Raw genomic sequence first — 72,089 nt, 5'->3', positions numbered from 1 at the left:
TCAAAATTTCAATTGTTTTTAACATCATATTTTAGCGCACGCTTCAATGTTGCCGATCAGCGGAATTGATTTGTACACTTCGGAGTAAAACAGAGTTCAGTGGCTTTTCAAAAAGAAACACGGATTTGACCAAGGCACGATCATGTCTTGACTAACAAACAACTTAATTTTTTCATCAATTGTATCAGATTCAATCAGTTTTAACTATGCATATAAAAAACGATATATTATTGTATTGTTGATATACTATAATGCCATATGGACACGTATCTGTTGAAATTGTGGAAGTGATTATAAGGGAAGAGCATCAGCAAAATGCAATTTATGGATCAATAATAAATTTGTAAATGAGTCAGCGACAAATCAAATTTTATTTTTTTGACAGTAGGTACCGTCAGATTATAATTATATTATATTATTATATCTATATTTAAATACATACTTGGAAACAACGAAAAATATGTAGTAGATAAGTCGTGAAGGGGCGAGATTTTTCATATTGGAATATAAAATTCTTGATAACATTTTATTGAAAATCGTGAAAATGCATATACATAGATTTCAAATAATCCCAGATTTTGGTTTAGGGAGCCGATGAAATATCCTGATGCACCATGGGTGCCGTGAACCGAAAAAGTTTGATAATGATCTATATTATGTACCATTATATCAATCCCTTGGTTTCCATAACTTTGAATATTATAATATTGATGCTCATCAGCAAACTTAAGTGTGAATTCTGTGGAAAATTCATATGTTGTATTTTTGACATAATGCTTTTCTATTTTAAACTTACGGATCGTGTGATCATTGCACATCAATCTCATCCACATACCCTTTCGGACGTATACCATGGTGTACCGAACAAGAAAGAGCCATTCAAACATGTACTAGAAAAATTTCCGAATACAATGTATGAATGCCGCGCAAGATTCGTTTAATCCTCACCGTTCTCAGCTCTAACCTGTTTAAACTTTATTAGTTTAAACAGGTTAGAGCTGAGATCGAAAATATAATAGTATTATAATGATTTTTAAACATTTTTATGTATTGTTACATTTCTGTATTAATGGCCGATTTAATAATATCCATTAATTATGTATGTTGGTAATTTTGGTAGGTCTATGTCCTTACACACGGGAAATTAACTGTTACGGTCGGCTATAGTGGCCCTACTAAATACATAATATTATATTCGTGTTGTGTAGTTTGAGAAGACGCCAACACCGGGGTGACACAAAGGTCATCCCTCAAAGAAAATAAGAAATAGGTAAGTTTTGGGCCCCTACTCCAATAAATCAATTACAGTTGTAGTTTTACGTAGGTACCTACCTAAAATAGAATATGATCACATCGCGTAGCATTACAACATCTCATATCATGCATGGTTACATTTTAAATTTGATACGCTGCATGTGCTATGGGGTCGTTCATAACCCCCCCCCCCCCATCCCCTTCATCAAAAATTGCCTCTGCTCCATCTTAGGGTGCACCATCTTATATGGGCGACCTTTAAAATCCATGACGGGCGGAAAACTTTAAGATCCATGACGTTTTTCCAACGTAAATTGGTATGGAATCTATATTAAACTGCCAGTTTCATATTGGGACAGACCGCAGTTATTATTATTTAATGATAAAAGATTAAAATATGTGAAGCACATACGACATTCGTCATAGGTTATCCCAAAACACAATAATGCACAAACACAATGCAACTCCAAAAATCAGACTTTATTTTTATAGCATCAAAAATAACCACAGTAATTTTGCGATACAGTTTATCGAACCATAGTAAACAGTTTAAAATGACTCATTACGAACTGATGGTTTTAACTAATACCGAACGAAATTCACATGTTAAAACCGCGAAAAATATTTAAACCTAAATCAGTGCTTCTCGAACTTGTGCGGCCTCCAAATTTGAAAAATTTCCAGTTTCCCAAAAAAATTGTGTTTTGTATTACCGTATACAGAACCAATATCTGAAAAACACAACATATTGACGTCGAATATTGCATTTTATTATGAATTTACTCAATATGATATTGACACAAATACTGGAATTACATATTTATTACTATGCATGTGATTAAATTATGTTATACAATTATTGTGCATTGCATTGAGTGATTTGCAATGAGTTGAGTTACCCTATCTCACGCTGTCGTGTATATGCAGCCGCTTTCCTTGACGCTATAAACGTGTCAGAATGAAAGATTTTAGTGCCACACTTCCTTGCCCCGAACGAAGCTACACGGGACTAATGTATCAACCATGTACCTCTGTGCTTAAAGAAAGAGTTTAGAAAAAAAAGAAGATTCTTCACTTGCTCTGTTGTCATTCATCTTTAGTGAGATGAAATATTATCTGTACCCGTGTACTGAAACACTGCCGGAACTGAGTAATCAGTAGTTGAAAGTGATGAATCTAAGGAGGGAACAGAATTATTCCGTCCACCATATTATGATTCAGCAAACTTTTTAAATGCCTCAAATTTTGCCTTGATCTATATCAAGAGTCGGCGTGGCCATATGTGGACGGACTCTGGCAAATAGCTCCGCTCGGTCGGATTCCATCAACGGGCAGTCCCAGAGGACGTATTCAACGCCTCGATTGTCATTGTTGATTGGTAGGTATACAAATTTGAGTTTGTTACAATTAAGCTGTATTTTTTTTCCATGAATACATCAACAGTCGAGATTGATCCATTGGATGCTGAAGGGCTTGCATTCTCCTCAGTCCCTAGTTTCTCACTGCCATGCACATACCTACACCAAAGTTAATCTGTTAATAGTTCTCCCAGATGGCATGATTTGGCTTGCGCGTAACAATTCGCGTACTTTCCAGGTGCAGGTAAGTAGGTAACCTCATTCAGCCGTTCGCATGCACTCGCGGCGTATCACCGGTTCTCGTGCGTAAAGTGCGGCGAGACACGCACCATCTAAACAAACTCTAATCCAGTGGGGTTTACGACGACTTTGTGTTACAGTATTTCTCCACCGCTTATCCAACCACCAAGCAACAAGTCTGACCCATTACCATACCAGTTTCATTAACTGTATTACATCTTATTATATCTTTTGCTTCCTTATCCATTGGTTTATTTATAATCCTTCCAGATCAGTGACGTCCCTAGACAAAATGCCGCCCCTAGGTAGCGCCAAACGGCCGCCCCATTTATTTTACAGTATGTTTTATCTCATCATTTCATGACTCCAATATCAGAATTCTAAGAAATGTGTTGTATGGATACATTTCTAACAAAATATTTACCACTAAAACATACAAAATTAAATTTAAATCAACAACAATTAAAATAACCCAAATCACCAGAGCTGAGGTCTTATTTTGTTAATATTTCTGACACATTTGGTTTGTACCATTGACCTAACAATACACAGATTTATTATTTTCACACTATTTTTACTATGCTATTATTGTAGAACACGTAAACAAAATAATTTTAGCTATTTCTATAATATATACACCAAATTATTCTCCTCGATTTACCGCACTTCGAGTAACTGCCGCCCCCAAGCGACGCTCAATCTGCCTACCCCCATGGGACGTCACTGTTCCAGATTATGCAAGCCCAACGTGTACCTCTCAATACCTCGTTAAACTACTATTAATATTTGGATTTGTTATATGTAGGTACCTACTACCTACAAATCTCAGTTATTATGAATGCACGCAAGTAAATATGACATTTACAAGGTAATATTTTTGTGGTGTTTTAGTCAATTTGATGACCCCCAGCTTCGACATTAAAAACTGTTTGCGTCACAACAGGCCAAGTTGTATAAAATTAAAACAAAAAAAAACAAATTACAGTAAACTACTGCAGTTTGCAAGGCCGGCCTTAGTGGTCACCTTTCTATTCCTTTTCTGATATCAAACAAAGCCAATTAACTTTTTTGTGGAAAAATAAAGTATCCATTACTCTTAACATAACGGTACAGAGTTGATAACCACCACCATTTAAATAATTATTTACATAATAATGTACCTATTATTCATCATCTGTTTGTAACTTGCCCTATCTTGACTATGGCAGAGTATTCTCTGGTAGTTCTATCTATCTATCTGAACATATTGCGGACCGTGTGAAACCGCTCTTTAGTCGTACGAATTCCAGTTTTAGCCCAGTGTCTCACATTGCGCAACCAAGACAAACATTTCCTCCGTATTCATTGCCGTTCCTCTATTTTCCTTTTCACAATAGTTTGAAAGACTTTATACTATGGCCTTGGTATGAAATGACGCATTTTTCCCCCGTATAATTTTGAACAGAATTCTTTCAGGATTGTGAACAGTTTTGTTACTTACAATCTACTACTTATTAACCATATAGATTGCTCACTGTCTAAAAACTGATCTCTAGAATAAACCCTAGAAGTCAGTTGTTTTTATCTCCTATATATTTTAAACTATAACCACATTAATTGTAAATGTGATTTATAAAAATAAGTGTGTTATTTTTTTATTATATGAAATATCTAGCTCAGATGGTCAAATTAATATTTCCACGAGACGGAGCGATAATTTTGTGGATTTTATGAACCGGAACGGCGCTCCGGTATGTTCCGGTCCATTTCGAGCCCTGAGATTAATGGTATAATTTTCTTTACACTATTTCCTGTCATAGTATAAGTGATCATTTGTGTAAATAAATGAATTTAGATTTGATAAATACGTCACATGCAGATAAAACACAGTAAGTTAAGTTCCTGAGGTACAAGTCTGGTCGCCAGCCCATACAAACTTAGAATGACCAGGTATTGTTGGGGAACAAACGTTTTTTTCACTAATTCTGACTCATTTTTTCCCGCTGATTACATAATCTACCAGGTAACAATGCAGCATCCTTGGGAAAACGACGCCATCTTGGTAAAATGGAGGCCAACTAAGGTTTTGAGGTAATATTTCACTTACTATCATTATTACAGAAATTATATTCTGAGATGAAACAAAAACCGTTCAATTCTACACAAAAAATCCTAATATACTCGTATCTAATTTATTTGTATTAAGTTAAACGGTTTTACCACATTTTGAGAAATGAAATATGTTAGCATTACCACGTCTTGTATTGCTAAAATAAAGCAAACAATCCTGTTTGATTCTTTATACCATTATTAGTCTGTCTCAATATACTGCTAGATGAAGACCGCACCAAGCTCAATCTACGCTTCTCGGTTTCTTGTTTTTCACTTCCACGTAATTCTACCGAGCTTTAATATTTTGTCAATCCAGCGTACATTGATTGGGGCGGCGTTTCGGTCATTTTATGACTTCGAGTAGGTACCACTGGATTATCACATTCATCCAGTGACTACATGTGTCCGGTCCATCTCCATTTAAGGGTCTGTACTATGGTAACCAGCAGTAATCAATGGGAAAGATTGAGTAAGAATCAATCAAAAAACCGTTGTCCCTCAACAATACCACCCTGGCAATATACAATTTTTATATAGATTCGGTCTTCCATCTACGATATTTTTATCATTCTTTGCTAGAACCATATTTCTATAACGTCATTCTCTGATAAAACATGTCCATAAACCAGTATTAAATTATGAATATATTTGACAAATATATTTTATGAAATTTTTTATTATTGTATTAGTCCAAATTTCATAAAATATGTCTTTCATATGAGATCTTTGAAAGCTACCTTTTATCAAAGATTAGTCTATGATAATCAGTGTTTTGTTATGTTGCCAGATGAAATTTTCAAAATTAAATAGATTTAAAATATTACATACTTACTCACTAATAAATTAGTGGCCTTTAAAATATGTTGTTATTATTATTTCACATATGTCAAATATGTAAATTGAACCTTTAATTCAAGATAATAATATATTCATAATAATATTAGTAGATCTACTTAAATTTCAGTAAACTTCGCAACACTGTTATTTTGACAGCTCGTTACAAAATACAAAATGGAAGACGGCAAGAAATTAGTAGAATACGAACAAATACTAAATACTAAGAATAAAATAATCGCTACCCAGATTACAAAAATATAAAAAAAGCCTGAAAATATAAACGTACAAGCATACATGCATGCGCTTACCATTTTCTTAAAGTAACTTTTATAAAATATTTTACGCAATGTACCTAATATGTTTTATAAAATAATGCTCTTAAAAGAAATGCCATAAAACAATTTTGTTGATAAAATATCTTTGATAGTTTAATATCGGCCTTATAAACATTACATTATTCATCGACTCAATATGAATAAACATTATCTGAAATGCAAAAAATAATTATGGCTGGTAATTTATTCTTCTTAATTGTCTGACATATCGTAAATAATAAAACATACTATTTTATCGTATACAAGTTGTAATTTAATTACATATTATGATAAATACAATTTATAATAATTATACATAGATTAATTAGCATGCATTTACATATTAAATGGAATGTATCAAACGATTGTACGAATAGTTGTTGTGTGAGTATACAGCAAAGACTAATAATGCACAATAATTTTTGTTACAAATTTTGGAATATTGGAGATCTTTAAAATTAAGAATTTTCGATCCATGCAGAAAGCGGAAGCCTGGAGATTAAAACACAACGAAGAGCTATACACAAGATGACGTACAGTTAACTCAAGCTCTGCATACATATTATAGTACACAGGGTTTGATGGGTAGTACATGTTCACCTTATGCCACAAAGACGGGTATCTAAAATGGTCGTTACTAGGCATTCCAATCCCGGGATCCCGAGCTATTTTCGATACCTATGAATCCCGGGATTGATAAACATAATCCCGAAACATTCGGGATTGATTTTTTATGAAAAATAAAATAAAAACGGAAATATAACAGAAAAAATACTTTCAATAACAAATAACTATATTAGAAATAAACTGAGTTTGAGTGAAGTTTGATTTATACCCATGTGTAAGTTGCCGATTCATTTTATTTTTTCACATAAATTAATAAAAATGAGAAAGATTGGAAAAAAACAATGCTTCGCACTATTACCAAAGTAATTCCACCATGAATGATCTCATACGTTATACGGCAGTTTCATGTTTGGCTGACTAATTAGATTTATGAAGCAGAAAGGCCATAAGTACACCATGATTTGCTTTACTATCAGAAACAGCAATCTCATATTAAATTCACATTGTTATTTATATTACAATATTATTTACTCCATTAAACTTATGTATTTCCAAGATTGAACGTATACAATATTAACAATAAATCTCTTAAACAGTATAAATTATACTAGATTTATTTTTGACAGATTTTATCAAAGTTATTTGTAAATATAAAAATTTTATATTAACAATGGAAAAAAATGCCAATCCCGGGACCAGAAATTGTAATTCTGAAATCCCGGGATCAGAATTTTGGTTCGGAATTGGATTCCCTAGTCGTTACACAACAACCGGGAAGATCACTACTCCGCTGGATCTATGAAGCTGCTCGATGGATGCATAGGACTGGTCAGATACTACTAGAGACCAAGAGGAACGGAGGAAGAGAATTGAAATGGCCATAAATTGATTTGAGTTATAGCTCCATAAAAAGAATATATGTATGGACACAAAAGATTAATATAATATTTTATTTGTTTATTTAGAAAAAAAGAGTATTATGGCGTTGCAGTGACTAGCCAAAGCGCCATAATACATAATAAATACAAAATTGTAAAATGATTTAATTACACATAACGACCAATATAATAATAACGTAGAAGAAAAAATATATTATTATGTAAATATTAAAGTAAAATGATAAAAACAGTTATAAATTTAACGTATTTAACGCATCCACGAATATTATATAGTTCTAAAAAATAAATCAACCTTTATGGTACCGCCAAACAGGTTAATCGCACGATACACAGCATCATGAAACACCACATCCGTCCGCCATCCGAAGATCGCAGAACTACGAGTTATATTGGTGGGAACATAAAAATTAATATTTTCCAGTATAGACGGAGTGTAAGTGAACCCACGAAGAAGTAAATAGAGAGCAATCACTTTTCGGTACACAAGGATTGCGTTGATAACATACCCGGAAGAAAAAGTGTCGGAAAATTCTTTGTATTATCATTATCATAAGGAAAGAATCCATATGTCCTTAAGTAGAGAAATCTAAGAAATCTATTGTGGACTAGATCCAACTTCATTGTGAGGACTCAAAATATTCAGCAGTCAAAGTTCAATAGGGACTCAAAACTATTGTTTAACAAAAACTGTATACACATTGATATCATATTCCATCTCATTTGATTGGGAGTCGTGCATAAATAATCACGTCACACGATTTTCGGTATTTTGACACCCCCTCCACCCTGTCGAAATCAAATCACATTTTTAACTCTCCCCATCCCATTAATTAAAAAAGAAAATTCTTTTAAAATGATCGACTCCAATATAATATTATTCAAAGTTCTCATTTTCTACAACCCCTATTTCATCGTAACAAATCGTTACGTATCAGATGACCCCCTATACATAAAAAGTATCATGCCTAAAAATAGTTGATAGATTCATAAATACTTACTTAATATATTAAATTACAATCAATATTTATTTATAAGCATCGGTCAGATGAAACAGTTTTTGTCGTATTAAAAAATATATCTTTTGAAGATATTGTGCATTCATCCATCATTCGTACAAATAATTACTTACTTATTAGTGTCGTAAGAAATGATTTATATGTTGCTTAGATACCTGCCGATTATCTTCCATTATATTCACGCTCGAAATATTTTTTTTATTTGTATCTGATCATTTTTTTGTGCATCTACTATGCCTGTTAGCAAACAGGATTTTTTTTACCACGGTATGTACGTCAAACAATATTACTTAATACATAAGTATCGGCTTAATATAGCTTTTTTGGACACTAAGGCATTGAAGTAATTACACGGCTATAAATGGAATCATAACTACTTAACTATATTACATTCTGAATCCAATTATTTTACAAATTGGTATTAGATAATAATATACCTATACATAATATTTAAAATTATTGGAACATTGTTTATTACTATTTCGATGGGCTTATTGTCTATGAAAACATTGAAGGTCGACGCTAGGGTTTCCAAATGTCATATTTTTAACGACCAATCAATTCACTCTCTACCTCTCCAGTCAGTCAAACTTAACCTATCTGTGTTCCTCTTTACGTTATCCTCCCAGGGATTCCTTCACAAACTTTATGGAGGACTCTAAATCCGTCGCATGTAATAACATGATCGGTTGTGTATTGCACTCTCAAGACATTTACTAAGTTGTCCTTTTATTTATTGTTTTCAGAGCTCAGTTTCATTCGTACTGATGCGCCATCTTTGGTTGTCTTTAACTTGTCTAAATATTCTTCGTAGAATTTGTTTCCGAGGACTTGGATAGCCTTCTTTTGATTCTCCGTTCCAGGTTCCACACACATATAAAGTGATTGATTTCATGGTCACGTTGTATACCCGGAATGTTGTCTTTTTGAACAGTATTTAGGACCTGAATATAAATAACGCTGTATTTTCACTCTTTAGTTTGCTGGAAAGTACGAGGTTCATCATGTTCTTTTGAGAGATGTTGATTCCTAAGTAAGTATTTAAAAACAGCGGTTCTCTTGAAATAAATGTCGAGTTACCCACCAAAATGTTTCCTGTGTATCTGTTCTTCCTCGACCTTTAATGTACTGACTTAATCTTCTCAGTGTAAGCCTTTCGATTTATTCATTTCCGTATCCGGAAATTTGTACATAAACAGTTCGCCGCAGGATACTTATTCGTGCGCCGCAGTACCTATGTGAAACATGAGTTCGAGTAACATTTAATCAAATGACGAGTTTTTCGTTGAACATTTCACCGTGGAGTATATATTTGTACGTATGCTACAACATGTAGAGATGTCTTTACTAGGTTAGGTTAAGTTATGGTTAATCTAATTGGAACAGTACTATTTGCAAACTATCGCCGCATTTTGTAAGATACGTACAAATGTATTCCACGGTGAAATGTTCAACAAAGAACTCGTCATTTGATAAAATGTTATACGAACTCATGTTTCACTTACTGCGGCGCATGAATAAGTGTCCCACGATGAACTGCATACGTACAAATTACATGTAACCATTCATTTCGCTGCATCCTCCAGACTCCAGAGGAATGAAAATATCGCGTACATTCGTACTCGAGCACCACCAGATCATCCACATATTCTAATACTTTGTGGGATCCGTTTAGGACGGCTCCGCCTTACGCTTTGAGAACTTCTCTTACAGCTTTCTCTAGCTACAGCAAGACTAAAAAAAATTGCCACGAATATAAAGAGATATATAATTGTATTGCCCTATTGGTAGCAATAACATATGAATAACAAATAGATAAACGACTGACACGTTATTGAATATTATTATAATACAACATCATCCACATTCAAAATAATTATAATGACTCAATTTAACTTTAAAATGTATTCTTGTACATAACTACTTTTTATAATTATTTTTGTTGATGAATAAAACTGGTCTATATCATAAACATATAATCAACCGGCTTAATCGAAAATTTATAATTTTATTTTAAATCCAAACACGTCTCAATAAAAATATACATATATAATCACTACAATAATATGCCACCCAATTAGAGTGACTAAACTCAACTTGAAAAATCAAGTAGTAGACTAGGCTTACTGAATCGAATGCATAATCTCTGGTTATGAAATATGTCCTCTTTTTTCATTGACAATATGGGAACCTTACTCGATGCAGAAGAGGCTTAGAAATATGGTCTAAACTAGGGAATCCAATCCCGAGCCAAAATTCTGATCCCGGGATTTCGGGATTACAATTTGACAGTCCCGGGATCGGCATGTTTTCCATAGTTAATATAATTTTTTTATATTTACAATTAACATTGATAAAATCGGTCAAAAATAAATATAGTATAATTTATTCTATTTAAGACATTTTTATTGTTAATATTGTGTACGTCCAATCTTGAAAATACATAAGTTTAATGCAGTAAATAATATTGTAATATAAAATAATAATGTGAATTTAATATGAGATTGCTGTTTCTGATAGTAAAGACTTAATGAATGGGTTAGCGAGATTTAAAATAGTAAAGCAAATCGTGGTGTATGGCCTTTCCGCTTCATAAATCTAATTAGTCAGCCAAATATAAAACTGCCGTATAACGTATGAGATCATGGTGAAATTACTTTGTTAAAAGTGCGAAGCATTGTTTTTCCAATCTTTCTCATTTCTATTAATTTATGTGTAAAAATAAAATGAATCGGCAACTTACATAATATGGGTATAAATCAAACTTCATTCAAACTCAGTTTATTTCTAATTTAGTTATTTGTTATTAAAAGTATTTTTTCTGTTATATTTTCGTTTTTATGTTATTTTCCATAAAAAATGATAAAAAAATCAATCCCGAAATCTTCGGGATTATGTTTACAAATCCCGGGATTCATAGGTATCGAAAATAGCTCGGGATCCCGGGATTGGAATCCCTAGTCCAAACGTTCCGTAGTGAAGACCACGCACAGGTAAAACTTCGCGTTGTCATCCGCCGATAGATCGATGATATTGAACAATTCTCGTGGACATAGTCTACATGAAAACACCAGCGTAGGACTGAAGGCAGTGAGGATACATGATGAGGCATGTATAATGCATTGAATGAAATCTACTGAGATTATGATATTGATGATGTTATAACGCATTAATATTAAACATGTAGCAATCATACCATTCAGCAGTACATGGATGACACACTTTAATATGTGTGTTTTGTTATCAAAACAAAACAATAGAGCAAAGATGATTGTCAGAATTTCCTCAATCATAACTAGATCAGTAGGGTCTGTTACGATTTGTTAATTGCGACAATGTCTCTTTTCATCTGTGGACTGCATTTGTATACATAAAAGGGACAATCCATAAATATTCACTAACTCATCGAGTCCGTCACTCGACATAGTCAACCATCATTCCACTCGAGTCCAGTCTCTCAGTTCATTAATATAATAAATCTCTAGATCACATCGATCTCACCAGTACATCCATACTATGTCCTCACGATGTCATCTTTATTGTTGTATTTTGTAACGACAAATAAACTCTGACCTCCAAACATCCAAGCAACAACGATTGTATCTTCACACATCTCATCATCCCCAAAGTGGTGGCCCCACGCAACGAACCCGACGTCATCTACCGCCAAAAACATTTTGTAGAATAAGGGAACTGACATGGGAACTAGTGGAATAGTCGCAGAACGTTCCCTCTAATATCGCGTCTAGCAAATTCAAATGCATCTTCTTTTGAGTCTATCTTCTATCGAAAGTTGGCAACCAACTTGCAGTAGATACATTTCCTTATCGTGGGTCAGTCGTATCAGATCCCCAACGCCTTGGACATTCAACCACTTACAGAGATTGCGTAGCCAAGAGAACTCTTTCTACCCACGCTTCTATTGCCTGCTTAGTTATAGTAAATTAATACATCTCATTACCGGAAAAGTATGCAACTTTCTGATAGTAGCTATACGTACTTCTTGCAATCTCAACTTATGGTTTGGGCTCCAGTCTCCAGTTGGGGTATTTTACATACTCCACACTCGTTACAAGCACACATTTTATATAAATTGGTTTTCTATATGTTTAATATTATTCTTCTTGACTATTTTTAATAGATAAATGCAATGAAAATCGGTAAAATTGTGTTGTGGATATTCACAAATACTGTCACTGTATTTGATCCAAAGCATCGACCCAATAAGTTGAGCGAATTGCTACAAATGATTCATTGTAAAAAAGCTTCAACTATGTGGAGGCCAGAGCTTATGATTTCTCGATTTCCTTCCTTTCTCGTGGTAAGTATATTTATTTTCTCGAGAATCCGAGATTAGTTTTTGTATACTTATATTATATTTTTATATATTACGAAATTATCATTTTTTTTTGATCAACTTAATTTTAAATAATTACAAGATAAAAAAACTTTTCATATACTTACAACGTTTTTAAATTTTCTGTTGAATCATATAAACTTGACTTGACTAACTTAAACAATCAAAAAAATTTGTACTTGATAGAAATACTGATTAATGAAATGTCATTTCATATTGATTTCCATAGTATATATTATTTATTAATAATTTAGTTGCTAGGACCCCCTAGCAACCAATAATGGTATCGAAATAACTTTTCATACAAAACAGAATTAACTAAAAATGAATTCAATTCTACTTAAAGATGGCTAAAAGTATTAAAAATGCATTGGCATCGTGTTCTGATATATGTATTCTAAAAGTTTCAAATGTCTAGCTAGTCGGAAAGTTAGTTAAAAATCGATTGATAGATTTGTACTGGACAAATAACCACCGGACAAATAAGAATACGACACAAGAAAAACGTTGTAAAAATCACCGGGAAATTTCGTTTATACTGGAAGTCAAAACATTTTTAAGCTCTTCCGGCCGAAAAAATTAACCGGGAAATTTAAAAAATCCGCTCTGAGTGGAGTTCATATATTTTTCTCGACTTCAGTCTTCCATGAATATTTCTCGAGACGAGATTCCTCGATCAAAACCTCTATATTATCAGTTCTTATGGCAAGGCAAGGATATGAAAATATGGATTACATAATATCAGTATTAGTTTGTTATTACCTTATTCTCGGGTTGGTTACGCAACTAAACCTTAGAGCGATAAAGATTGCTAACTGCTAGCAAAAAACTTAAACATATTAGCACATTTTTAATCTGTTAACATTATTGGTCAATGAACTTTTCACTGAGTTAGTTATTTGCCTATTGTATTTAATTTTAGACACGTATCAACTATCAAGCACACGTCGTCTGCGAATAATAATGGTTTAACTCTATTAAATAATAGCCCCGGGAAGACAACAGTCTTGTTATATTATCATTTCTCTAATGGTCTAATCCTAATGCGATCTACATTAATGTCATAATAATAATGTATACACTAAACTTTCTATGCCCTGATTAAGGCTCGTTTCAGACGGGACACCGGTGTCGCGCTCGATATAATATAGGAGGCCTTTGTATTCGAATAAAGGGGCATTTGTATTATGTTTATGAACGCCCAGAGCTAATGAGTCAACGCATACTTTCGCGTTATAAATTAGAACATAAAACTGGCTGTGGTAATAAAAACAAGTTTATCGGCGGCTTGAGAATGTAGAGGCCGACGAAAAAGTGTACCAGACACGCGTTGACTTAATAGCTCTGGGGCGTTCATAAACATAATACAAAGGCCCATTTATTCGAATACAAAGGCTTCCTATAGTATATCGACCGCGACACCGGTGTCTCGTCTGAAATGGGCCTTAATCAGGGCATAGAAAGTTTAGTGTATACATTATTATTATGACATTAATGTAGATCGCATTAGGATATAATATAGGAGGCCATTGTATTCGAATAAAGGGGCCTTTGTATTATGTTTATGAACACCCCAGAGCTAATGAGTAGGGGGGCTGACAGGGCTCTAGCCCTGATACTCAACAACTACATTTTACGTCGAAAATATTTTCGAAAACAAAATTTGGAGAACGCCATTGTAGAGCGTCGTACTGCCTTTAGCCAAAGATCTTGGCCTAGGGGCCCGCTTCAGGATGTGGGGGGCATGACACAGCCGGTTGTTACAATCGGTCGTCTCATTATATGAAGTAGCAGAAACAGTACATACCCCAAAATCTATATAACATGCTGTTATATGGGTCCATGTGACAACATGAATCTCTTATCCCTATAAGGTCTTTCTGCGTAGGTACTCCAAGTCTCGTATCGATCGTATCTCGATCACCAAAAACGACGTTGCTATGTTAGTTATTGTTTTGCTAAACTGTAAACACTGGGCCAACGAGTATAGCATACTATCGACATGTTTGCATTTGAACCTTAAAATGGGTACTACGTGAATGTACATAACATAGTGTGTATGTCATTGATTTTTAAACTTGACAAAACTGTATTGACTCTTATAATATTTAACTATTGAGTCAGACTTTCTTTCATCTGGCCAGTATTTATTTACACCAATAATTTATTTGTCTAACAACAAAAAATAATTCAAGTGTTTACACGAAACTTAACAAATAAGTGTGATGAAATAAATTTAAAAAAAATCCTCTTAAAAATATTTGAAGATTTCTAATAAACAAATTTTATAAGTAGATGCTATTTACAACGACCAGATTTTAGACCTTCATTCGACAACGATTGGTCCAGACCGATGATGATGATATAATATATTATAAATACCCTTGTATTCATTAAAAAACACCAAATGCATTACTCAGGGGTAAAATATAAATAATAACAGTACTTGTCAACAAACAATTCAGTTACCTATACCCAATCATAGAACCCAATTTTATTATAGAACGGTATCAAGAATACAGACTGCCACTATACCTTGGTTTCATTGATCATGAGAAGGCATTTGATTCATTAAAAAAATCTTCTATTATCGATGCCTTAACAACCAAGGAATTTCCTCAATAACATTTATAGTAATGCAACAGCAAGTGTAAAACTTCATAAACCATCCTGTAGATTTCCAATTAGCAAGGGTGTCCGTCAAGGTGACACAATCTCACCCAAACTATTCACATCCACTCTAGAAGATATTATTTAGACGCATCGACTGGGCGAGAAGAGGAATCCTCATCAACGGAGAATACCTCAGTCACCTGCGCTTTGCAGACGACATTGTTGTCTTCGCGGAAACCCAAGAAGAACTTCAGGGCATGATGCAAGAGCTCGCAAATGAAAGCTTGAAAGTAGGTTTAAAGATTAATGTCTCAAAGACAAAAGTAATGATAAACCACTTCGCTGATCCAAAGGCGATATTCATCAAAGGCAATCAAATCGAGAGAACCAACAGCTATAAGAAAGGACCGCAGAAGGAACCAATGGATAAGAATGCAAACAAGAGTGAGAGATGTGATAGAGGTCACCAAATTGATGAAATGGCGGTGGGCCGGACACATTGCACGGCGAATGGACGGCCGCTGGACGAATTCAGTCATTCAGTGGTACCCGATGGGCACTAAGCGGCCACAGGGGCGCCCCAAAACCCGCTGGATTGACGAACTTTCAGGTTTGGTGGAAGTACGTGGCAGAGAAAAACAAGGAACCGAGAAGAGTGGAGAGAGCTGGGGAATGCCTTCATCCAGCAGTGGATCGATCCCGGCTGAAAATATATAAACCCAATCATATCTTTATATTTCAAATTATAGCTCGTTACTGATGGAGCAAATTATACAATATCAGAAGTAAATAAGTACTAGATTTTTACACTTAGTCACTGTTTTACGCAAAATTATTCGAATAAACTATTTTCAATTATTATTACAAAGTACCTACAGAATTAACCCGTTCACCAATGATTCAATTGAAGTAAATTACTTATTAATTGGGAGCTATTCAAATAGCATCTAGTCTAGTTGTATACCCAACATGTACCATGACGTAGTACGCGCTGTCCCGGTTTGTTGTAAATTAGTCAATACGGGTGTTATGTCGGTGAACAATGAGCAATTAAATCCATACAATATCTTTGTTACGTAGGCCGATGTGTTAACGCCAGTGACTTCCGTGGGGGTAGGCAGACTGAGCGTCGCTTGGGGGCGGCAGTTGCTCGAAGGGCGGCAAATCGAGGAGAATCATTTGGTGTAATATATTATAATATAGACATAACTAAACTTATTTTGTTTACATGCCTACGATAATATCATAGTAAAAATGGTGTGGAAAAAATAAATCTGTGTATTGCTAAATTTAATGGTATAAACCAAATGTGTGTAAAATATCAACCACATAGAACCTCAGACTCTGATAATTTGGGTATATTTATTCGCTTTTTATATCTAAATTTAATTTTGTATGTATTAGTGGTAAGTACCTATATATTTTGTTAGTAATATTCCCGTACATGAGATTTATTAGATATTAGAGTCATGAAAGGATGATAAAAAATACTGTATAAAAAATGGGGCAGCATTTTGGTTCATTCTACATTATGTTAGTTATCAACAACTCGATAGAATATACAAACACATAATCAGAGCGACCTATAGCCAACTAGTTAACTAATAGGCATCGGAGGGTATGGCTAATATATCTTTATGAAGACTTGAAATAGATTTGGAGGAATAAATAACGCCCGATAAAAAAGCGGCTCTCGTGGTGCAGGCGCTGGCCTTTCAATCGCGCACCATCATACGCTCTTTCATACGGAGCTCCGGGTTCAACTCCCAGCGTGGACACACTGTATTTATGTGATTTTCTCAAAGCCTGTGTGTTTGCGATTGTTTCACTTATATTACTAAATACACTACCTACATTTAAACTACACTATTGCCATTGGACATCTAGGCCCGTTGTACTGTTAAAAAGAATATAGGTACTTATATGTATAATATATATTTTATTTTTTTATTAAAAAAACTGCCAATGTAAAAAAATATGAGAATTACCAAAAATAATCTTTCTTAACCATAATACTGCGTTTATTTTGTGTAATAAATGTATTTTCCATAAAATTACGTAAGTACCTACTAAAATAGAATCATTTTACAATATGTAAATGACTGTAAAATAAAACAATGAAATGAATGTCTTCCGTAGTTTATTTGACATTTTAACATTTACTGACATAATATAAGATTATCGTTGGTACGTACATATACAATCAAAACGCAATCTCAATGCAAATTTATATAAACCAACCGCGCGGTAAATAAAGCAAATGAAAATGTGAGAGGAGGATAGACTTGGAAATAGGCACAGAAGACCTGGAAAGTTGGAAGAACGAGCAAAACTCCAGAATTGATAGAGTAGGATATTTCCCGAGAATATCTCAATCTGGAGATTCGGGATTTCCCGAAATGGTGAAATTTTGAATTCTCGAGATATCGAGAAAATTAAAAAAAAAAACTGTAAAAAATCCTAAAATCACTGTAAAAACAGACAAATTCCCAAAAAATATGATTTTTTTATTGAAGTAAGAAGCCAAATAAATAGAAGTAGGAAAACAAAAATAATTCAAAACATTACTTATTAAAATAGAATTTCAAAAAACACAGGCTGTCAATGGATGTGTCTGACAATCGCGTACGCTTTTAAGATACAAAATTCCCAAATTGCGCTAATTTTGAGTCGACGTTGGCTTAATTGTGTTAAATGCCCCGATCAGTCTTTGAACGTTTTGTGTTTTCTGTCCACTGTTTTCATACCATGTCCACTGTTGTTCAGAATCACGGGCATGGCATCAGCGTCAGAATCGGAAACTGCTAGGTCTTCTTAAACGCTTGTGGAAAAAAGACGGACCAGGACGCTTTGGCTTCTTTAATTAATTCTGTTTTGGAATACGTCTGGAAGAATACAGATTTCTCACGGTCACGACAGCTGTTTACCAGATCGTGCAAATATTTAAAGGTATATAACAAAGGGCTAGATCCACGATCTGTTGGTTTTCTTTTTTGGCTGGATAGGAACTCGTCTCCCAATTCAGTGTGCTGGTTCTCCAATTTTGTGAACAGAAATTTGAGAATAGAATCCGCTGCAACTTCAAAAAAAATCGCTTTTTCAATTAATATTTGATAATAAAGAAATCCCGAATCCCGAGAAATGATTCTCGAGATCCGGGAATTCCTGAAATTTTAAAAATTTTAATTCTCGAGATTCGGAATGGAAAAGCTTGAACATTAAACCCAACTCTAGTCGTAGATGAAAGAGAAGAATATAAAAAAAAAATTTCGTTCGAATGAAAGGTGGCAAGCTTTAAGCCATACAATATTATAATATTACAAGGCAGTTGTATTATTAGGTATACTGTGCAACGCGGCGACTTGCGGTCTTTCATTGCAATAATATTCTCGATTTTGATAATATCTCGATTCTCGAGAAATGAAAAAAAAACGAGAAATCACAAGATCTGTATAAGTGAGTAATATCGACTCTAGAAAGGAAAAAGAACGTAGCCCTCATTTTTTTCTAAATATGTTTCATTGAATAATAACGTTCTATACGACTAAATAAATGTTGTGCCTAAAGCTAAAGGATATAAGCTACAAACGAGGATTTATTATCTAAATTTAGCTGGCAATTTAAAAAAAAATGTAGTGGGAAAAACGACTTAACCATCATATTTGTTGGTTTTTCTTTAATTAACTCAATAATTTATGTCAGATTAGGGATATAAAAACCAAATCATTAATTATCATGTAGGTTCTTCACGGTTATGTCTATTTTGTATTTTAACTTTGATCAGAAACCATAAAATAAAAAGTTTTTGTTCCTCCTGTAAAATTTGATTTGTGTTGATTACACCCTTTTTCCTTTCTAAAGTCGATATATTTTACAATTCTATCCAATTATTTAGCTCATAAATGCACGTACCGTGTACATACCTACATATACGCTACTTACTTATGAATTTTGAAGTAGGTGTGTGTCTCACGTTGAACGAAATAAATAACCGTTCAGGCTTAGGATAATTCGGGGATACATGATGATACATGTGTATGAGCAGAGTACATAGACTGATTGTTGTCACATTGATTTGTTATATTATATATATTTTTTTTTAATTTTAGGGTAAAATTATAGCTAATTACGACAATTATTCGGTTTATTTTGCTAAGCAAATAATTGTATGCAATAATATATTACTGATATAATAAGCGAGGGATGAATACTAAATTGGAAAATCACACACAGGTAAATTACCCACTTTAGTTACACAAAATTTAATTAAGTAGATACATAGTTATATAAATTGTTATTGTGGTTGAAACTAATTTGCATCAGTTGGTGTTCGCAGAAAAAATCTGTTGACGATTCTGGAGCGTCGTCGCAGCAGCAAACAAACAGAGGTTCTACGTGTGGTGGAGTGCGGCGCCTTCTCAATGATCATTATAAAACGTGACCGCTGATCATTGCGGGGCACAGTGCCTGCCAGAGAGCGAAACCCCGCGGTCTGGTCGTCTGTCTTTTCTTCGTCAAAAACAAAACAAACCGGCATTTCCAGCTGAGGTAAGCTACTCCATTGCGACATCCACCACACTGATCATTCATTTAAATTTTTCATTTTCAAGTACCTATGTAACGTATAGGTATATTGTTGCTAGTAGTATGTTGTTGTAGTCAACCGGCAACCGGTAACCGGCGTAATAAATAATTATATACACTAGAATCATAGTGCAAAGTTTTATTAGTCAACTGTAATCATTCGATGGCCATAAAAAAACAACATCGTTTTATTTGATGTTTAACTTCGGAATAATTTTAATAAGAAGTGACTCAATTAAATACATTAAATTATATCGTACCTGCTAGGTATAATCGCATATTATTTAATCTAAAATTCAATAAATAATATACTTTCACAAGTATACCTACTTGCATACCGACAAAATCCATCTTGATCAAGTCACTACGGATGTATTCACATTGTTTTTTCGAAATAATATTATATATTTACTGTGGTATTGATAAAATATACGACATAACAAAATAATAACAGTGCATTGAGTATTTTGTTTCATCGCAGAATCTACTATGTACCTGATACCGTTTAATGTTCGAGTGTATCCTTTATACGTAACCCTGGAATTATAAAACATCGGCTACAGCCAATTTACTGTCCATGTGTTAAATTTTCTGTGAATAGTTCACATGTATATGTTCTACGCATAATGTTATAATAAGATTTACCATCGATGCATAAAAAAGTCCATAGAATAATTATATACCCCAGTGTGCCTTTTTTTAAATTTATGTAAGTTGTACCCAAGTGACTTTTAAACTTTCACTAGTTACACTCTATGTAGGAGTCTAGACGTAGTTGTTATCTGTATTTAAAAACAATAGTATACTATTTAATTAAAAAAATATGATAGAATTTAAAAATAGTTTGATATGGTAAGTGAACCACACATTTTTTTTTATTAGATTAACGAATTTGACAATTTTTCGTGGGCTTTATGGGAATCATAATATATTATGAAAATATCTTTAAGCAAACGATTTCCAACCTATTTATTTATGGATTAGACTGCGTTTGCGTTTATATTAGAAAACTGTTTCTCATAAATATTGTTCATAGAAAAATATATATTTTTATAGATATATTAAAATAAAATCGAAATATACGAAATCAGATAAATAAGACGATTAAACTTGATCTTTCAGATTTGTCGAGTCAAAATTCTGTCAACGTGTCGTATCAAATGTACTTGATATGATATTAATAATATCTTCTTATGATATGAATAATTTAAATAAATTAAAATGATTTTTTTAAATAAACCTGTTGTAAGAATCATTTACTTAATTTGAATAAACAATCAAACTGGTTATTATTTTAATAGTGATTGAATTATTGATATGTTTATTCACTGGATTAGGTACCAAAGTTTAAAATATAATATGAATGATGTATATTATATTAATATATTACACAAACGAGTACCTATATTCAATACATAATATGTATTATAGTTCAAAAATGTATAATTCCAAAATTATTGAAATATTCTAAATTATCCAAAAAATCTTCAGGTACACAACCGATTTTTAATTAGTGGCTCTTTCATTTGATGAACATTTTCAAACGTCACTACGTATGTATACGACGCAGAAGTTAACCTACATCTACAATATTATACTATACATTACAATATACAAAAGTGTCGGCAGTTATCACCTACTGGAAATCGATCTTGTAACAGGGTGCTTCACATCATAATTACAACAATTTAAAAAAAATCAATAATGTACCTATGTACGGTTTCACTATAGTTTCACTTATTACTCAATTGGAATAATTTTGCAAATAACTTTCTATCAATAATATGTAAATAGTACTTTCTTGCATGCTATAATTATAACTAGGTAATTCTGTAATACATGTAGACACCTAGTATTAATTTGGATAACCAATGTAACGTTTTGAAATAAATCGCAAATAGCAGTTACATGTACCTACAATAATTAAACATTAGTATCAACAAATCATTTCAAAATTATTGTTTTGGTTAGCAGGTAAACAAAATATAATAATATTATTATGTTACCTGGAATGAAGTTAAAAACAATACACTAAACAGTATCTTACAGCAGGTTACTTATAAGGGTTTAATCCTCTTTCAGTTGAAAAATTATTTTTGTAGTAAAACTTAATACATAATTAAATCGTGTTTACTATAATTATAGCGATGTTATTTATTGAAAATGTATGTAGAAAACAGACAGATAAAAAATTAACTGCATATCCGTATTTTTGCAATCCTGGTAACCTTGCCGTTAACATTGAACCGTCTTTAATGCAAGCATGTAATTTTGTATTCATCTGAAAAAAAAGACATTGAACAAAACCTTCTCTAACTCTGGTTTTGTAGAACAGTAATAAATCTGATAAACCGTTATTTTAAAGGTCGAAGGCTATCACCGGGCACCGTAAATTCACAATTAAACGATAGCCCGACATATATAGAAAAGTTATATTTATATTGATACTATATTATTATGTTTTTGTTTAATTTGACAAGGTAAAAAATAATGTACATGTCTGTTTACATTTGCAGTAAGCGCAACCTGCAATAACTATTATTTATATCGTGGAAACGGTGAAAGTATAAAAAGCACAATTTGTAATATTGTGTTCATTAAAGGTCATCTCGGTTTCATCGTCCTTATTTAAATGCCACGAAGGAGCGACAGGTGGCAGATTATGAAATCTGCTGGATATCATCCAACTCAGTCTAACACTTATATTTTACTTTTACACATAGGTAGAGCTGAGAAGCAAACATAATTGAAATAATAAACGAAATTGAAACTTTATTCACTCCATCTGATCATAAAATCAATTTTTACCAGGTGTGAATTTATTATATATTTAAAAAAAGTCATCTGTACTGAGTTGTAAAATAAAAACTTTTATAGGTTATCTAGTCATTCATTGAATTCAACGGATAAATCACAATGAAGTTTACTATGGATATAATATAAACTCATTCTGGTAATTCGAAAAAAATACATAGTAACCGATATGTCATCCATGTAGTAGATTGACATTTTCACCCCTAAGCGGAGAATATGGATCCACACTGAGTAAAAGTTATGTTAAATGACTTAGTACCTATTGGCTCACTGCCCTGAATTAAGCACACATTGAAAAATTATCGTGTATGTTTACCAGACCCGGGATCAAACCCGCTCCAACAGCTTCAGAGACTAACACTAATAATTACATCATCATTGGGCACTTTTGTGGCTCATATAGCAATATAAATTATTATATGACCGCGTCTTATTGTGCCCATTTCTTTTAATAGATAAACATAATACATCAAACAGACAATAACAATTATACTATTTTTGTTAAAAACTACAATGTAATCATAATCAATATTAAATGTAGCTATATAATATACAAATCATCTCAGAAACTATTGAAGGTAATATGAGATTAATGTAATATACTACCATACATATTTTTATTAAGTCGCGTAACGAGACCAAACGATGGACACAAATCACAACTATTGTAGTATATACATGTTATTATCTGCACAGTAAATCAGTTACCATATTATTGTATGAATGTCAATGAAACATTGCACCAAGCGCAGACAACTTTGATAAAATCATTAGAAGTTTGACGATATTAAAATAAATGAAATCAAATAAGAAGAATAGATTTTACTTTCAGCAATATATTATAATAATATTATGTATTTATTTAAAAAATCTATGCTTATTTTTGTGAAGTGTGAAAGTTCTGTCGAAGTGAAAAAATGGCATCAGACGAGCAGCTTCGAAAGCCGTTTTCTCGCTTATTTTTTTTAATAATGGCATTAATTTATACATAACTTCAAGTAAATAGCGTTTTTATCCTTGGGAGAAACTTGCGTAAACATCATTGAGCTTCTTAAAAATCACTCCATTTCATTACACTAATTAGGTATATATTTTTATAATACCAAAGCATGATTTGCATACATCTCAACAACGGAAGAGTATATGTCTTTGACCGTTCAAATGTCATAAACATCCTACGCATAATGATTGCTTTATAATAATTATTGACCTAAGAATTACCTAACCGAAAAAAAATATTTTTTTAAAAACGGTAAATGTTCAAACACGCGCGTTAACATGATCTTACTCACTACTTCATTTATCGTTTGTCAATTTATGGCTACGGCCGTATGTTGTAGCTTAGCCACTGGGAAATGCCAATAGAAATGGCGTATTTCAAAAACATACCTACTACCTTATTCTTAGGTCAATAATTATTATAAAGCAAACATTATTCGTAGGATGTTTATCACATTTAAATGGTGAAAGACATAGCTAATAATCAGTATCTTTAGAATTATCTTCAAATAATGTGTTAATCGTGCCCATTTTTTTATTAATAAAAATAAAATGCCTAATTTTTGTCAAATTTGGGATCACAAAGTTTATTAAATATATTTTTTTATCGTAAATGTGTCACTAGATAATGTTAATATTAATTTTACTAATGGTTTTGTAAATGCGTTTAAAAATTAATAAAAATACTTTATGCAGTCATCAAATGTTTAAAATAAATATAAAGGATAATAAGGCTTCGAAATTAAGTAAATAGATTATCTACAACGTTTAAGGAATGTTCAGGATCATGCTTTGAAAATAGCATACAATCTCCATTTTGACCTACGCGGCGCACGTCCCCCCTTAATGATTTAACCCATCCGCATATTACGTAGGTAACGTAAATTTATCATCCGTTTCCTATAAACACGTACCGTACATTTTGGCGCATTTACAATAGACCCTTAGAGAAGTCTTTGAATTTGGAATACATGGGGGGGGGGGTTATGTGTATATTTAAATTATGCAGGAAACTTCAACAGAATACGAAGAGTTTAATGATATTTATATTATAAAATATAATATTATGCTCAATTATGTATAAAATACGTACCTGAATAAAGTGAGTACGTTTTTCTATTATTTTTTATGTGGCCTTTTTAAGCACAATAAAAATTTTACACTCCCCTCTTTTTTATTAATATTTTAAAATATAATATCATGTTGCCATGGAGATTAAATATTGCAATCCAGTGGTCCACAACAATTTTTGGTATTCAGGAACCCTTATGATATTTCGGAAGATCACCGAGAGCCCATGACTAATCGAAACATATTCGGTTTGACAACATTCTCACTTTACGTCTGGTTTATTGATTGATTACAGACGAGCATTGTGTTAATTATGGTAAACATACAAATTTGTGATTTTGTATTGTCTTTATAAAGTTGTTCAAAAGTTATCATCACGCGATTGTATAAATAAGCTACATATTTAAAATGTTTGTTTTGTAAGTTTCGCAAAATTCTGGTTGGGAATTACTTCTCCAATCATTGTAATAAAAATAATATTATGATAAGTACCATTGACATCATAATTACCGCTGTTCTATTTATGTGGATTTTCCACGAACTCGTTCGTCCAGTAAGTGTGATTTTTTTTCCTGCAAAGCAATTTGGTTTAAATTTTGTTTGCTTATCACGTGCTTCTGAATAATTCGACATCAAGTCACGGCCATTTTTATGCAGAACATTTTTTTACGGACAGCAAACAATGAGTTTGATACGCAACACGTATTTTTGACAGTTTATTATGAATGCATTATAAATAAACAAAAATAGTTTGAATTAAATTATAACTGCGTACAGATTTGTGCGCATTATAACCGAATATCCTCTTCATTCATTTTTTTTTATTGAATACATACTTTTACAAAAGTGTATTGTTTCAGTATTTTATAGTACGCTCGTTAAAATTAAATTTACACAAAACATAAAAGTAAGTACAATAATAATTATAGTAACCAATTGGAAAATGTTATTGTACTTATGTGTTTCCTAATCAACAGTAATATAAAAACTACATGTGAGTAAAAATGGTTCAACTGAGTCATTCACTCAAATCCATTCAAAGACGAAACACTTCATTTTGTTATTTTTAATAAATTCTTGTAATTTTTTCATTTTCAGAAAATGACGCGATTCTTTTTTCTGTGTGCTTTGGCACTGATACACACATCTCAAGGAGCCCAAATGAAAGAAGAATTTGTGTGGAACCTCGTCGACTACACATGGCCGACCGCTGACTTCAAGGCAAATGCCATAAAGACAGGAGCTTTCGTCCCGGAAAACAATTTACCCCTCGGCCTTGCCCTGTGGAAAGACAAACTCTTCATCAGCGTGCCAAGGTGGAAGTCTGGAGTAGCATCTTCTCTCAACTACGTTAAGCTCGGCTCCGATAAAGCGGCTCCTCTTATTCCATACCCGTCTTGGGAAGCTAATTATATTCCTGTTGAAGATGGAAGCGCTCCATCAGTTGCCTCAACTGGAGGAAGGGCCAACGCTCCGAAAGCTGAAGGAACTGGACACGCTCTGAAGGACAACTCTACCATCATTTCTGTATTCAGAATGTCCGTCGACAAGTGCGACAGGTTGTGGGTTATGGATACTGGCCTTGCTGATATTCTTGGTAAGTCATAAAACCTTATTACGTATACTTATATATATGTTTTCATTTTTTCCGACTATACCCGATCCTAATATGATCATTTATGAGCCTCCACAAAGTGGAGATTTGTATTAACATTTTTTTGTTTTTTTTTTACGAGAAATGGGTGTCAGCCACTTGCTCAACATATTAGGTCCATACTCTGACTCATACACAAATTGAAAAACAATATGTGTACTTGCCAGACCCAGGATTCAAACCTGGTACCCACGACGGTATCGTTGCAGCATTGGTTTAAAGAAATATTATTTTCCACCAACAATTTACATGGCTTTTACAAGTATTTTTCAAAAGATTTTAATCATAATAAGTGATATGAAAAAGTATAAACGTAATAATCAAAAAATATTTAAAATTTTAATACGATTGTCTTGAGATTTTAAAACGATCTATTTATAATATTTTTTTTCACATGATTTCGTTTTCTAAGAATCTTCAAAATACAATAATTATATAAACGTATATTATAATAGTAAATGTGTGTTTATAACACTCAACTATTGCTTTGCTTCCAGGTGCTCCCAAACAGATTGCTAAACCGTCTCTGGTCATATTCGACTTGAAGACAGACAAGCTTCTCAAGAGGTACTTCTTCAAGGATGATGACCTTAAGGAACACTCTTTCTTGGCTAACGTGGTAAGTGAAACAAACTTTTATTAACCAATATTCTTGGTTATTCATTAATTCATATATTATTTAATTTTTTACTATTCCATGAAGTATACAATATTTCCACGAATGAACAGAAAACTAGGTAGTTCCAATTACGTGCATGAATCGAGTTAGATTGAACGCAAACAGTAACCTATTGACCGAATGTGTATTTTCAATTATTATTCTTGGTTCTTAAAATCACGATCGACCTATATTCGAGCATATACCTACAGTTTTGTTTTACTATACCTGATTACCTAACAAACACAAAAAATGCGCTTATTATCGCTTCGTATTTTCAATTACTTGTGTATTTTTATGAGAAACAACAAGATATTAATGAAATTCGCTGCTATTTGGCGAATAGTAGGGATTGCCATCACGCTAGATTTCTTGGTACCTAAACCTAAAGAGATTGAAAATATTTCAAACCAGGAATTTAGGTTCATTGTCTGTCGTTTTTATCAGGGCTCGAAATGGACCGGAGCGCCGTTCCGGTTCATAAAATCCCCAAAATTATCGCTCCGTCTCGTGAAAAAATAATTTGACCGTCTGAGCTAGACAGGCCATGTAACAAAAAATCTAACACACTTTTTTGGAAAATACACATACAATTAGATAACTACCTATGTTAATATTTTCGTAAAATTATCGAGCGCTCCGGTTCGTAAAATTTTCCATTTCGAGCGCTGTTTTATCAACTAATGAATTGTCTTTGGTTTATAAATAATACCGTATTATGTAATTCTCGGAAAAATACAACTGTCATCCCCAAATAATTTTCACATGATTACTTGATCGGAAATTATATACTTACATAATAAAATTATAAAACTTCATTATAGATCATCAATCAAAAGAGTAATACTGATTGTTAAATTTCTAATGTATTATTATATCCATATTAATATCAGTACCAGACACTAAAAATTCTGCTAAATTTCACTCGTTTTTGCCTAATTCCGGGATTAAAAAAACACCTGTAATCCCCGGTTTTAATATTTTGTTCGGTATTTAAATTCTTAGCACATAAAGATTAGAACATACCATTCCCACCAATTCATCACGCCAAGCACACCATTAAATAAGTAGATAATTATTATTATGACTATTTTATTCTTACTCATTTCATATGGACAGAGCATGCAGTAGGGATTCCAATCCCGGGATCCCAAATTTAAAATTTTTCATGGAAAATCAAGTAAAAACGAAAATATAACAGAAAAAATACTTTTAATAACATATAACTACATTAGAAATAAACTGAGTTTGAATGAAGTTTGATTTATTAGCAACGTGTTGCCACATAAATTAATAAAAATGAGAAAGATTGGAAAAAAACAATGCTTCGCACTTTTAACAAAGTGATTCCTCCATGATCTCATACGTAATTAGATTTATGAAGTGGAAGCATTAAACCTATGTATTTCCAAGATTGAACGTACACAATAAATGTCTTAAATAGTATAAATTATTCTAGATTTATTTTTGACCGATTTTATCAACAGTATTTGTATATATATAAATTTAATATTAACTATTGAAAAAATGCCAATCCCGGGATCGTCAAATTGTAATCCCGAAATCCCGGGATCAAGATTTTGGCTCGAGATTGGATTCCCTAATGTGCAAAGTAAATATTATTGGATTTAATCGATAGATTTGTTGTTATGAAATATCTACATTTACTACCTTTTTATGATAGTATAGATACAATAAAATATAATATTATGCTGAATTAATTTCCCATTATAAATAAAGGGCATAGACAATAAATTTAAAATCATCACGATACACGATTCACAGTAGCAGAGTACCCGAAATGACCTGCTGTCAGTACAAATAAATATCTACAGACTGCATCAGTTGTATTATGCTGTTCACGATCAGCGCACCTGTCGTCCTTGGAGCTTTGCGAAAGATCCAAGACTATTAATATTAAATATATGAATTTACAACGGAATTGTTTTCTTAAATCTTCTGAGGCGTAAAGTTGACAATAGCATTGTTGGCAGATGTGCGATAATTTTAAACAACCAAATAATGTATAATAATAGTACCTAAATTCAAAATCAAAATAGGCGCCATTAAAGCGCCAAGACTTCCGTGAAAATGCATTCCATTGTTTGTCTGGGGTTTTTAAATCTCACAGACTTATAAAAACAACTTACACATAATTTTAGCATTGTAATGGAACAATGATTGTTATTATTTTTATCTCATTATAAAAGCAGTAAAATCGACAGTTTTATTTTGAGATTAAATCTTATTTCCAATGTTTATACTGATTGGTTGATATACTTATTACGATATGCCTGGTTTACCATAAGAAACATTAAACAAAATAAAACAGAGGCAATAAATGCGTTTAACATATTATTTTAGTTCATTACTAGCACCTTTATTATGGAACTTACTAGATTATGAGTTGCTAGGCTATTTTATTTTGTAGTGTTCATGCGAGGTATGTCTTTGAAACTGGTTCTATCTTCAACTTCCTTTCTGAGTCCATTGGACATGCTATATATTCGCATCTGTTACGATACTTATTATCTTCACTGTTTGATTCGCCGCCATAAAGCTGTGTACACACCTGCAAGCTGCAGCAGAGGCGCGGTATTGCAAGCCTCGAATCATTTTGTGTTCGTCGAAAATTTAGGCATATTCCACACATGTGAATACGTCGCGAATTCTTTTGAAATACTTGCTCGGCTCGGCTCATGCTAACATGTCATTAGGAAGCTTTTAGTTTTCATTGCATGGTAACCTCAGTCTTAGGTATCAATTCCTGAAACATTTTCAGGCATAACTGGTGATACTTCACAACCAAATGTTGGGTCTCATGACACGGATTGGTTCTAAGGGGTTTACGTTTGTAATTGCACCTTGGGAATAACTTCCAGTGATACTCCCAGTACAACTTTGAAAGGCGGTCATCGTTTGTTAAGCAACGAACAGTTTGAGGGCATGGTGGTGATGGTTAAGTATTATATGACTGGGATTCAAAGCTTTACGTATTCACTTTTTTCGAATGCTACAATCATGTCCATAAAAATGAGGCAAAATATCCAACTCCTAGAATTATTATGTGTATCATGTATGAATAACTTAATGTTCCAGATTGTAGACTCTACGGCCAATTCTTGTGACAACGCTTACGCTTACGTCCCTGATCTTGGAGGCAGCGGTATCATCGTTTACAGTCTGAAGGACGACGAGTCCTGGAGAGTGAGCCATCACTACTTCCACTTCGACCCTATTGCCGGGCAGTACAACGTCGGCGGCATCAAGTTCGAATGGACCGATGGTGTCTTCAGCGTCGCCCCAGCCAAGATTCAGAGCGATGGGTAAGCAATTTTGTACTCCTTAGTCCGTAGGTATACCTATATATATATGCGCATTTATGGTAAACATTTTGAATTCAAATGTTGAGTGTTTGTATTTTATAGTATTTTATATCGCGTTGATTTGCCGAGTTGAGTTTAATATGTCGGTGGTTTAATTCATAGATGTTGTATCTACATAAACTAAGTTTTGAGAAAAATGAATTTGAAAGGTTCGAATCGATTGAAAGTTCAAGGCGAAAATACCTAATATATATTTCAATGAGACAAAATGTCTTCAAATACCTTTTAACCGACTAACCCATTGATATAACAATAACGGTGTTAACTATTAATATAAGCGGAAAAACATTGTAAGTTGTAGGTACGTATTAATTAAAATATAATACAATATACCTATTGTACTTATGTATTTCACATATTTATTCACTATCGGTAAATAATAACAGCAGTAGAGTTTCGTCTGCTTATCAATACATTCTTAACTGAAAGATTGAAAGTTTAGAAAATCCTGCTTAGCAAACGAAACCGGATCCTGGTCTTAATTAAACTATGTTAAATAAGTACCATACTCTAGGTACATTATGTTCTATTTTTATAAATTTATTATCCAAAAAAATACGTTGATACTGCCCAGGCATCCGGGAATTTGACTTTTGCGAAAATTCTTACATTATACCAATTATTGTAGTAGATATTTGGTATCTGCATTTTCTATAAATATTACAACAACAATATATATATTTACGTAGGTACCTAACTGATAATAATTCATATTGATGACACAATTTCCTTTTTAATTTTCAGACATCGTCCAGTTTATTTCCACGCCTTCTCAGCTACAAAGGAATTTGAAGTTTCTAGCGCGATTCTGCAAAACAAGACACTTGCAACAAGCTCAGACAACTTCCATGACTTTAAGGTACCTACCCATAGAAACTCCGAACAACATTTTAATTTATCACAAACGGAAAGATGCAAAATAAAACCAAAATTAATGTATGTGGTATGTTTTCCCTGTATACCGCTGCTTTGAACCAGGATGGAGTGCTAATAAGCTCAATCCAGTCACTGAGATTTTTAAACCAGAGCTTTTTTGCCATGGCCTCGCTAACTGGAAATGTGATATACATATGCTCAATTGCAAACGTTACATTATAATATGTGTCTTGATTTATCTGTAAGTCTGTCTGTAACGCAGCACAGACACACACGCACACACTCTCTACCTGCACCTGAGCAGTCGCATTGGCGTAATCGGGCCTGCGTGGTAGCTCTCTTGTGCGATTGTCACTCTGGATGAAAATCATATCATTTGTTTGAATTAAATTATTCTATATATTTTTTTCTTCTTTGTAGCTTCTTGGAGAACGTGGACCTAACACACAGTCTTCAGCCAATTTCTATGATGAGAAATCAGACGTCTTATTCTATACTCAGGTATTTATTGATACATATTTATTGTATATTTTAATTATTGATTGTTATTTTATTAAATCCATATATTACAATATTCCTAGCCTTTCAAATAATTATGGGAGCGAAAAATATATTAGAACACATTCTATTGAAATTTATTCGGCAGGAAATTATAGAAATATAATGGAAAAAAAATGAAAGTTGTGGAAATATTTGATTTTACGTGTATTTCGTTACTCTATTGACTATTCTTTCTCTTCTGGTTAGATCCAAAACCTAAACGAATATCCAAGAATGATAATTGATAGGTAAATAATTATTACAAAATATATTTGCCTTCATTCAGCAGTGGATAGATTCAGGCTGATGGTGGTGATGATATTTTTACTTATATTGTAAGCAATACTATAAGGAATTGAAATAATATTGATATTATCGGAAGTGCATGCCAACATGATTTTCAATGAATTTTGTACATTTTCATAATAGTTAATTTTAGTGCGCCAAATTTTGCCTCTCAGCATCCAACTATAACAAGTATGCAACTGACAAAAAAACGTTGGTATTTATGTGTATTTGACAATCGTTTGTTACATAAATAGTTGTGTATCAACGTATATATAATATATGCGATATTTAGGAATATTATATAGATGCTGAAGATACCGAAAGAATAAACTTGTGTCACTGATCTGTATTGAAAAGTACAAACCTCTTATAAATTAAATCTTTACTATATTATTTATTTAGCTTTAATCACCTTAATTCCAGAAACAGTTTGATTTATTAATTTGGAAATAGGTAATAAGTAATCAAATATGTTTTATGTTTCCATAGGTAAACCGTGATGGAGTAGCCTGCTGGAACCCCAAAAAGCCTCTGACTCCTGAAAACACAGCCCTTATCCTCAGCGACCCAGTCAAATTGGAGTTCCCTAACGATTTGAAGGTGAGAACAAAGACAATAGTCGGTTTTTTGTTAATTTAATTTTTACAAGTTTTGAAAAATCTACAGAAAAAATTTTTATTAAAATCATTTAATTTTTTGTTTAGTTAGGTTTTAATTTTGAAAAACCTCAAAAAGTGGGACTCAAACCTTACGTTTTTCACTGTGTGAGTGAGTGCTCGTATCTTTAGAACTAACGATCCACCTGCGAATTATATATCATATTTACTCAATCCGAGATGCATCAAATTTCGCAAAAGTAAAGCGAGCAGCTTCTGTATTAAGCTCGTGATTAATTTATGGCTAGTTCAAGAGATGGGCACTTAGAGGAGTTTTCAATAAAGCTCAATTTTGTCTATTGCATGCACAATATTGCAATATTGTTGGAGACAGATCTGAGGAGGCGAGGATTCACACTGGATCAGTGCCAGAAGAAGAAGATTGAAATAAAGACTAAATCATTCTGTAATAATATTGTCATATATTTTTTCAGGTTTCTGACGATAAAGTGTGGGTGCTCTCTGACAGACTCCCGAAATTTATCTTCAAGGGGTTGGATAAAAATGAAATCAACTTCAGAATCTGCACAGTGGCCGTTCAGGAAGCTATCGCCGGAACAGTCTGTGCTTAAACAAATAAAATGTGATTTTTAGTTCGTATAAAGATGTGACGGTGTTTATTTTTTACACAATAAAAGTATTTTTACATTATCATTCAGTGTTTTGATCATTTTAAGTAATGAAAACATTTAGAAAACGGTTTGAAAAAGAAATGTAGTTATATTACCAACTGTTTAATGGGATTTTAAACAAACTCCCTTATATTATCTACATGTGGCACAGTCCAAATTATAGAAACCAGCATAAAGTTTGCAATTTAATGGAAATTCAAAATACTTCAATTGAAATAACTGCAATGTTCAATAAATTTTGATCCTGAATTTAAAGATTGGTTAATAAGTAGAGAATATGCATGGGCTTACAAATAATCACAGTATTGGGTAATAAAAACATTTTGTAAATTCACCAAGAGATGATCTAGAATGAATGATACAGAATAAATTTTTCGTGACTTTTGATGATAGTGGAAATCTCTTCAAACTGGTTAGAAGTTCTTAGTTTATAAAACTAATAATGGAATTGACAGAGTACTATTTTTATTCAATATTTAAGATACACTTGGATCATTTATTATATAAAATACATTTTTTGATAAGCCCTAGAAACAAACAAATTTTAAAAAATCCTGGAAAAGAGTAAATACGTGACGACGTTAATAAGTATATTTTAGGCGTGCATTCACATGAATTACATAAAAAGAAATACATATTATATTTGAGAAATTGACGATACGGATCGAAATTGAAAAGTGAATATTAAAATTGATCCCATACCCAATCAAAATTAGTGGAAGAATCCAATTCAATCTGTATTCAAAATGTATACAAAGAAATTCTGTATTTCAATAGTAGATCGACAATGTAGGTATGTCAATTGCTGTGAATTTAATTTGGTACTATTTTCATCGCCAAGAAAGACACATGGGCCTCCATAGCATAGAAAGAAGTTATACCAAAATTATTTTTATGAAGAATGGTAGTTCGCCACATGTACGTACGAAATGTACATTGCACGAGGGTGGCCGAAATGAGAGAACAGTCAAAAAATACTTTTCATTGTAAAATATGAAATCGTCACTTAGAAAAAATCAAAGCTTAGTGACTGCTGCTTTTCACAAAGATATTCTTATAGCCAAACAAAATCATCAAAATATCAGCTGCGAAAATACTGTTATCGAAAGGAATGCACTAAACGTAATACTCGTAATACACATGTTTTAACTAAATCGTTTCACAGCTAATATTGCTATATCCCTTAGACCAGTACTTCTCAAACTGGGGGGCGCGGACTCCCAGGGGGCCCTGGAACTCCTGCCAGGGAGCCGCGAAATATTTCAGTATTTTAGAAAATATATAAAAACGTGATCACTTGACGTATAATATTTCCCAAACTTAAATGAAGACCAAAGTCCAATTGGAGAAGAACACCATTTGCTAAATTCTTAAAATATGATTATAAAACGTGAGCAGCTCAAGAAAAATTGATTGATATTTGATCAGATACTTCCCTTGAAATCGAATTTAATGAAATAAGTCTTGCAGAATAAAATTTTGGATAAGGCGACAACAAGAATATCCGTCAATCGCAAACGCAGCATCGTTAATCATAATTCATTTTGTGACAATAATTATTATACTTATGCGAAATAGCATTTTTATCATTACTGGTAATAAAAAAATGAACACAGGTCGTGTCTTTCAACGGAGGGAGGCTTTGGAGCAAACCCTGTGAAGTAGCATTTCAAACATTGTACCGGATATTGATGTATTATGTAAAAATATGCAATCACACCCTTCTCATTATTTTTAAAAATAAAAATGTACCTAAAATAATGGTAAATAAAGTACTGTTGGTCACTAAAGACTAATTTTTTTGGGGAGGGGAGCCTTGGATTTTTTTCTGATTTCGGGGGCCATGGTATGAAAAAATTTGAGAAGCACTGCAGATGCTTAAATATAATTAAAACAAACTCATATTGTTAGTTATTTCGACCATGATCATTTGTTTATGCCATCCCAAAAGCAAACCACGGCTCGCGAGCCGCATGTGGCTCTTTGGCCCCTTGAATGTGGCTCTGTCTCATATGATCAGTTGAAAAATCTAGCATGTGCTGATCTTTCCCTTTTCGGTTATACATAATATATTCATGCGAACAATCTTTTTCAAGCATGAACATTATCAAGAGTAAATTGAGAAGTCGTCTTTTGATGACAATCGGAGTCGTGCTTAAAATTAAAAACAACAATATACAAACCTGACTTATCTAAACTTTCCAAGGAGATGCAAGGCCATTTTTCACTGTTTGTCAGTCTTTGTCATGATTTAATTTTATGGATGCCTTACTTACAATGTAATTTTTATTAATAAATAAGATCATTATTAAGTATGATATCAAGTTATATTCAGTGTACCTATAGTTTAATTAAGACTTAGAACTTTAATTACAGTTTATTAAGTTTATAAGGAGTGCAGTTACCTACCTATATAGTTTATGTTTAAGAAATTTGGCTCTCAAAAGAAATATCAATAAAATGTTGTACTGTTGATATTTGGCTCTGTTGACTAATAAGTTTGCCGACCGCTGCCCCATACCAACTTATGTGCATTTTATTTTTGAATTTGACTTGATACCTGAAAAAATACTTGTTTATAATACTTACATACGTGCTGATGTATTAATTTCTTTTTTAATTCGATTTTTTAATCATCAAAATTAGCAAGTGCTTTTTTTTTAATTGCGTTGGATAGGGAGCGACTGTTTTTGTTTTTTTTTCTGTTTAACACAAGGGCGGCAGGGTCCTTAGGGATGAACGTGGTTGGCCATTCGCCCAACTCACTGGGTCATTCACATCGCTTTGGATCAAACAGACATTGAAAATAATTTAGTACATATAGTTTACTAGTATAGTATTTAGTAATTGTTTTCACATCTCCTTGAATGGACTTTCTACATCGTTTTCCAAGACATTCGTATTATATTAAATTATTTAATTAATTAGTATCAATGCTTTCGTTATACGGTCACTGATCTTCGTAATAATTAATAGCATATAAAAAAAACTAGCCTAACCACATGACCAATCAATAATCGTTAAAAGATTCGTCATTGACCTGTCAAGCCAATGTAATATTAATTTATTATAGATATCTAATAACTAACATATTCCTTAATCTATACTGTGCCCCATTAATAATTACATACGAGAGATTTATTAGCTAAATTCTAATTACATCGAATACTTTCGATCGATAGTATTAATTTATTAGCTAATATAAATTCAGGAAGCCATTTTATTGCACAATTATGACTTTTTAGAAAAAGTTGAAATATAACAGCAAAAAAAAAACTACAATGCAATCTAGCAGTAAACAAACCAGTTTCGTGTTATTACAAATATTTTCCACGCGTTTTATTTTAAACTCTATGTAGGTATGTATATTTCATTAGATGGTATCAAACGACAACATTGACACACATATGACAAAAACTCACATATAAAATCTAAATTTTTTACAGGATACGTTAGCAGAATATGTCAATGACATTGCAATGTGGGTATTTTAGTTATCAAGTTTTTTTTTCACTTGCATACAAGTGCTTGTTATGCATATGCGGTAATATTTAAGAAGACGTCTGCAGGCACATTAGCAGAATTGGAAAACAGTGTTGTATACTACTGTACAGAAATTAACACGGATTTCCAATAATTATCCTTACTACAATGGAGGCAGAGTTCATTTTTAACCATGTCCATCCGCATTTATTTGTTTACGAAAGAATAAAATTTGTATGAACAAACTCAACAGGGTTCTTTGTTCTGTGTCTATTAGGAATTAAAAGCTTAAATAAAAATATAATAAGTGATATCACGGACAAAGACTAAAAGTTTTTGTACGAAAAATTGACTTTTTAAAATTTACATTTTAACCATAATCTATTTTAGTCCCCCAATACGTATTAGCCCCTCAAATATACAGCCGGCTCTGAACATATATATATATATATATATATATATATAGTCAAAACGTTAATCAATAGGTAAATATTTAGAAATCACAGACATACACTTCACTTTTTTGTTATCGACCATAATTATTTAGTTAGAAATAACAAATAATATACTACATACCTATTATAGTGGAAATCAAGCTTCAATATTGGGACCATACCTTAAATAAAATTTGATATAAATAAAAAGGATTTCAAGTTACTTATACACATTTATATTTTTATAAAAATCGATGTTTTTTAAAATAAATATAAAAAATATTAAAACGATGAATTAGTCTAAAATCTAAACGTGAAAAAATTGACAACTTAATAAACTAAATTTTAATAATAAATATGACCATAAAATATAATGTAATAATAATATGTGACCCTGCAACGAATTCACATTTTATTATATTTTTTTAATTTTTATTATATCTTTGAATTAAAAAAAAAATCTTTTTATTGTTTTCAGATACATATTTATTAATTAATACAGTTGAAATTGTATATTATTAAACGAAAATCTCAAAATGCAAGTTTCGTATTATTCCGCTAGGTTCTTTGTTGGCATGTAGGATCCCCAATAATTGTAAATTATCAAAAAAAATCTCAAATTGCAAGCTTCGTATTTTTCCGCTAGGTTCTCTGTTGGCATAAGGACCCCCCTTAAACAGAAATTGTTCGCCTTTTGTCAAACTGTCGAGTGGAAACAAGTGGAAAACTATGGCGTCACCAACGCAAATAATTTTTATTAAATTGAATACGTGTATTAAATAAGGCTCTAACTAACAAAAAGTAGTATTGCCTGTAGTTACAATATACCGAGTCATTGCAGTAAAATTTCATGAAGCAGACCTTTTGAAAAATGTAGTTTTACAGTGTGAAGCAATCACGGCAGCTTCTATAATTTTAGGTATTAAGAACTCGCAAGTGTCAACACACCATCGTCAGCTATTTTATATTGAATGCCGTTGACCACTGCAGTGCTACTTACATCATTATAAATAAAACACGCCAACGGACTTACAACGTCGACAGGTTTAATTATTTTGCTGTGTTTTTTTGACTTGCTTGAGGCACTTAGACTATTATAGTTGAAGTTATTGGCGTTGGTATGTAGAACATTTTTCTATAAAAATGTCAGTTTTTATTTTTTTGGTACTTAGCGCCTTAATTAATACACGTATTCAATTTATTTCAGAATTTTATTAACCCTTAACCAGGTCTCTCTGCTCTTATATGAAGCCTATTGCATCGTTTTCTATCGCTTGCCGTCGCTCAAGCTACGTCATATTTTCTGTCAAAACTATCGAACTTCATGCTTATGTAGAATGTTTATAGTTCTATTATAATACTCAAAAAAGTACATACTTATATTATTTTAGTGAAGTTTATTGAGAAGATCAAAAATTATAATAATCATCATATTATTATTTAGAGCAGCTACAAAATACAGATTCTCATGCTATGGAAATAATCTTAATAATAAGACATCAGTATTGTTATCTAATGACTAATGGACGTAGACTTTATGTAGTCCACACACGATGAAACTGTTTGTACAACATAATAATTATTAAGTAATTGTCCATAGATTTAAGAGTCAAAACATACAATTCGTAAAATCGTTATATTTTCAGAAATAGATGAGTACTAAATAAATGTAACGCATCTTTTTCTAAAAATTATATGTCGCATGCAATTATGTTGTAGAAAACTTTCCCGTCTAGAGATGGAGCCAAAAACTATCAAAGTGAAGAAAAAGAACCTCTGGAACCTCTACTTTTCAAACAAACTCTTAGGATTCTCTAGTTTAGTGTTTCTTTATTTCATACAATATTGTTCAATATTGGATACACAACATTTAAGAATGTTAAATATTTATTTATAACAACACATTTTATAAAAAAAATTTGGACCGAGTGGGATTCGTACATACATTTTTCGCCGCCTGGAGTGCAATTATCCTTAAGACGGTACTTCAGTGAAACGGCAAATAATTTTCAACTATAGGTACGACGAAATTTTGGACTCGCTGGCAATCGGAGAGTGAAAGTCGAGCTGTGAACACGTCAATTGGTTTCATGATGGCGACGGGGGTATTAATTCTTAAATCGTGTTAAGATGACTAAAAAACGTTACCCATTTACTTGAAAAAGAAAACATGTTACTGAATATATTATTATTGTTACTAATAGAACAATAAACAGAACTTGAAATGGACAGATGTTGGACTTATATGACAAATTATATTTCGTTCGGCACGCGTCATTTGCACAATCCGCGCATCGCCTAGCCACGATCTTTTTAGACCATGCCTCAACTGAGGTATAGCCTTAACCTAGCAATCCATCTATAAATCATGCGAACTAATCTTAACCGGGATGTTTCACATTCCACCAATGGAACGACAACCAGCTTTTCAACAACCCAATAGAAAAATTCTTTTTAATTTTATTTTTCACAACAGACTTTTCTTGTATGTATAAATAAAAGTTTGATAGTGTATGTTGGGCTTTATGTTTTGTTTACGTAATTGGAATTTTATGTTACACAATTAACTTTATCTTTGGGCAACGAGAATGTTAATCGATATTTTTGAATTTCAACAAAATAATAATCATATAACATTGAAGTTTTTCCTAGGCGTGTAGTATTATTTATTATTGAAAGTTTAGTGATCGGTACCTATGCTATTTTTTAATCGTGTGTTATACAATTTTATTATCACGCATACAAAACTATCGTATTTATTTGTGGGATCAATTCCAAAATGGTAATTTTATTTTTATCATCCAAACTGAAATTAAACTCTTTAATACTATTATTGCATACTACTTTATATTTAACATTTACGCCCTTTGTCAGGTTCTCTGATTAACTGATTAAATGCCAACAGGTGTTTAGGCACCATTCACATGGGTGTATTAATTGAATAGGGTTCATTTGAGTGTTTAAAGTGTCATAATTTTAATATTTTTCTACACAGGGAGTACCCACATACTTGATAAACCGTCACGAATTTTGCTCTAGCATAACCATTGATAAGCATAAATCGATTATCTAAAGTTTTTTTTGTTAATTTTACATTTATTCTTGAGTTGCATATGTAGATATATGCCTGAGGCTAGGGATTACAATACCGGTATCTCAAAACCGGGTCATTTATTATTCAATAAATAAATACCGGTTTCAAAAATCACAAATACCGGTATTTTCGGTATTAAGAAATCATACAGTTTAGGTTTTTTGAAAATGAATTTAATGTAAGTAATTTTATTCATTACTTAGGTACTACTATATGACGTATGCTTTCAAAACGCAAGTATATTCACAAAAAACAACAAAAGTTAAATAGTATTAAAACAAAATCCTTCAAATATACAATACGCTTATAGAATTGTCGCGATGAATTCGAAAAAGAAAACATTCGTTGTAAATATTTCCAATTATTTTATGACTCTATTAATTCAGGGTTAATAGTATATCCAACTATCGTTGAATTTGAGAGAGAATTTTCTGTGCCCGGATTTGTATGATCTATACATATTTATAAAGGTCAACATAATAAATGTAGGTAGATACCTACCTACTTAAGATTGCTATACAATAGTGGTTTAAATAGCTTTTAATAGTTATATTTATTGATAGGTAGTTCTTTTTTTATAATATGTTTTGTCCCTACTTGAGGCTACAAACTTACTACTACAATACGTCAGATTATATTATGTTAAATAAGCAGATGCTGTGTTTCTATAATACAGAAATAATACTAAATATTTACAAATTCAGATAATCAACGGTGCTGAACACATTGTTCTGGGTATTTAGTATTTTTTTTCTTCAAAAGGTATGAGCCTGGAAACTTCCTACAATGATGCCAATGACGTGGTAAAATTTACCTACCTTCACTATAATAATATATCGCAAACTTCCAATAATATTCTGAATAGATTATAATAACAGAGATCTAAGAACATAGACGCCAATAATTCAATAACTAACTTACCATCTGATTTTATTTTTGTTTTTTATTTTATTTTATTTCTTTTCTTTTTATATTTATTATTTTATTGCTTATTGTATTATTCAGTCACATTTCTCTGTATTTGTATTTTAAAAATTGTTAGTATTTGTATTTTAAAACTTATTTTATGTTATGTCGTGAACGCTTTGAATTTGTTATGTTCATTATAATATCTAAAAAATAAATAAATTTGATTTGATTTGAAATATGTTAATTTATTTCAACATCCATTACATTGAATAATATTCATTCCAGATTACTCAAAGTATGTTTATAATATGTTCCCTGATGGCTGTGCAGCAATCCAAAGCAGTTGAGCTAAATGAAAAGTTTTCCTGGAACAAAGTTGAATTCAACTGGCCTAACACTAGCATTTTATCAGAGTCTATAGAGAACAAGAATTATATTCCGGAGAACAATGTACCAGTAGGTCTTTCTCTATGGAAAAATAAAATCTTCATCACAATTCCGAGATGGAAGAATGGCGTCGCATCCACACTCAACTATGTGACAATACAAGAAAATAAATCACCATTGCTGTTACCCTACCCATCATGGCAGAGTAATTTAATCACCGATTCTGTAAGAAACTCCAAGATATCTAAAGATGTTGATACACCAATTGTTTCTGTGATGCGGACATGGGTTGATGTCTGTGATAGACTGTGGGTTTTGGACGATGGAGTGGAAGCAATATTTGGTAAGTAACTTTTAATACGTTTAACTGCATGCAATTAGAGTTGGGTATTTCCCTAGAAAATCTCAATCTCGAGATTCGGGATTTGCCGAAATGATGAAATTTTGAATTCTCGAGATTTGGGATTTCCAGAAAAGAATTCTCGAGAATTCTCGAGATATCGGGAAATTAAAAAAAAAAGTGTAAAAATCCTAAAATCAGACAGATTCCAAAAAAATATGATTTTTTTATTTATGTAAGAAGACAAACAAAATAGAAGTAGGGAAACAAAAATAATTCAAAATATTACCTATTAAAATAGAATTTCAAAAAACACAGACTGTCAATCGCTGCGTCTGACAATTGCGTACGCTTTTGAGTCACAAAATTCCCTGATGTTGTAAAAATTGCACTCATTTTGAGTCGACATTTGCTTATATTCGTTAAATGCCCCGATCAGTCTTTGAGCGTTTTGTGTTTTCTGTCCACTTTTTTCATAATATAAAAAATCGTTTTTTTAATGATAATAAAGAAATGTTAAAAATTTCAATTCTCCAGATTCGGGATGGAAAATCGCAAAAATCTCTCGAGAATTCCCGTCGGGAAATTCCCGAAACCCAACTCGACATGCAATGCATGCGAGTGCACGCTACAGAAGTGAAACTATTTGTTTTATTTTCCATTTTCTTAATGTTCAATATCACCGCCACTAATATATGAACGCGAAAGTATCATCACTGTAACATTCTTTGTTGAACATGTATATATCATATGAAACACATCAGAAACATATCCATTAAGAAATTTTATCAACCTTTTATCACATTTGACTCGGTTTCAATTTGGCATGTGCTTTTTTGTTTTTCAATTTTCGAATCGGCCATGACGGTTTTTTTCGTCTCAAATCATTCGGTTTCTCCCTACCGGTGAAACTTTTGTTGCCCGTAAAAAAGTTTCACTTTTAAGTAAGTTTAAAACATCTTTATATTAACTGGTGAGTGATACGCACTAGAATCACACGTCACAAGCATATTATGGTTAATTTAACCGTTAACGTGAGAAAAAAAGAAATATCGAAAAAGACACCGACACAGACGAAACCAGTGAATATTATTTTAATTAAAAATAATTATTTTCAGGTGATCACAAGAAAGTAGTGGATAAATCTATATTAATATATGACCTTAAGGCAGACAGACTGGTTAAACGACATTTCTTCGAAGAACATACTCTGAAGGCAGGAACATTTCTTGGTAATATCGTATGTATCATAAACATTCGTATACCTATATATTATATTATTATATATACTACTTTCCCGACAAGATTTATTTTCACAGTAGGTACCACGTGTAATTAAAGACGTCTTTAAGTGAAAAACTTGTACCTACACCAATATCGCATAAAATAAAAAGTATAATCCGTTCGTAGAAACATGGTCGACTTATACGCAGCGTAAATGGAAACTCTGCCATCCTTGGTGGTATTGGCTTGTGTGTCTCCGATAATTAACTTAGGAATCGAGGGCATCCGTTGTTTGTTCTCCCAAGGTGCAGAACTAACCTGCCATTAGTAATACCAATAACTGTGTTTAATCAAATCGCTTCGGATATTGATATATTCCACTTACGTGAGATGAATTTAGGTGGACGTTGTTTTATAAATTTTAAGATAAGTTCTATCAATTTTTATTTTTCGTATTTTATTTCTTATTTTATTGTTGTATTATTTACTCTAATTATATTTGAAAAGTTGTTAAAACTTATTTGCATCATGTCGTGAACGCTTTGAATTTATTTATTAGCATGTTCATTATATATGTAAAATAAATAAATTTGAAATTGAAGCTATAAAAATCCAATAACATGCAATATCTAAATGATATAACCGGCATAAAAATCAATGTACAAAAAATAAAATTCCTCCAAAATTGCCGTTCGATTAGTGGCGAGAACTATAAATTGTGAGTTAAGAGGAATCTATGAGTATAGTATTATGATAATATGTTGGACTTTCAATAATAATTATATGCATATAAAAATGCGAAATTGTGTAAATATTCAGGTCATGCCCCCCACATCATTAAGCGGGCCGCCAGGCTAGGATCTTTGGCGGGCCCCCCTATCTATCACTAAGGATAAAGGCAGTGTTACCCTCTAAGCGTTTTCCAAATGGTGTACGCGGTAAAATGTGTATATTTAGTTTTTTTATATACTTATATACCTACCATCCATTTGAATTACGGAGTTGTCGAGTAATAACACACTATTAAAAATTGTATTGTGGGTACAACCACATAATTTAAAATAATAATATTATAAGAAGCAGGCGATTTTTTTTTTGTGTTTTGTGTTGTGAAATTTGTGATGTATGTTTATCTCACTTATCTGGTTGATTGGCCTCTCTGGGCCCTCCTGAGCCTGGGCCCTCAGGCTAGAGCCCTGTCAGCACCTCCCCCCCATTGTGGGGGCCATGATGCAGGCATAATATGTAGATTCTTAAATGCTATTTTTTTAAGTAAACTGAATGAAATTTCTATTATTTTTACATGTGGTGGATGTGACTTCCGATACATGCGACAATGCATATGCCTACATGGCAGATCACAGTGGATTCGGATTGATCGTATATGACTTAAAAGATAATTCGTCATGGTTTATAGAGCATTCGTATTTCCATCCGAATCCGTTGGCTGGAGAAATTTTGGTCGGGGGCATTCGAGCCCATTGGACGGACGGTGTCCTGGGGCTGACTTTGAGCAATGTTAGAGAAAATGGGTAAGTAAACATTATGATGCTTGAAAAATAGTACTGGCCATTATAGCCATAATTTCATTAGAATTACTTAAATTAGTGATTTTTCATAAATATTTTTCAAAATGTTATTTATATTTTTAGATATCGCACTTTATATTTTCATCCGTTAACGAGCACAACGCAATTTGAGGTTTCGACTAAAACAATACAAAATAGAACGTGGTCAAATGACATCAACGCATTCGATGACTACAAGGTAAATTCGCATCATAATTCTTAATATGTTTCTCTACAATTACATAGTCTTGACTTAAAATTTTTCCATATGTAGTTACAACACTTATTCTGATGTTGATATCTAGGTGATTGGAGAGCGTGGGCCAAAGACTCAATCAACCACAAATTGCTATGATAACAAAACTGAAGTAATAGTGTATACTCAGGTAATTAAAATTTCATCTCCTTTTTAAATTGACATTGACAGAGGAAAAGTCGATGGAAATTGAATTTTAATTTTGATTGATGACAATTTTGTACTATTCAACTAGTCAACATTTAACACAATTTGTATTTTATTTGTCCATCTCATATGTTGAAACTCTTGATTCTGTCCTAAATGTTCATAATCAGTCGATACTGACATAATACTTTTAAAGTAGCCACATGATTTTAATTTGTCTTAGAATCTGGATGAATATAATATATATGATATTGTTTTAATTTTAATTCAGAAAATTTTAATGTGTTCGTTTACGCGAAAGAAAATAGGCACCGTATCTATTTTCTGATAGAATTTATGTTTATTTGTTATTTTAGGTGAACAGAAATGGTTTGGCTTGCTGGAAATCTACTACACAATTAAATCCTTCTAGTCTAACGCTATTTGCGGAAAACACGGAAAATCTTGAATTTCCTTGTGATATAAAGGTTAATATATATGACAATGATCCTTTAATATAATATTAAAAATATGCGTTTTAAAATATTTTACTAATAAAGTGTTTAAAATAACCAACGCGTAGTATTTATATAAAAACATTAAAATAAAAAATATTTAATTTTAATTTGATAAACATACAATTTTTAAAAACGTGTAATCGTTACGCATATTCATTTTATTATTATATAAAATTATTTAGTGGTGATTTTTTGAATACCTACGTAATTTATAGTTTAAATAAGTGAAAAGGTATTCAACTTGGAATTCTTTTTATCTACTTATATCAAATTGAGGTTTGGTAGGTATTGTGACTTGTGATCACACCGTGAGTAACCCATTAATTGATAATTTAAAAAAAAGAAAAATACATTAAAATTACAATTTTTTTCCAAAAAATCACCTTCTAACTGTAACTCTATCCGTGAGAATGAAAAATAATCATACAATTAATCTTGTAACATGAATTTTTCTCAATAAACGGTTTTTTTTTTTAATTTGGTACTAATATTATTTATAAATTTATTGTAAGTTCATGTTTAATAATATGTAGGTACCTATTTACTTGTTAAAAATATTTTTCTTTTTAATGTTTATAGATGGGTACCTACATATTGATAACCTATTTAAAATGCAAATTACAATTAAAGTATTGTATACAAGTATGTAAAGAATAATTCACAAGATTTAAGAATGTAACATTCTAATTATTGAACATAGGTAAGTACCTAATTTTGAAAACACTTCTGAGAAAAAATATTATAAATTATAACCAAAAGAAAAAAATCTTTTTGAAAAAAGCCATTAGTTAAAATTTGCGGCAATTAAGTATGACTCATTTAGCATAGTGGCCAATGTGCGTGGGCGCGATACCCGGGAGATGCAGGTTCTATTCCTGCGGGGTGTCTTACTTTTTTCAAAAAGATTTTTTCTATTTTTGTTTTCAAAATTATGTATTTTCAATAATAATTAGAATGTTACATTCTTAAATCTTGTGAATTATTCGTTGAATAAAAAAATAGTTATTTATAATATATATGTAAGAAAATAGAATAATTCATTCTATTATTATGATTGAAAGGTTTATATTATTATAATAAAATATTCGGCAATGTAAAATTAATTCTTTATCTTATTACAGATCGATTCATCTCGCATAATTTGGGTTCTATCTAATCGCCTACCTAAGTTTTTATATGGACAACATGATCAAAATACAACTAATATACGAATTATGTACATCGATTTAGATACAGCCATAGAAGGCACTCTATGTAAATAGTTATAAATGATTATTTGTAAATTAATTACCTAATTAAATTCTGTAATACGCATTAATAAAGGTCATTCATGATTTTTTTTAGTATCAACCAATCTAAGTATTCTAAATTTAAAAAAAAATGTTATACTATCACTCTTCTGTACTTCCCTATCAACAGTAAAATAATATTAAAGATATATTTATTTTTATGTTATAAATCTTACATAATAAAATTACAGTGGCCTTCGGTGAATTTATTTAAAAAAAAATATGAATTATCTCATTTATCGCAAAATGCATAATTCATTTTGTTATTTCATACGGCAGTGTTTACCATTTAGTGGCCCGAGACCGATATTTATGAAAAGAAAATATTTTACCGCCTCTAATAGGGTCACACGAAAATATATATTATTCAATAAAAAAATCACCAGCGATACTATTTTACAATAATAATTATTAAAGTAGTATTTAATTATCTGCCCAATGACTTGAATTTCAATTTAAGAAGTCTCTATGAAGGAGGGGGCCCGGTTGTACTGTACTTGAAACATACTAATTATGTAATATATTATTATACATTGGTTGAAAAAATTCTATCATTCCAGTACTAAAAATTCCACCCATATAGTCGCAGCCACATAAATCGTTGGGAAAGGTTGGTATTCACTAGGTATGTATTTACCGTAAATAAGAAAGTAATACATAATGCGTTATCTACATCCGAAAGAAGTGATTAGTCAGCTCAATTCCTAAATGATTACAGGAAAATATATTGACCATTAGCGTTCTGTCACTTCGATTTTATATCTATCTATAATCGTTGTCATTTTTGTTACAAGATTTTTAGTACTTATGTATGCATCCAAATTTTAAAACATATTGTGCTTTGACACGGTCCAAGTACGATCCAAGTACACTTGGACCGAGTGCCATCCAAGCGCACTTGTATGAGACATCTTCATACTAATTATTCCTATCCAAGGGATGAGTAGAACGCGGTCCGAGTAGCTTAGATAGGAATAATTAGTATGAAACTGTCGCTTGGATGGCACTCGGTCCAAGTGTACTTGGATCGTACTTGGACCGTGTCAACGCGCTTTTAGAAAAATTCAGGTTGAGAAGTAAGGGGGGGGGGGGTAATAAGGATGTTTAAAAGGGCACTATTTTATTTAGCATTAGACAACTAGTACTGAGTATTTATGTATTTCTTGTTTAATTAATTCATTGTCCAAATATCAAAACAGCTGCTAAAATCAATATTAAACTATGTAGCTATTTCACATAAATTACACACTTTTCATAAAAGTTGGAAGGAATTTTTAGACTTGAATATTTTTCTAATTTTGGACACAACAGTTTCACTCACTAATATAAAATAATTGAGGCCATAAAATTATTTGTATTTTTAGTACCAACATGCCCTATCAAATTTTATTTTATGTTGTTTTTTTATTCCAAATAAAAAAAACTTTCTTTTCATTTACCTACCTAAATTTATTATTAATATAAAATCAAAAGCTTATTATACTTGCTGAACTTATTGAGAGATAACATTCAGTTGTATAAAAAAAATTGTCTCATCAACATCGCTATCGAATACCTACTAAGAATTACATAATTATAAAAAGTGTAGGTACCTACCTACGGAATTGAAACTTCTATAATTAAAATGGTAAGAAACCACATAAGCGTCAAATTTATAATAAATATACATTTCTATTGAAAGATTCTGTAAATTTGTAGGTACTTAGTTATTTAAAACTATGTTGACTAAATTATCATTGTACTGATTTTGATATTGAATAATTATTACCTATCATACAATATTTAAATCTTAACAGCGTAATAATTGATTATATAACATTTTTTGTGATACCGAATATTCCAATTTTGAAATACATTTAATTGATAATTAAGATTTTCAAAATAAATGAATGTAGGTACGAGTAGCATTAAGTAGTCATTAGAGACATCGCTTGTGTGTGGATTGAGGAATTTATTTTTTTCTTATTCGGAGCTTAGATAGGTATAGGTAAATCGTTTTACAGTGGCACCATAGGTACGGCAATTGCGGCTTGCAGTTGTAGTGGTATTGTTTGCTAGCATTTAAACAGGCATTGTCGCAAGCAATTCAATACACGCGCGAATCGCCTATGGTGCCACTGTAGAATGATTTACCTATATTTGTAATGATACATGATAATAAATTCATTACTAAATAACAAGTTAGACACCAGAATAGGGAGCAGTACCTGGCACCAATTTATTATATCTATTATTAATTACATAGCAGAATTCAATTTTACAATAAAATAATATTAACTTTCATTATATTATATTCGACAAATTTGTTTTAGTTAATAACATTATTGCAGTTGTCACACCATTATTGAGACTATAAATATAGAGAATTATGTATACTGGTTCTATGCCGTCAGCGAGTTTTCTCGCTCTATGAGGCCGTGATCGACAAGCCGCACGTACAAATTTCACAAGTTATCTTATCCAACTTTAAAGTCAAATTACTAGCCACTGTCGATTGATTTGCATAATCTAAAAAATTTTAAAACACACAATGACATCTGTTTGAATAATTATGAAATACTAAGCACCAAACTATCGGTATTACAATGATTTTAGAAAGAGCTTTGTTCTACAATCAACGTGTGCTGTTAAAAATCTGCAGCCTGTCAGATACTGCCATAGTAATATCGTGAGGCATAGAGAAGGTTAAGAGTAATTCATGATGTTGTGTGATAATGTTCAAATGAAATAAAAAAACAACTTTCACAAGAGTAGGTATATAATAATATTCTAAAACTTGTTTCCTAATTTCAGATTACCCAAAATACTTTACTAACATTTCTGGTTTTGGCAATAATTCATTTCTCCCATGGGGTTGAATTTGAAAAAGTATTTGAATGGAAGAAAGTTGAATATGATTGGCCATCTCCCAATCATATGACAAGAGCCATCCAAAGCGGAAGTTATATTCCTGAGAATAATGTACCGCTGGCTCTTGCTATATGGAAAGACAAAATCTTTATTGCAATTCCAAGATGGAAGTCTGGCGTTGCGTCCACACTCAATTATGCGCAAATTCAAAAAAATAAATCTCCTTTGTTAACCCCTTATCCATCATGGGAGGCCAATCAAATCTCAGGAATTGTAACTAGAGATCGAAAAGTAGAGGATGGCTTGCCAATTGGTTCTGTTATGCAAGTGTGGGTTGACTCTTGCGATAGACTGTGGGCCTTAGATGATGGAATCGATGGAATAATTGGTAATATAAAATTTGATGACTAAATTTTATACAATATAGTCATTATGGCTAAAATATACATTTTTATAATAAGAAAACACTTTGAATATAATAGTTTTAGTGATTTGATTGTATGAATAGATATTGTGAATGTGATCTATTATTTCTGAAAAATGATTACAGATAAACAAGAAAAAGTGGTGGAGAGATCAATTTTGATTTATGATCTCAACACAAACAAACTTATCAAAAGACATTTTTTCGACGATGACAGCGTCACTGAAAGACCATTCCTCAATAACATCGTAAGTATAACAAATATTTATCCGATATAGTAGATACCTACTACTGAGATTTAAAACCAAATTTTCAGTTATAAAAATTGACTCTCGATTTACAGGGGTAGATTGGAAAATCTTTCTCTAAATAATATTATAATATTTCCCAGTTGATCCGAGATATCAATGAAAATATTGAAAATTACATAACAAACATAATATTTTTACCCAATTTAATTATATAATAAATGTTAGATTACTATCACTGTAAATGAGTCATCCATAAAAATATAATTATAATAGTGGATTACTTACCACATCTTACTACCAACAACACAAAATTTAATTTAAATGCATAGAAAGTATTTTTTCACCATATTCTGTGAATAAATTTAATCATTAGAAGTACAAAAATGATGTTTACAATAAAAGATCTATTTCATTACAGTTATTCAGCCGTCCTATTAAAAGTCATTCAACACACACACCGCACCTAGCGCGTAGCAATTAACGTTATAATTAAATAGGGTAATTAACTGGTTAGCAGTGAACGAGCTTTAGAGAACTTGGTAAATCAAAAATGTAATGTGCTGTTTATTGTAAAATTTTATGACATATCTACTAACCAGTGAAGTGCGCTGACTTTTCTTTATATGGATGCTGTTGAAAAAATACATTTATAGTCTACTTACTATTTTTTATGTACCTATTAGCTATATAGGATTTTATAACTAATTGAATCTTGGCAGGTGGGCGATAAAATACTATGTTTATATATATTCTAAAAATATTTATGTCATTTTACTAAAATAGAACATTTGAAAGAAGTAATGTAATACATACGGTACATAATAATTTTTATGGGAGTATTATAATTAATGAGTTATTACAGAATATCCTAATGTATGAAATAACTATAAAAAATTTATGTTAATTAATCTACTGAGAAAATTTTGAAGGAGGTTAATACACAGCAAGCTTTCTATACCAATCTACTCGACATATTAAAACTCAGTCAGAGAGATAAAGCTGTAAATTATATTATAGGTGATTACGTGCTAACAATAAAATTGCTAATATTATTTATTTTATGTTATATGTGGTGGACGTCTCGCCTTATAAATGCGGAGATGCATTTGCTTATGTAGCCGATAGTGGTGGATATGGATTAATTGTATACGACTTAAAACAAGATTCATCTTGGCTCATCAGACATTTGTATTTACACCCCAATCCATTGGCTGGAGAATTTATTGCCGAAGGAGTGAGGGTTCATTGGTCGGATGGAATTTTGGGCATGACGTTGGGCAATTTACGACATGATGGGTAAGAAAATACAATGATATCAATTTAAAAAATCTTAGTTGCAATTATTTTCTGTGTATTCAAAATGAAAGCTCCCTGTTTAAATATATTATTTTTCTATTACTTTCAGGTATCGAACCTTATATTTTCATTCCCTAACAAGCACAACACAATTTGAAGTATCAACGCGAACTATTCAAAATAAGACATGGGCCAACTCGATGCCTGCTTTTGATGACTTCAAAGTAAGTGTTTTCATTCAATAATTATTACATTTATTAGGATCACTATATTTTAGTATGATATTCAATATTGATTGTTGTCAAAGTGTGTAGTCGTATTTTAATGTAACAGAACTTAAAATTAATGTTTGATTTTTAACCATAGGTGACTGGGGAAAGAGGAATGAAGACACAATCTACAACAAATTGTTTTGACAGTAATACAGGAGTCATAATTTATACCCAGGTAAGAAAATTAAAAATATTTCAGATCTTTCACGTAGCTACTCAGCTTCGCCCACGTGTATATAATGACTGAGGATATACCGGTGAGGTGGGCTATGTACGCAACCCCTGTTGACAAGATAACAGTTGGACGGCCGAAGTTGAGATGGCTGGACTGTGCCACGGGAGATTTAAAAATGCTCAGTCAAAGCAATTGGAGAGTGTCAGCGCTGGATCGTTCAGGATGGAGTGGGAGGAGGCCTAGACCCACCAAGGGTTGTAGTGCCGTAAAAGATGATGACTCAGCTCGTAATATAGCAAAAGATTAGTGTAGTAAGACCATTCTGTATGTAAAAAATAATGTTTTATACAAAATTTTCTTGCTTTTTAGGTGAATAAAAATGGATTGGCTTGCTGGAAATCAAGTACAGAGTATAAACCTTCCAGTGTAACACTAATTGCTCAAAATGAACAGTTCCTCACATTCCCAAGTGATATAAAGGTTCAGACAAAATATTTTTTTACCTTAATTTTTATAGTTGCTTGTTGTTTATACCTTTATTTATTCAGAAAAATGTATTATGGCATAATAGTGATTCCCAAATGTGACACATTCACAGAAAAATTAAAATTCAAAGTATTCAATAATTATTATAATAGGTACCTATTATTCTAAAAAATTTGCAACTGACAAAATATTTAGGTAGGTACCTAGTCAAAATAGTAACTTGTTACTGTATTTGTAAGTACACACGCACGTGCTTGCTCGATGGTTTTACGCTGATTCCAACATGTCTCAACGTGTGTACCTGGCTCGATGGTTTTTTGTTCAACATCGAACAAATTGCGGTATCCGAAAAAAATTGAAGGTCCGTTATTCTTACGCAATCTAATTAGAGTGAGGGAGTGAGGACGTACCGGCAAGGCTAGTGTCCCCTCGCTCTCTCTCGTGGTCGAAGTCGTGGCGGTGCGACGGTGGCCTCACAGCGTCTTGTGTCGAGTTGCTTGACTGTGTGGACGCAACGACGAGCATGCTTCCAAGTCAACATGCTCGATCGAGCAAAACCGTCGAACAAGAACGTACGTTGGTACTATGCTTTAGATTATTATAGGTACATGGTACATAATATTACCTAAGTACCTACCCATTATCGTTATATACTTAAGACATCAATAATTACTCTACAATTAGGTAGGTATAAAAATAATATATTATGCAATTTAATGGTAAGTAGGTAGGTACTTATTGATTTAGGTAGATAACTTACCACTAATGTGCCATAAGAAATGAAATTTTTTAGATTAATGTAAAAATAATCTAACACATTAAATTTATTTTTACAGATTGATTCAACTCGTCATCTTTGGGTATTATCTAATGGTCTTCCAAAATATTTGGTTGAAGGTCATAATCAGAATAAAATCAATATAAGAATCTTCCGTATCAATTTGGATGCAGCAGTGGAAGGAACTCAATGTGAATAGATTATAAGTTACAATCCTATAATTATGTTACCTACCTACCTAGGTATTTGTATTAGGTTTTAATAATTATTGAGAATAATATTGTCTTTTATCCATACAAAGGTGGTATTCCTATGGTACCTATCCACTAATGATTAAACATATTTAAACCTTAGCACAGCAATATCTAACTGATTTAAAGTGGCTGGAAAGTTTTAACGTCAAGTTGTTTATCAATAATTTATAATGTACCTACCTACCTAATAAAATATAAATTTATTTGTGTACCTACCGCTTTGGAACTTCAATATAAAAATATATTATAAAATAATAAGAAAAAATATTTTTTTTTTTTTGTTAACTAATAATAATTACCTAATACACTGTTTGTAAATTGGATATAATATCTATATAAAACATTACCTATGTTTATCATAGATCAAAATAGATCATAATAATATTAAATATTATTTAGCTTGAATAAAACAAAATTATTTTTTGCAATCAAGTATCATTATGAATTTTAGCGATAGTATGCTTATTCAGGAAATACTCTGTCAGTTGTCAGCGTAGATAGTATACCTACCAGTGTTGCCAACCGTACTATAATTATAGTATTTGTACTATAATTTTGGTCCGCGTACTATGTACGATATAAAACAGGTATAGTACGCCCAAAATACTATAATTTTGAATACCGGAAAAAAGATGTAAAAAGTACTAAAATTTCGATATTTCCGTTCAATAAATTGGTGCAAAGTACTAAAATTTCGCAATAAAAGAAGATTTGGAGAACTTGGAAAAAATGGCTCCAAAAACGTAAAAAAATCCCTTAACTTTGGTTTAAAATGAAATTTCTTGAATTCTTCGGTAAGCATTTTTAGTCGGAGAAGGTACCGTTATTTTTTTCTGAGAAACAAAAAACCTAAGTATACATTTTCAACAGCTGATGACAATGCGTACTATATTTTTTCCCCAAATACTATCATTTTGGAGGCTCTGTACTATAATTCCACTTTGAAAAGATGGCAGCACTGATACCTACGTAAAGCTGTCAGTTTGTTTATGGTTTGTTAGTCAATTCAGTCAATTGTCACTCGCAACTCGCAAGTCGCAGTCATTTATTTTGATTTTTACATTATGAATATTTTTTGACGTTTACATGTGTGAAGTAAATTATAATATTTTTACAATATCTCACGGACTTGGGTGCTGCTGTTAATTTTCAGCAAGTATATTTGCGATATATTTGCTAGCGATATATTTGCTAGTTGAGTGACCGTTCATTAGACATCTCTTTGGGCTCATCTCTTATTGTAAAATATCATCATGAATGATTCACCAGGAGGTAATCGGGGGTATTCCAGCTATCCCGATAAGTCTGAATGCCCTTCTGGTTTTAATCCTATCGGAAGAAGTCCATTTCCATCATCGAATCATAGAGGAGGAGGACGACAAGATAGATCATTTTCAGGAAGGCAGTCTCACCAAAACCATCGAAATAGTGGATTTGGCCACAACTTTAGCCCTTATAATCAAAATCAGAAGGTACGTTGTTAGTTTACCAGTTATAAAATTAAAGGTACAGTTCGGTTATGAGGAATACAGCGGCAAACACATTTTGAAAATAGCCGATATACTGGATTATTTGTTAGGTTAACGTAACCAAACCTAACCTAAACTAACCCAAACTAACAAATAATCCAGTATATCGGGTATTTTCAAAATGTGTTTTCCGCTGTATACCTCATAACCGAACTGTACCAAATTAAATTCTATGTATATTGCTTGAGAAGGTACCTATTTAAGAAAAATATTGAGTACAAGAAATTCCATTCCCATATTTATGTTAGGGTGAATGGCTTATTCTAACTACACATATTATTTTTAATTAATAATTTTGACTAAGATAAGTGTGTGAAATTAGTAACCCTCAAATATCAAACTGTTCAGGGAGTGAAAAAAACTGTGGGCATTGGATTTACTTATTATTTTATATAATATACATTTATTATTTTATTACAAACTGAGTGGCTTACTCTGTACGTTCCCCCGTGGCTTACGTTTAGAGAGGGTTACAGCATTTGGCTGGAATATTTTTTGTCAAGTTACAAATGGTTTAAAAAATAGTTTTTAATTATTTTGATATGAAATATTTTTTGGGATTTATGATACTTGGCCAGTTCGTGTAAGAGTATGCAATAAGTCCATTGCCATCAAAATGTCAATTTGGTGAAAAGTGAGGATTACAGCAATTGGCCTGTACAGAGACGATACGATATAATATTATGTTGCTTGTCTATCATGCTTATTATCAAATTTAAAAAATATATATTCTGAAGTTGTTGAAAACATCGTTAGTTTGTTTAATTATTTGTGTACCCAAATTTACTTATCGAAGCGTAGTCATTTAAATTATCTTTTCTTTCAGAATTTCAACAAAGGACCACGATTTGACAACTCAAAACCTAAAGACATTTCAGCGTATTATCATAAAGCTATGATAGAAAATCCTTGGGCCAGATTGGAAAAGAGCTTACTTCAAAAACAAAACGAAAAACCACTCATCTCTAAAGGATCAGATAATGTCGATCAGACATTGGGAGATGATTAATAGTGCGGTTAATTTAAGTGTCTTTATAAGTAAATCAAATTCGAATATTCTTTACCGGTACTTATTCAAATCGAACATCTGTAGACGACCGTTTATGAGAATTCGGGTTTTCCTAAATCATTTTTTAATTCGTAACTAGTATAGAATTGATTCAAAATAAATTCTTATGAGAAATTATGATTGGAAGCAAATTTAAAAGTTTTTGAGTACTTTGCAAATGTGACTCACAAAAAAAGATGGTCTAGGTATAACGATATATCAATTCTACAACCAACATGCAACGGCTGCAATTTCAAAACCTGTATATAGTGTAAACTGTAAAGGATGAATGCGCAGGTTGGCGGCATAGATATCGTCGGTGTTTTGTAAAAAGGGCGAATTAATCAAAATCCTACTTTACAGGAGGAGGATTTTTAGCTTTTGACATTTATTTGTTTTTTACCTGTAGATGATTATAAATATCTAACAAGTTTATAATAAACCTTAGAAAGAATACTGTCATTATAATAGGTATTATTATATAATATTTTAAAAGGCCTAATATGTCACATTTGCTTTTTATTTCGTAATTTTAATTAATTTAATTTTAGTCCATTATCGTTTTTAAGTACTTTCCTGTGGAGATAAAAATTCGCCGTTTTTACACAACAAAGCTAGTGGGGTACATATTGTATTTTCATTAAAATCTCGATTTCGCCAAAATGGTTGATTCGCCCTTTTTACAAAACACCGACGATATGTATGTAAAGGAGTATTGATAGTTCGTTTGCAAGTCTATTGTTTCTGTTACAAATGAATTATGACTTGGTAATTCAGCCTGTTTTTTTTTGTTGGTTCAATAATTTATCTCTGTCAATGTATGTATATAGGTACATATTATGATACACACTTATATTATTTACTTGCTCACAGATTGAACATATAAAGTATTTTGGCATATTATCGATAGGATATCAGAATGTCAAATGTGTTTATTAATATTTATGATTAACTATTATTTGAAGTGAATATTTTTACAGTAAGTAAGTACTTTTTTGTTAAATAATATGTAGTTTTTACACTGACTGGTGAAAATGAATGTCTTTTTTAATTAGTGGAACATTTAAATACTGCATTATTCATTCAAAATATTTTAGAAAAGCAAACCAGAAAATATTTTGACATGAAAATAAACAACAAACAGTTATTATTACATATGATATTGATTTATTGTAAAAAATACATTACTTACATTATAACAAACTTTTAAATATTAAATAAACAGTGTTTTACAGCTTGTAAAAATCTTATTTACTATAAAGTGTTACCTACTTAAATAAATTAATACAATCATTGAATATCAATGGTTCTTCACAAATACATTTTCATAACATTATCAAAACAATAAAATCATTATCGTTTAATAAATCGATCACTTGTTATAAATAGTTTTTCTTCATATTAAATCTTTCATCACTGACTGTGATAGAATTTTTTATGTTTTATATAAAATTAAATCTATTCTTCTGGCTACCTTGTATGAATAATATACTTATCAGCTTATAAAATCATCCGATGAGTATTACTTTATTACTGTTTTCACAATTACTGTTACAACGTTTTAAAATTGTATTCTGCATTTATTTATGCTATAATAATCTTTCATTATATTTGAAACTTGTGAAAACTAAATTGAACACGAGTTTTATGTTTACGGCACATAATTACAAACAATACAAATACATTTATTATATAAGTCTACCTATGTGGATATTTTTATTGGCGATATATTACTTCCACAATTATGCGGATGAAACTGACTCGGCGTATTCGCTATCACGGGACTTCCATTTGTAGGACAGACTGTCATACTGAAAAGTAAAGTAACATGTCTTTTAAAATCATAGATAATTTAATTATTATGTATGTACCAAACATCCTATATAAATAATATTAATATACAAAAATATTCAGGTAGGTATGTACCATAAATATTATCACATCGCCGGCTTATCTCCCAACTCCATGTTGGCACGAGAAGGAGAATAATTCGTATCAGAACTTTTTTAAGGTACGGTTAAAACTATTGTTAAATCTTGAATGTCAAATCAATAAATATTATTCACATAACATAATTATTATGTGAAATTCATTAGAAAATATTGCTTAACACCGAATTTAATCAGTATTCGGTTTGCAGTAAATATAAAACTGACGTACAAGCAAAATTTTCCTTTAACTCAAATGAACGGTCCATAATTTGTATCTTTATAGTCGTGTTTTGATATCAATATCTAGTTCTGCAATTATGATAAATTTAATAGCACTTTGTTACAGAATGTTCATGGGTGAGATGCAAATTATTAAATAATTTTCTCACCTGGTAGCATATTCTATTGACATAATGTGTATCCATGCGATGAAAATACGCGGTGACATGAGAATCCTCCATGTTAACGGATTCAAAAGATTAGTTTCATATTCCCATTCAATTATTGCTGACGCCGGAATACCCACATCGCCCACTGAAACTGCCAATGTCCTCTGAGTTCCAGGTTTATGGTAGCTGTTAACATTAATCACAAAATAAATTACTGTTTTTAAAACTACATCAAACAATTTAAGATACTAAAGGCAATCTGTGTCCCAGCATTTGGAAAACTTTAATGATTTATTTATATAATTGTCAAAGCGGTTTAGAGCTTCAAATTAGTTTGGCCGTAATTGTAAAGTTATATGAAACATCTGCAATCTGCTTAATTCGACTTCGATTAAGACTCCAGTCTATATCAACTAAGTAAATTACTTTTACTCCTTAGCGGAAGAATGGAAGTTACATGAAGAGATAGATGGTTATATTAACAAATTAGTAAACATAATAATTACCCAGCATGTTCTTCCAACGGTATTTTTTCGGAATGTGTTCCATTTTTATTGACTAGTATCAGCCACAATCTGCCGACATCTCCACCATTCGTTGAACTCTCCATTGATGCCGAAATATTTACTGTAATTCGGTAGTGTACCCCTAAAAATAATGCATATTACATACAAATTAATATTTTTATCTAACTCAGCTTGCATATTATACAATAATATTTGGACTAATAACAATAATTAACCATTGTTTTATAAAATTTTATATAATATGTACAGTCGAACTTGGTTATTACGATCACGGAAATAGCGAGATCTCGGATGTAATGAGGAAACATTCTTTGACATTTTAGTTTATGATTTTCTCCATACATTTATTCACTTTTATAACGAGCTACTTCTCGAGTATAACGAGCAAGAATGTTAAAGTGTCGATCGTTTAAAAATAACATTTTCGACCCTTAGCAAGAAAATCGGATCAAATTACGTTTATGACACTAGTTAAGTGTCTAAGTACCTAATTGGTGTTTTCGCCGACAACATTGAAAAAGTATCAATTGTAGTAAAAATTGCATGTAAAAAATCCAAGCTTTGTGAAGTCAGTAGGTACCTACCAGCGGCGGCGGCTCAACACTTCATTACAATTATAAACAACTTCTTTTGTAGTTTATGAGTGCCATGCTTGTTTCGGGGATTTTTACAATGATTTTCATATTTTTTATGTTTAAATGCTTTGCTTTTAAATGTTTATGCTTAAATAGAATGTGACGCGAAAAATGTTATGTAACGATATAACGAGTAATGCTTATAACGAGCAAATTCAGTTGGTCCCATCTTCCTCGTAATAACTAGGGATTGCAATACCGGTATTCAATTATTTATCGATACCGAAATACCGGTTTCAAAACCAAAACACCCACGGTGGCCGCGCGGCTCACGCGTTGGACTATCACGCCGTGGGTCTCAGATTCGAATCCTGGGTCTGGCAAGTACGCATATTGTTTTTCAATTTGTGTGTGTCAGGGTATGGACTTAATAGGTTGAGCAAGTGGCTGACATCCATTTCTCGTAAAAAAACAAAACCTGTTAATACAAACCTCTACTCTGTGGAGGCCCATATGATCCTATTAGGATCGGACATGGTCGAAAAAAAAAATATTGTTTAAATATAATATAGTGTATAAATTTTATGCTGCCAAAACGCAAATATATTGACTGAAACCAACAAAAGTTACATAATATTAAAACAAAATCCCTCAAATTTACTTATAGAATTGTCACGATGAATTAACATATTTCGAAAAAGAAGACATTCGTGTCAAATATAATATCTCCAATTATTATAACTATTGATCCAACATTGATAGTACATCCAACAAACGTTGTAGGTATTTCAGAAAGATTTTCCTGTACCCGGACTAGTATTTTGTAAAAATTAACAGTTCTAAAATATTATCATCTATACATATTTATAAAGGTCAACCTAATAAATGTAGCTAGATTGCAAAAAAATAGTATTTCAAATAGATTTTAATAGTTATATTTATTGATAGGTACTTCTTTTTTTCTATAATGAGTTTTGACGAATACCGGTATTGATATATTCATTCGGTATTGCAATCCCTAGTAATAACCAAGTTCGACTGTATTTCAATTATCAAAAATGGGTACAAAAATGTTACATTTTAGTTTACGTTATAAAATTAATTATTGCCAATGCAATGTGAGGGAGAGGAGGGGGGAAGACAGATGATAAATTTCCAAATTACAATTGGGTAGAGTGGATTGAAAAAAAACCATGAGGAGTGGGACTAGCTGTCCCTTTCTCATTATTATTATATATCTTTCTGTCTTATACCATTGACAAAATTGTTTTAAGAGCTTTCTACTATTTCACAGGAATATTCTATTCTCATGGAATAGTATTCCTTCCTCATGAATTGGAATTTAAATTCAAGTTCCAGCATGTATCCCCAGTCGATAATATAGTACTATATTATGCTGTTACATGCTGTTTTAAATAATTTTTCTATGTGGTGAAATACCAAGTGATAGATAAACTTTATAAAATCAATAACCACTAACAATGCCTGCATTACGTTACACTGACACGATTATTATTTTCATGCAATCAAATTTGTTAAGTAACATCTTTGTCATACTAAATAATTTATTACAATTAAGAATACTCACTGCAAAAGGGTGATATATCGTTTGTCATAAGGAATGCTTTGATTGGTCTGCTGGTTGAGACTGCTTTGCTCTGCAACAAACTTTGATAGCTCTTGATTGAGCGGTAGCCGAAAAATAAGCAGTTGTGATTAGCTGCTCCGCAGCGGGCGCAAGCACCTTTCAAAAATTCCTAGAAAACAGACATTTTTACATGTAAGTAAGTTTTGAAAAGATGTTTCACAAAAACTTGAAAAAGAAAAAATAAAAGCATATGTCTACCTGATAATTTGCACATTCAATAGCTATAAATGGGCAAGATGGAACTATGCTCTCCGTGAAGAATTCGTAGCTCCTCAGATGGTTGCAACTCAAAAATTGGCGAATCCCTTTCAATATTGACCCGTCTATTGAATTGATGTATTCCATCATTCCTTGATTGCAGCCTGGCTGGTCTGAGCCCCCGTTTGGGAAGAAATCTACGTGGCCAATAGTTTCGGATATTCCCAACCCTGTGAAAATCACAAAGTACATAATTATAATCAATGTAATCATAATATGAATGTTTCCATCACAACTCACAAGTAGTAATTAGTCTCCATCATCACTTCTCTGTTTAAATGTAAAATTTACTAATTCAGTGTGGTCCATTTGACTCATCCCTTTTCTTTTTTATGTGTAATGAATAATGATTAATTATGATTGTGATATACATATTGTGATTTATTTGACATGTTTGACTAATTTTACAATATTCTTGACTTATCGCCTCTATCCTTTGGCACACAAATTTATAATGTAATGATGAATAATTAATTTGATTTTTTTTTACCCAATGTCGTTTACAATAATTACATATACACGAGCAATAATTACGTTGAACGTAATTCATTATCAACCAAAAGTGTTATCAATGATTGACCCAAGTATATTGGGCAAAAAGTTTTTTTTAAATATTGTTATCTTGATTAGAATAAAAAAAAATCATAAAAAGATTACAGATTAAGTACATTTTTATAAAATTCATAAAAATTATCACCGTTTCCGCCCCTCCATAATGTGGAGGTTTCCTAAATGAATTTAAATGGATCCGTTGTTAGTCATCCTTAACTGTTCTAATTCCATGCGTTTGATGCGAACACACTTATTGATTTAAAAAACTACTAATGAATTTGATAAAGCTTTCGGAGTCTAACCCACAAGCCATAGAACAAAAGGCAAGCATTCTTAGCCTCTGTTTCACCGTGGGTGTATATCATAATATGCTCACAGTGGAGTAATGACAGATTACCTGCCTCTGAAGTCATCGGTAGCAAAAGAGGATGGTTTTTCAATGTGTGTTTGATTCTCAGAAAGAAATAAGTAGACCATGAAATAACCATTCTAGGTAAAAATATTTTCATCACTGTATATGTGCGATGGAGTGAAAATGGAAATTGACCTTTAAAAATTCATTAAGTACACTATTATAGTCCTCAATTGGTGTAGTACTTATTTACCAATATAGCTTATCTTAGGAATCATGATAGTCTTTTAATTTTGTGTAATAATATGGTAGTAATTATGTACCTCCGCTAATAAAAGGTGAGGCATCAGTATGGATTATATCAACAAACTTGGCGTCTGTTCTCTCCAGTCTCACAATATCTTCAGCTTTCCTGAAGTGTGGCTCCGCAGGATCCATTCCTGTTATTCTTCCCAGGGCCAAGTTGTAGTGCTATAAAATAATGTAAGAATGTGTAAATAATTTATTTTAAACTGATGGCATAACGAACTAGTAAAGTAAAAAAATAACTAAATAAATCACTATTCCTAATGCCTCCACTATATTATCAGACATTTTTTTATGGAGAACGGTTGATAGCCATTCTTTCAACCTGTTGAGTCCTTGCACTGGATCAAACACACACTGAAAAAATGGCATTGTTTTTTACCAACTCTGTGAGCTCGAATACGCAACCCACGGCTTTATAGATGGCCGCTCTACCAATTCGGATTCGGTGGGTAACATGAAACATTTTAATAGCAACGGAATAATGAAAGACGAAATCAAACCTTTTGCAATGTGAATCCTGTATATCCCCCGCAATGTGCACCGAGTGAGTGTCCAATGAAATGAAAATTATCCAGGTTTTTAAGGTCAAAATACCGCTGAAATGAAAGTAAAAATTTTCACATTACTTAGTGTAAGTATTAAAATAGGTACCTATATAGATAAATAAATTTGACATCAAGACAGAAACCATTAATGGTTAATATATAGCAATTTATAAAAGCTTTTGATTTGATAACTATATCTAAATACCTACATGACGACATTTATAGTAAAAATTCAATCAATTAAACGGAACATACTCTTGAATGTTATAATGCCTGCATTCTTTCCTTACTTTGTTACCCTAGCAGATGACCAGCTTACCTCTATGAGACATCAGTGTATATAATATTATCTTGTAGAATATTTATATGTAATATACAAAGTAGGTATCACAGAACAGATAATAAATAGAATACCGATAGGCTATTGAGATACTCGGGGTTCCAGCGGCTAGCTCAGGTGTCCATCGAACCCCGGATTCACAAAAAAAGATATTTTTTTTTGAAGAGAAATTAATTTCGTGCGTAACTTGGTACTCCTTATATTTTACATTTTCGTTACACGATTATATATTTTGTTTTAACAATAAGTTTCGCAGGTCCGTACATGTTGGAAAAGGGACGCTTACTACTTTCTTTCCTTTTTCAAATTTCGCGTATCCACGCCGTCCAGCAAAAAGGACTCTCGTGATTGGCCAAATTTTATCGCGTGATGCTTTTGATTTGACGAATCACGAGGACCACCCCGGCGCAGGCGCGTGGAAATTTGAACGTAGCTGGCAAGCGCGGCAAAATTTATTATATATGAATACTTATATTTAGTCTTAAAATTATCTCTTTCATCCATCATCATATTTTATACTTTTTAAATTAAATTAAATTTATCTTAATTACACCTCCGCCCAATATGTTATTTTCACATACCGGACGAAGGCCTTTACTTATGAATAAAAAATACTTATGTAGTTGAGCAAGGAATCAGATTAGATGTTTTATGAAGCCGTTTCTAGAGGTCAGGGTTACGTTTCGACTTATGACTACTAAATGATTATTTTACACCGGGAGAAGCCCGCCTGTAACAGGGGTGTATCACTATGTTCAATACGCCACATGTTAATGCAGGGTTTTGAATGAGTGAGTGTCCTACGAAAATGAAACACATTATATGATATTAAATATAATATAATATTAAATGAGTGTAAATGCATAAACCAAGAGCAGTATTCGACGTATAACGTATTCTTGACACGTGTTTAAATTTTTTCCGTATTCTTCATTACTCGAGATCGTTTGCCTGCTTCTGCTTACCCGTTAGGTATTTCAGTTCCCATTATTTCTGAGTTCCCTGGTAAGTATCATAAAGAGTGAATTTATTTTTGTTTATTCAATATCACATTTTATTTTATTTATTTGACCTAACAAGGATTCGTTTATCTATATTAAAGCAACCATGACGATTTATTAGAATCTAAGAAATTATTATTGGTGATTATTTATGACTGCTTGAATGCCGATATTAATCTATTAACAATGTATTTCAATCCATTGTACATTTTCCATTTTACGCAGACCCTTTCATAAATTTTATCAATAATTTAACGTCAGGACTCAACAAATGAGACCACCGGAACTGTGTTGTACATGAATAATATTATTGTTATCAATATCAACGATACGTGAAAATACATTCCTATTTAAATAATTCTTAAAACACGGAAACTAAAACAATATCATGACGGAATAAGTTTCAATGAAGCGTTATCAGTGAATGATGTACGTTACAGTTATCCATCTGACTATTCAGTTTAGGTTACGATAAAATTCTTTAGCATCGTCAATGGTATGCTGTTGTAAATATTATGGAACACTTATGACGTGCAGATAAATAGGAAATGTATACCTACGTTTGTTTTCATATAATAATCTTTCCTTGGTAAATTCTTAAATATTTCTTTACTCACATAAATATTATGAATAAGTTGAGCCGTGATCGCGCCGACCAGGCGAATATTTGCCACAGCCTGAGCGTAAGGTGGACCGGATCCATCTCTCCAGTCGATGGAAACGACAGTTGCATCTGAATTTTCCTCTAGTTGAAGTAGATTTACAGTCATCTTCTGGATCTTTGAAATTAACCATTATAATGTTACTTAATATAATATTGTTTGATGCATATACATAATATTCAGAAACCACCGATCCAAATTATAATGTCAATAAAATAATTTAAATTTCAAAACAAATAACATCTTCAATCGATTATTAAAATACTGCCAACCTAAAATAATTAAATATATTCAAATACTGAATAAAAAATAACTAGGTACTTACATCAAATCAATACCTCCTACATAACTGGCCGTAACTGCAAAATGGTACTTTTCAGTAGTAAGATTTTAATAAATTTTAATGACACCACAATGTATATTTTTAATGCTGAAATCGAAATTTTTTAGTTGATTGATATTATATTGATTGAATTTTTGTTTTTTTTCAATTATCAGTGTTGTATTATCTTTAAAATTATTTAATAAAAGGCGATCATGTCAAAATAGCCAAAAATGCAGTTACGGTCTTTTACGTAAGCGGTGTCGAAATGCAATTGTTTATTTAGTTCTGGAAACTTCACTGATTCATAAATTCATTTGAAACAATATTATTTTTCCCTAGCTGTAAATATTATTCTGGTATTCATATTAATTGTAAGATAAGCTAGAATTGAATAATAATATATCTATGCTAGGTAAGTATCAATTATTATAATATTATATAATTCACTACATATCTCAACTATTATTGACAGTTCATATAAATTAAATTTAACATATTTCACCGTACTATAAAAAACATTCTTACTGAAAAAACCACTCCATTCTATGGAGAATATCATTTATTTGATTGAAAATCTTTCTCTCAACTTTATATTATTTTAGTTAAAATATAACAGAACAAATAATTTACCTTACCCATAGTTTATCTCCACCTTCCAAGTATCCATGACAAATGAAGTAGAATGGTCCCTTGGAATTAATTTTTGAAAGACGTATTTTATTTGGGCTATTGGCATCCAAGAAATATGGTATGTCAATATTGTTTCGGGTGAATACTGAATATCTACAAGAAAACGGAGTTACATGAATAAACAATATAAATAATTTTGGTACGTTACAGACAATTTTTTTTTAACTGGCATGTTCGCCAAAAACTTTCGCTTGATATATCTGAGTGAGCTATTTTTATGTTTTACAGTTAAGTTTGTGACAAATCGTTCTGATGATATGCCAGCGGAACATGCCACTAACTTCAAAATCACAAATTGAATACGGGATATTGCTTCAAACAACTAAAGTTCTAACGCATGAACATGTTTTAATCACTAAATGAATACAAATAATCAGTGCTTTTATAATATTTTAAATTTTTTTTTTAACTCGATTTGTGAGGTGTTGAGGATTGAACAGATACAGTTGCATTGGTGATAAAAAGTAAATCGCATGCGGTTGTAAATTCCACATAAGTAAAATGTTTATAATTTTATAAATGAGATCCCATTTTTAAATGATTCTTCACTACTATCCATAAAATAATATTGATATAAGTACATATCTTTATGTTTATTGTGCCGGAGTGCTGTGAAGGTTGATAATGAAATTTTATTTACAAATTATTATTTTGTCAACATTCGCATTAAATCTTCAATTTTACAGATTACCCACGATCGCCGAGCGGCTTAAGCATCGGCTTATAATGTCGTGGGTTTCCAGGTTCGAATCGTGGATCTAGCAAATACACATATGTATTGATTTTCAATTTGTGTTTGAATCAGAGTATCGACCCTGTGGAGGCCCATAAACGATCTTATTAGGATCGGACATGGTATAAAAAAAATTATATGACAGTTTTACATAGACTTATTATTTTCTGAAAGTCCATTCTTTCCCAATCAAAAATTCGATACTAGAATATTAGAAATACAATGATTTATATAATAAATTATTATATTAAATATCTTTTCATACATAGCAGTTTCATGTATGAATTTTGGTCACGCATAAAAAGGTAGGTATATAGTGATGTAAAAACTGCTCCCAACTATTTTTTTTAAATTATATGACCCTTATACATGTTTAATCCTCAGCACCTTTACATTTATATATTTATTTAATGTATATGCCACTTATACTTGTTTAATCCTCAGCACCTCTACATTTAAATATTTATTTAATTTGTTGCATCAAAAATTGGATTTGACTGTATTGTATAAACCTAAAAAAAATCGCTAAAATACATGCTTTGCTAAAAGATACCCTTTTGTAGAAAAAGCATGAGAAGTAGTAGATTACTAGGTAAATTGAAGATTTAACGGACGGTTTCCTATTACATACACTCCCTATCATGGCCCCCACATCCTGAAGCGGGCCCCCAGGCTAGGATCTTTAGCGGGGCCCCCTACCTATCGCTAAGGATAAAGGCAATGTGATGCTCTACAGTAGTACTGCTATGTATATTTTTCATTTTAAATCAATGCTTGTTTTTCTTATCTTTAAAATGATTAATAATGCATTGAGACATGTGGTAGACTGACTATTCATAAATACACAGGGCTGCCTGTGTGGTGTGTACTAACCATGTACCTAAGCTACTGATAACACAGAACAACAGTTTAAAAATAACTGTACCACTTATCTTCATTCAATTTTGTTCTGGAAATATTATTGTGAAAAATTCTTTTGAATTTCATGACATAATTATATTCCGATGAATATCTGTGACGCACCCATATACATTAAAAGACTATTGATTATTCTTGCTACATCATTCTACATCATTGTTAGCAATGTACCTGATGCCTTTTAATTCTTTTTTTAGCTTAATGGATCACTAAAAGGTAAAATTAATCAGTAAATTTACATAAAATCAATTTTTGTCAATAATCTTCAACAATATTAACTGGATTATCATTATGCATTTACACAGTAAGTGATATTTTAGCTAAACTAAATTTTAATTTTTATCTTTTCTTAAACATGTATAGAATCGTTGCATCCATACTTAATTCAAACCGATCTCAAAGGAACACAGATTCATATTATTATGTTTGTCTGTTTGAGTATTCCTTATAAAAATAAACCGAGGATACTAAAACTGATCTTTATGGAAGTCTTATAAATTCGAATTTATTCTTTATTTTCAAAGCTTTCCTGACAGAAGTAAACAAAAATATTTAAATATCCGTTATTGGTTGAGTTTTCAAGGGATTATGAGTATGTACCTAATTAAAATAGCCATTTTACAGGTCTCGTCTCAATGAGTAAATAACGTTTTCATTAATCTCAAAAGGTAAACTATATTAATCGTTAATAGGTAGGTATTTAAAATTAATTAATTGTCTATTATAAAGTTTTAAACGAACATTTACCTGACATTTAACTTTTCCGGTGTAAAAGGAAATAGAGCAATCGGCCGATTTTCTGATACCCACGGATGTGCCACCGAGAAACAACCGTATACATCATAACATCTTTCTCGTTCTGTTACTACAAGGCAACAATTAAATAAGTATGTAATTAAATAGTTTTTTTTATATCAGTTATAGAAAAGTAGTAGGTACTTCTACATATTGTACGGGTATGTGTTGTCAAATAAGTTCGTTTAAAAACCCTTTTCTGACAGGTTTAATAGTTTCAGATAGAAATCAAATACATAGAGATACATACTTAAAAATTGTTTTTACAATTTATTCCAAGTTATTGTTAATTGAATTGTCAATAAAAGTGTCAAGAGTACTTAATTAATGTAATATGAGGTACCCACGTGGTTAAAATGTAATACTTTTGCACTCACAATAATAATTGTTTTCATATTATCAAACAATTCAAGTCACATTTCAAATTTATGAGTTTACAAAAAAGTGAATAAGTAATAGACTTGTCTTTGATTTTGAACATACTCATAAAACTCAATAACATACCTGATTGACTGCTGTCGGCCGCTATTTGAATCGGAATTTTTGTATCATTGTCTTTTTCAATCATCAATAATATGGTATTGAACAACAACCCGCCGGTAAAATTTACCATTTTTTATATGTCGTATGAAATGTTACAATTTGACACTTTTTCAACTCACCACTCAAACTTAAGTGATTAGAAAAACAATACTTGCAGAGCAAAGTCCACAGCACAACTGCAATATTATTTTTACTATCTATTGCTACTAAATTGGTAGGTTTAAGCTTTATTTTAATTGAAAATATTTATTCTCTCTTATTTTATACCTACATTGTATACGCACATTAATATTATAATACCATTAACTGTTACCATTAAGAAGTTAATTATTAATTAAATTATTGTTTTATAAAAACCATTTATCAATGATAAAAACAATGTTAAAGTTGTTCAGTATTGTTAGTCTAATAATAATAATATAAAAATCTATTATAAGTAATCATTTAAATATGAATAAATCAAGAATGGTAAATATTAATAAGATGTTTCACTATTTATGTCTGGTGCCAAACTGAAGTGCCCCACATGAAACTTTATTAAAAGACAGACTGACTTTATCTGTAAGGAGTATCACTGACGCACATGATAAACATTATAATTGTTAGTTTATCCATTAATGTATATTATGGTTCGTTAAACTGGAAGTCAAAATCATTAAAATAACAATAATAATTATTGTACCCACAAAATATTCTTTACGATTGCTAAAAATTTTATGAAAAATGTAACTTCAAATCATAATCAACAGTTTTCAAATTGCGAATAGGTATTTTTTGATGTATTGTATTACGTTCCCGATGGATGAGTAATATCCTCTTGGGTTTATGACTCGTGGGTTTGAATCCCATGTCTGATAAATTCACATGCACATTTGGATCAATACCACGGACCTAATAGGTTGTAATAAAAAATCTTTTAATGAGGGAGGTGCTAAAACCCACATCGGATTGTTGAGTCAAAGAAATAAAAAATATGGGATTAAAGGCCGGGTGACAACAGCAGAATGGAAATTTTGAGAGATTCGACTTTGACATATTGGGGACATGATGATTGTTTCATAATAGATAGCAGATAATAATGACAGCAAAACCACCACTCCCACTGCTTAGTAATATCTTTAATGTAAAAAGCATTTCTGGGGTCACATGAACGACTGTAGTTCAACCGTCTTCTGTGACCTCAGTATAATGTCAGTTCCATACGATATATTGATCTTGTACATATTTTATAAGTGAAAGGGTTAGTCATTTTTTGTGGTTGTTTTCATGGTTGGCTCCTCAATTGTGTGTATACAAATCCATGAATGATCTGATTGCACTTTAAGGATACATTACCTTCGTGAACAAAATAATCAGAGTTGATGATTGAGAAGTGTTTAATAATATGCCTACTGATCATTGTTATCATTATCTAAATCAAAACCATTCTGATGTAGGGACTATAACAGCATGTCTCCCTGGCATGTCAGAAACAATCATTGCATCAATCGCAGTAATAATAATTATAAAAGCCATTCACATTAGGTATTAAAATTTATTTTCCAATAAATTGTTTTAATGGGTTCTTGACTCAACAACAGCAAGCCGAGTTGACGTTTTATGTTGTCAACTTGTGTGTCTACAGTCTTTTAGGTGTGATACCATTTCTTACCGTGCTCACAAGAAGTAGGTGGATCTAATTTTTATACTGTCTGTGCGCCCACGTTGGCCGAGCGGCTTAAGTGTCGGCCAATACCTATAGCGTTGTGGGTCCCAGATTCGAATCCTGGATCTGGCAAGTACACATTGTTTTTTTCAATTTGTGTATGAGTTAGAGTATGGACCCAATATGTTGAGCAAGTGGCTGACATCCATTTCTCGTAAAAACAAAATCTACTAATACAAACCTTCACTCTGTGGAGGTCCATAATATGATCTTATTAAGATCGGACGTGGTCGGAATGGTTGTTATTGTTGACATTGATTCTGTCATATTGGTCTGCCTCGCTCAGTCGGTCTCCTGCAATTTATAATAAGAAATAATAATAATTTGGGTGGGCAATAATCCTTTATCGAACCTTATTTACAATGTGTAATATTTATAATTTATCTATTTTGAAAAAATATGTTAATACTTACCAAAAAGTTTGAAGTATAGAACGAGATATTCATATAAACTTTTTGTATTGCAACTTTGCGATTCAACGACTTTAGGATGCAAGATGTGCGTGTAGGTAATGATGATGAATGATGATATGAAAACTTGTAGTGTGGATTGAGATTGTGTGTTTATTTACTGGTTTACATGCACAAGGATATAAG

The 72,089-nt window shown here is 31.7% G+C and overlaps 4 protein-coding genes across 5 annotated transcripts; 3 read left to right on the top strand and 1 right to left on the bottom strand.

The window, feature by feature from the left end:
• Positions 1–20,006: 20,006 nt before the first annotated feature.
• On the top strand, positions 20,007–33,723 carry LOC147067736 (protein yellow-like). The gene is made up of 8 exons (XM_085953147.1): positions 20,007–20,094; positions 26,113–26,611; positions 27,166–27,287; positions 30,426–30,652; positions 31,457–31,571; positions 32,009–32,089; positions 32,906–33,016; positions 33,507–33,723. Exons 2-8 carry the CDS (start codon positions 26,116–26,118, stop codon positions 33,642–33,644), a joined length of 1,290 nt encoding a protein of 429 aa, XP_085809273.1. The 5' UTR covers positions 20,007–20,094; positions 26,113–26,115; the 3' UTR covers positions 33,645–33,723.
• A 6,487-nt stretch (positions 33,724–40,210) lies between these two features.
• Positions 40,211–47,527, top strand: LOC147067735 (protein yellow-like). The gene is made up of 8 exons (XM_085952794.1): positions 40,211–40,403; positions 41,910–42,354; positions 43,470–43,593; positions 44,883–45,107; positions 45,228–45,342; positions 45,449–45,529; positions 45,903–46,013; positions 47,165–47,527. The coding sequence occupies exons 1-8, from the start codon at positions 40,401–40,403 to the stop codon at positions 47,303–47,305; spliced, it is 1,245 nt and encodes a 414-aa protein (XP_085808920.1). The 5' UTR covers positions 40,211–40,400; the 3' UTR covers positions 47,306–47,527.
• A 1,273-nt stretch (positions 47,528–48,800) lies between these two features.
• Positions 48,801–54,383, top strand: LOC147067734 (protein yellow-like). The gene is made up of 8 exons (XM_085952793.1): positions 48,801–48,959; positions 50,126–50,570; positions 50,733–50,856; positions 51,929–52,153; positions 52,263–52,377; positions 52,520–52,600; positions 52,970–53,080; positions 53,923–54,383. The coding sequence occupies exons 1-8, from the start codon at positions 48,957–48,959 to the stop codon at positions 54,061–54,063; spliced, it is 1,245 nt and encodes a 414-aa protein (XP_085808919.1). The 5' UTR covers positions 48,801–48,956; the 3' UTR covers positions 54,064–54,383.
• Positions 54,384–57,847: 3,464 nt separating this feature from the next.
• Positions 57,848–70,138, bottom strand: LOC147067733 (pancreatic triacylglycerol lipase). Of its 2 annotated transcripts, XM_085952735.1 has the most exons (11): positions 69,750–70,138; positions 69,198–69,315; positions 66,745–66,892; positions 65,740–65,901; positions 63,737–63,832; positions 63,251–63,398; positions 61,964–62,193; positions 61,706–61,874; positions 59,522–59,663; positions 59,016–59,201; positions 57,848–58,506 (listed from the first exon to the last, which is right to left on the bottom strand). In XM_085952735.1, the coding sequence occupies exons 1-11, from the start codon at positions 69,856–69,858 to the stop codon at positions 58,398–58,400; spliced, it is 1,617 nt and encodes a 538-aa protein (XP_085808861.1). In that variant the 5' UTR covers positions 69,859–70,138; the 3' UTR covers positions 57,848–58,397. The 2 variants fall into 2 exon arrangements, with proteins under 2 accessions (XP_085808861.1, XP_085808863.1); XM_085952737.1 differs by lacking the exons at positions 69,198–69,315; positions 69,750–70,138 and having other exon boundaries at positions 66,740–66,819.
• Between the last annotated feature and the right edge of the window lie 1,951 nt (positions 70,139–72,089).

This window comes from Rhyacophila brunnea, unplaced genomic scaffold, assembly GCF_057557595.1.
Source record: "Rhyacophila brunnea isolate RB1 unplaced genomic scaffold, BYU_Rbru_1.0 scaffold_3, whole genome shotgun sequence".
Lineage (NCBI taxonomy): Eukaryota > Metazoa > Arthropoda > Insecta > Trichoptera > Rhyacophilidae > Rhyacophila > Rhyacophila brunnea.
The sequence above is the reverse complement of the archived record's forward strand: the minus strand, read 5'-3'. Positions and strand labels throughout refer to the sequence as shown.

Bases quoted from the DNA above. Each gene is read 5' to 3' on its own strand.
- LOC147067736 (XM_085953147.1), top strand. From the start codon at position 26,116: ATGACGCGATTCTTTTTTCTGTGTGCTTTGGCACTGATACACACATCT. The intron at 30,653-31,456 runs GTAAGCAATTTT...TTTAATTTTCAG, and splicing joins GCCAAGATTCAGAGCGATGG to ACATCGTCCAGTTTATTTCC. The intron at 31,572-32,008 runs GTACCTACCCAT...TCTTCTTTGTAG, and splicing joins ACAACTTCCATGACTTTAAG to CTTCTTGGAGAACGTGGACC.
- LOC147067735 (XM_085952794.1), top strand. The intron at 45,530-45,902 runs GTAATTAAAATT...TTGTTATTTTAG, and splicing joins AAGTAATAGTGTATACTCAG to GTGAACAGAAATGGTTTGGC. The intron at 46,014-47,164 runs GTTAATATATAT...ATCTTATTACAG, and splicing joins AATTTCCTTGTGATATAAAG to ATCGATTCATCTCGCATAAT.
- LOC147067734 (XM_085952793.1), top strand. The intron at 50,571-50,732 runs GTAATATAAAAT...AAATGATTACAG, and splicing joins TGGAATCGATGGAATAATTG to ATAAACAAGAAAAAGTGGTG. The intron at 52,601-52,969 runs GTAAGAAAATTA...CTTGCTTTTTAG, and splicing joins GAGTCATAATTTATACCCAG to GTGAATAAAAATGGATTGGC.
- LOC147067733 (XM_085952735.1), bottom strand. From the start codon at position 69,858: ATGGTAAATTTTACCGGCGGGTTGTTGTTCAATACCATATTATTGATG. The intron at 69,316-69,749 runs GTATGTTATTGA...GTTGCCTTGTAG, and splicing joins GGCCGACAGCAGTCAATCAG to TAACAGAACGAGAAAGATGT. The intron at 63,399-63,736 runs GTTTGATTTCGT...ATTATTTTATAG, and splicing joins CAGGATTCACATTGCAAAAG to CACTACAACTTGGCCCTGGG.